Raw genomic sequence first — 72,089 nt, 5'->3', positions numbered from 1 at the left:
CAGTGTCCAGAAGTGTGTAAGGACAATCCATTTCTCCCATCATATATCACATTTTACACACCAGCCAAATTCAGCCTGTCATACAGCGGTGTGATATACACTGGCCTGACACAATACATCAGTGTCCAGAAGTGTGTAAGGACATTCCATTTCTCCCGTCATATATCACATTTTACACACCAGCCAAGTTCAGCCTGTCATACAGCGGTGTGATATACATTGGGCCTCACACAATACATCAGTGTCCAGAAGTGTGTAAGGACAATCCATTTCTGCCTGTCATGATCCCAGTGCAGGTTTTTGAGCTGCACACCGGGGGTTAATGTCTGGAGCTCTGTGCAGGTTTTTACCTGCACAATTGGCGTTAATGATTGTGGCCTCTTTCTGGTTCTGGGAGAGCTTCTTAAACCCCTGGGAAGCTTCAATCCCTGCCAGTTATACTTTTGCCTTTGGCCTAGTGTGCTGACCCCCGTGTGCCTGTGTGTTGCTGTAGCTTGTTTATATGGTTCTGACCCGGCCTTGTTTCCCGTTGTGAGTTTGCCTGTTGATTTTGTACTGCGTTATTATCTCTGTGTATGACTCATTGCCTGTGACCTGACTATTCTCTGCTCGCCCCTTTGGTACCTTGCAGCTATCTCTGTGTGTGACTCATTGGCTACGTCCTGACTATTCTCCCTGTCTATGCCCCTTGGTAACTTTGTCTCGCAGCTACTCTGCTAGGAATTCTCTTGCAGCTCCTAGCTCTGTGGAGTTTAGGCCACGCCTCTAGCAGTCACGTGCTTCAGGTCCTGCGACTCTGAAGTACGCATCTACTCGGTTGCTGCCCGCTCCACAGGTATCGTTGAGCACTGTTTCGCTTTACTCAGGACACGCACACTGGCTTAGTGAGCAAGTTCAGTGCGGTGTTTTTGACATTATAACTGGCCGACAATTTTTTATTCTCTCCTCACTTCTGCAGCATGGACCCAATGTGTGCTTTATCTGAGCAGGTGAAATGCTTGACTCAGTCACTGCAGAAGCTTAGTTTGGAACACCAAGCTCTGGCCCAGTCCCAACAGCGGGTGGAGGACTCAGTTCAGGGGGTACTTTCCTCAGGCTTCCAGCAGGTGGGGAATAGAGATGTCATTTTAGCCCCACCTGAATCCCCAGTTAAATTGCCAGATATATTTTCTGGTAACAAGGATGATTTCAGAGCATTTAAGGAGGGCTGTAAGCTTTTTTTTTTTCTTTGAGACCCTGCTCCTCTGGGGATGAGAAACAGAGGGTGGGGTGGTGATGTCCCTGATTAGGGGGTCCCCACAAGCCTGGGCATTCTCGCTTTCCTCTTCTGCCCGTGAGAGAATGTCTGTGGATGTGTTTTTTGAAGCCTTAGGGCTTATTTATGATGAGCCTGATAGAGTGTGGTTGGCTGAGGACAAAGTGATGAGTGTCTGTCAGGGGGAGCACTCGGCCGAATGGTTCTGTACTGAATTCAGACGTTGGGCAGCGGAGATTTCCTGAAGTGATGCCGCCCTTCGGGAGCTGTTCCACAGAGGCCTGTGTGAACATCTGAAGGATGCTTTGGCACTTCATCCTCCACCTGACTCCCTGGAGGATGCCATGATCCAAGCGGTTCGCATGGATCGCAGGCTGTGGGCTAGAGGCATTATGCAACGGGAAACGCCCTTATTCTTCAGTGGAGATGAGACCCGGACTCTTCCTATGGCTATGGAGGTGAGCGCTGTCACCTGCGAGGGAAAGGAAAGAAGACACCGCCGTGAAAACAGTTGTGCTTCTATTGTGGGAAATCTGGACATTGGAAGAAGGACTGCCCCTCCTGTCCGTCATCCTCCAAGATGGCGGGAAACGACTAGGTCTGGGTAGTAGCCGAGGAGGCTACCCAGACCTTCAGGTACAATTTTCCTCATGTGCAAAAATGGTGCTGCAGGTGGAACTGGAACTTGGTTATGGTCCTGTTCAGACTACTGCTTTTATTGACTGCAGTTCTGCTGTGAACCTGATTGATACCAAGGTTATGACTCTTAATAAGATAGGGACAGTCAGGCTTCACGATCCTGTTAAACTTGTGGCAATTGACTCATCTCCTCTTACCCAAGACGGTATCTGTTGCAGGTCTGAACTTTTTTCTCTAAAAGTGGGTTCCACTCATGTGGAGAAACTAAGTTCTCTGGTGCTAGATAACTTGCCTGCAGGACTGGTACTGGGGATGCCTTGGCTTCAACGCCATAATCCTACCATTGATTGGGTAACAGGGGAAATCACTCAATGGGGATGCAATAATAAATGTGGTAACCGGGGACATCTTGTTAACGCTGTTAAATCCGTGTCTGTGTCGTCTGTCGATCTGGAAGGTATTCCGGAGTACCTGAAGGATTTCGAAGATGTTTTTTCTGAAAGTGAGGCTGAGGCGCTGCCACCACATAGACCTTATGATTGTGCCATTGATTTAGTTCCCGGAGCAAAGTTACCTAAGGCTCGATTGTTCAATTTGTCTGGGCCTGAGCGCCAAGCCATGAAGGAGTACATAGCTGAGAGCCTCCGCAAAGGGCATATCAGGCCTTCTGTGTCACCTGTGGCAGCAGGGTTCTTCTTTGTGAAGAAAAAAGATGGTGGTTTGCGGCCGTGCCTCGACTTTCGGGTACTGAACAAGATAGCGGTTAGGAACTCTTACCCGCTTCCCCTCATCCCGGACTTATGTAACCAGTTAGCTGGGGTCCGATGGTTCTCCAAGTTAGATCTGCGGGGGGCCTACAATCTGATAAGGGTTCGGGAAGGGGACGAGTGGAAAACGGCATTCCTCACATCAGAAGGACTCTTTGAGAACCTGGTAATGCCATTTGGGTTAACTAATGCACCCGCTATTTTCCAAAATTTCATCAATGTTGTGTTTTCTGATCTGATAGGCCGTTTTGTTATTATTTATTTGGATGATATTTTGGTGTATTCCCCGGACAGTCAATCTCACTTGCAACATCTAAAGACAGTTCTCCAGAGACTCAGGGAGAACCAATTGTTCGCTAAATTGGAAAAATGTTCATTTTTTGTACAGGAGCTGTCTTTTTTGGGGTTGACTGTGTCCTGTGAGGGGTTTCGTATGGATCCTAAGAAGGTGCTGGCGATCGCTGACTGGGTTCAGCCTCGAGATCTCAAGGGGCTCCAGCGCTTCTTAGGATTTGCGAACTATTACCGGAGATTCATTAAAGGTTTCTCACAAGTAGTTAAACCACTCACGGATCTTACCCAGAAGGGAGCTGATGTAAAAAATTGGTCTGTACTTGCTAAGGAATCCTTCTCAGCGATTAAGAAATGTTTCATGTCTGCCCCGGTGTTGGTACAACCTGACCCGTCCAAACCATTCATTGTGGAGGTGGATGCTTCTGAAGTGAGGGTGGGGGCTGTGCTGTCCCAGGGTCCGGCCACCCTTACCAATCTCAAACCCTGTGCCTTCTTCTCCAAGAAGTTCTCTTCAGCTGAGAAAAACTATGATGTAGGCAATAGAGAACTTCTTGTGGTCAAGCTGGCGTTTGAGAAATGGAGGCACTTTTTGGAAGGGGCGGCTCACCCTATCACGGTTGTCACGGATCACAAAAATTTGGCATACCTTGAATCTGCTAAGAGGCTTACTCCTAGACAGGCCCGTTGGTCACTTTTTTTTCACGATTTCAGTTCTCAATTACTTTTCGACCAGGGTCCAAAAATGTCAAAGCGGATGCCCTGTCCAGAAGTTTTGATCCAGTGTCTCCCCCTGAGCCGCCGTCCTCCATTCTTCCCCCAAGGGTGGTAGTGGCAGGGGTCTCAACTGAGTTGGAACAAGAAATCCTAAGGGCTCAGGCCCTAGCTCCGGCAACCAGGCCAGGCGATAAACTGTTTGTTCCAGATTCATTGCGGCCTAGACTTCTGCAGGAGTTTCATGAGTCTAGGCTGAGTGCTCATCCAGGTATCACGGCCACTAGAGAGGCAGTAGCCAGGGGTTTTTGGTGGCCTTCATTAAGGTCCGATGTCAAGGAATTTGTTTCTGCTTGTGGCATGTGTGCCCGTTCCAAAAGCTCGCATAACCGACCGGCTGGGGAACTCATACCTTTACCGGTTCCTGATAGGCCATGGACTCATCTTTCCATGGATTTTATTACCGGCCTTCCACCTTCCAGGGGCAATACCGTGATCTGGGTGGTGGTGGATAGGTTTTCTAAACAGGACCATTTCATTCCCTTGGCAGCATTACCTTCAGCAGAAACATTGTCAAGGTTGTTTGTGCAGCATGTGGTCCGATTGCATGGGGTACCCCTGAATGTTGTGTCTGACAGAGGTGTGCAGTTTGTGGCCAAATTTTGGAGGGCGTTCTGTATGAAATTTGGCATCTCACTCTCCTTCTCGTCGGCATATCACCCGGAGAGCAATGGTCAGACAGAACGCACCAATCAATCCCTGGAACAAATTCTCAGGTGTCTGACCTCCGCCAGACAGGAGGATTGGTGTGATGCATTACCGTTGGCTGAATTCGCTTTTAACAACCGGGTGAGTCAGTCCACCAACATGTCCCCATTTCTGATTAACTATGGCTTTAATCCGCATTTTGGGGAGGTTTCTCGGGTGGATTCCGGTTGTCCAGGAGCAGAGGGGTCCGTTCAACGGTTAAAAAACCTCTGGGCTGAAGTCCGGCGTAATATCTCTCGGGCCCAGGGGAGATACAAATATTTTGCGGACAAAAAGAGAGCCTCTGGAGACATGTTTCAGGTTGGTGAGAAGGTTTGGCTCTCCACACGTAACATCAACTTAAAGGTACCATCAGTTAAGTTGGGACCAAAGTTCATTGGTCCGTACGAGATTATGGAGATAGTCAACCCTGTGGCATATAGGTTGCGTCTCCCCGCCTCCTTAAATATATCTAATGTGTTCCATAACTCTCTGTTGAAACCCGCAGGATCTGTCAAAGAGAACTCCGAGACTGCTGTTCCTCCAGTGCTGGTGGAGGGTCAATTGGAGTATGAGGTCGGACATATTGTGGACTCTCGGCTGGTGCGCCGCTCTTTGCAGTACCTGGTCCACTGGAAGGGAAATGGACCAGAAGAGCGCTCATGGGTCCCTGCTCGGTACATGCAGATCGCCTGGTTCGGGCTTTCCATGCCAAGTACCCGAGGAAGCCTGGGGGTCCAGAGGCCCCCCGTTGAGAGGGGGGTACAGTCATGATCCCAGTGCAGGTTTTTGAGCTGCACACCGGGGGTTAATATCTGGAGCTCTGTGCAGGTTTTTACCTGCACACTTGGGGTTAATGATTGTGGCCGCTTTCTGGTTCTGGGAGAGCTTCTTAAACCCCTGGAAAGCTTCAATCCCTGCCAGTTATACTTTTGCCTTTGGCCTAGTGTGCTGACCCCCGTGTGCCTGTGTGTTGCGATAGCTTGTTTATATGGTTCTGACCAGGCCTTGTTTCCCGTTGTGAGTTTGCCTGTTGATTTTGTACTGCGTTATTATCTGTGTATGACTCATTGCCTGTGACCTGACTATTCTCTGCTCGCCCCTTTGGTACCTTGCAGCTATCTCTGTGTGTGACTCATTGGCTACGTCCAGACTATTCTCCCTGTCTATGCCCCTTGGTAATTTTGTCTCGCAACTACTCTGCTAGGAATTCTCTTGCAGCTCCTAGCTCTGTGGAGTTTAGGCCACGCCTTTAGCAGTCACGTGCTTCAGGTCCTGCGACTCTGAAGTACGCATCTACTCGGTTGCTGCCCGCTCCACAGGTATCGTTGAGCACTGTTTCGCTTTACTCAGGACACGCGCACTGGCTCAGTGAGCAAGGTTAGTGCAGTGTTTTTGACACTGCCGTCCTATGTCACATTTTTCACACCAGCCTAATTCAGTCTGTCATACAGCGGTGTGATATACATTGGGCCTCACACAAAACATCAGTGTCCAGAAGTGTGTAAGGACATTCCATTTCTCCCGTCATATATCACATTTTACACATCAGCCAAATTCAGCCTGTCATACAGCGGTGTGATAGACACTGGCCTGGCACAATACATCAGTGTCCAGAAGTGTGTAGGACTATCCATTTCTGCCGTCCTATGTCACATTTTTCACACCAGCCAAATTCAGCCTGTCATACAGCGGTGTGATATACATTGGGCCTCACACAATACATCAGTGTCCAGAAGTGTGTAAAGACAATCCATTTCTGCCGTCCTATGTCACATTTTTCACACCAGCCTAATTCAGTCTGTCATACAGCGGTGTGATATACATTGGGCCTGACACAATACATCAGTGTCCAGAAGTGTGTAAGGACATTCCATTTCTCCCGCCATATATCACATTTTACACACCAGCCAAATTCAGCCTGTCATACAGCGGTGTGATATACACTGGCCTGACACAATACATCAGTGTCCAGAAGTGGTAGGAGAATTAAACTCTCCCCTGTCCTATATACACCTTGTACCTTGTTTTACAGTTCCATATCGTTGGTGGAATTGTACATTTTTCAAAAAAATGAGGAAGTGTGGTGTAAGAGGCCGTGTTAGTGGGCGGGGGTTGCCAGCTGTTAATGATGGTGTTGGTGTTGGATCTGCTGGTAGTGGCAAAAGAAAAATAACACCTAATGCAGGTGTTAAGCCTGCGTCATTGTCTGGCTCCACAAGGCCTCGAAGGCTCCGTTTTCTGGGAGTAGGTAAACCGCTTTTAAAGCCGGAGCTTCAGGAACAAGTTTTGGCCTACTGTTGTGAGTTCATTTTCCCCTTCACCATTGAGGTCTGATGAACTCCCTCTTCTGGTGAAGGAAGGTAGTGAGGCTGATTACCAAGCACCTGGGCAGGATGATGATGACTGGGTGATGGGAATTACTGACTGGATATAAGGCAGCCGATGCCCTTCTGCTCTACTTTTTGCATTTGTGTTTTGGTTTTGTTTTGTATTGTTTTCCTTGATTTCTGCCATTCCCTGCTGGGGTGAGCTGAATTCCTTTTTGCTCTGTCTTCAGAAAATACCTGAGTACTGATATAGTCTTTTTGAATCTTAGCGTCTTCAGGGCTTTTTTTCCCTATCAGCTGTTGGCTCTTGTTTTGATAGGGTTTTGGCAGATTACAGACAGCAGCTTTTCTATTCTGTCCTATCTAGTTAGCTTGGGCCCCATCGTTTGCTCAGCCTATCTTTCTATCTGTGTGAGTGTTTTTTCATCTTGCTTCACCGTCATTATATGTTGGGGGCTTCCTATTGCTTTGGGGTCTGCTCTGGGGCAGTTTAGATTTCCCTTTCTGTCTTTAGGCTATGTAGTTCTCCGGCTGTGATCGAGGGGTCTAGGGCACCGTAGGAACCCCCCACGGCTACTGCTAGTTGTTGTTGATAGGTTCAGGGGTCTGCAATCCGATAGCTGCCAACTTCTCTGGTTTTCTGGACTTAGCTAGTATTTCTGTTTTTGCCTCCTGCGGTGACTCATTCATAACAGCCTACATTGCTGACTCGGCCTCCAGCTCTATCGCCTCCTCTTCTGAACTTGTAAAAAATAAAAGCACTGAGTCGTCTTTGGAGGCTCATGGTTATGAACCACACCTTTCTTTGTGTCCTTCACCCCAACCAAAATTGAAGGATGCGGCAGGCCACACAACAGATTACTCCATGGAGCTGTTTTCACATACCATGCCTGGGTTATCAAGTGAAATGGTGAATTACCCAGGCCAAGATGAATCTGACATGGAGTGCACTGATGCACAGCCACTGATAGATGATTCTGCTGGTATATTCACTCAGAGCACGACATTGTCCTCGCAGTGTACTGAGCCAGATTCTGACCCTGATGAAACTCAGGTGCCCCTTCCCGCATACTATACCACCGTACACGGTGACACAGAGGAAGGTGCACATGACATTGAAGAGGAGGTGATGGATGACCCAGTTGTTGACCCAGATTGGCATCCATTGGGGGAAGAGGGTGCCGCTGCCAATAGCTCCGAAGAGGAGGAGGAGCATCCGCAGCAGGCATCGACATCGCAACAGCTGTTATCTGGCAGGCACAGAGCAGTCCAAAAACGGGTTACAAAAAGCCAAAAAGTTGCTGGACTGCTTGGCCAGACGGTCAAAATAGCACAGCGTGCAAGGATGCAAAATGTCTTCCATAGTAGGAAGAGTGCAGTGTGGCACTTTTTTGACCAAAATCCTAATGATCAGGCCAATTTTATCTGTAAGAAGTGCGCAAAGACCTTTAGCCGAGGGAAAAATCCAGCAACAAACTGAGTCATGGCTGGGCAGTCTACATCTTGAGGCAGGCAAGGTAGTCAGCGATAACGGCCGTAATTTTGTGGCTGCCATAGCCCTTTCAAAACTCAGACACATACCTTGCTTGGCTCACACCTTGAACCTGGTGGTACAGTGCTTCCTCAATAATTATTCAGAGTTAACAGGCCTGTTCCAGAAGGTTTGAAAACTGTGCTCGCACATCCGCCGGTCGCCCGTACACTCCAGTCGTATGCAGAAGCTGCAGCGATTGCTACACCTTCCCAAGCACCAGCTAATTATCGACGTTTCAACAAGGTGGAACTCCACCCTGCACATGGTTGAGCAGCTGTGCAAACAGAGGCAGGCTGTAATGCATTTGTGGGAGGATACCCGGACAGGCACTTTGAGGGCAGACATGGAGTTGACAGGTGTGCAGTGGTCAAAGCTGAAAGACCTCTGTAAAGTCCTTCAGTGTTTTGAGGAATGCACACGGCTGGTAAGCGCAGACGACGCCATCATAAGCATGAGCATCCCACTTATGCGTCTGCTCATGCAAACTTTGACGCACATTAAGGAGCAGGCGTCTGCAGCCGAGATTGACGAAGAGGAAGAGGAGGAGGAAATCCTTGATGACAGTCAGCCATTGTCTGCTCCGGGACCTCTCCTGGACGAGGTGGAGGTAGAAGAGGAGGAGGAGGGTGATGATGGGGATGATTATTTAGGGGAGGAGGATGATTCTCGTGGGGCAAGAGAAAATGTTGGCGTGGCAAGGTCTGGTACAGGGTTTGTGTGTGACTGGAGGGATGTGGATTTGCCAGAAACTGCTCCTCCACCAAGCAGTCGCACTGCATCATTGACACCGGGAACATTGGCCCACATGTCAGATTATGCCTTGCAGATCCTAAAAAGGGACCCCCGCATTGCCAAAATGATGAATGATGACGACTACTTGTTGGCCAGCATCCTGGATCCACGCTATAAAGGCAAATTCCAAAACATCATGCCACAGGAGAACCTTGACCTAATATTGGCTAACAAAAAAGCTACTCTGGTAAACCGGTTGGTTGAGGCATTCCCAGCACACAGCAGCGGTGATGGTTCTCACACGAGCCATAGGGGCCAGGGGCAGCTTGGAAGAAGTGTTCGTGGTGCACATATCTGAAGAGACGTTGGAGACAGGGGTTTCATGACCATGTTGTGGACTGATTTTTCAAGTCCCGCTCACACGACTGGTAATACTGCATCGATGGAAAGTGACAGGAGACATCACTTATCAACTATGGTTACAAACTACTTTTCCTCCCATGTCGATGTTCTCCCTCACAGGTCATTCCCCTTTGACTATTGGGCCGCTAAACTGGACCCCTGGCCTGAATTGGAACAATATGCGCTACAGGAGCTCGCTTGCCCAGCTGCAAGTGTGCTATCGGAAAGAGTCTTCAGTGCTGCTGGATCAATCCTGACAGAAAAAAAGACCCGTCTGATGACCCAAAATGTGGATGATCTAACCTTCATTAAAATGAACCATGAATGGGTTTCCAAGGATTTCGTCCCACCTTCCTCTGATGACACATAGGTTGACAGAAAAATGGCTTGCTTTGGTCCTCCCCTTCCTGGGACTTGAACAATTTTGCCTTTTGCATCAGCTGGATGTCCAACATCAACATATGCCACTTTCTAAAACTCCCTAACTGTGCTGCCTCCCCCCCACGGCCGGGCTCACCACCTAGCGCATGAAACCGTGCAAGTGCCGTTGCCCTGGACAGGTGGGTAGGCCGACTCTTGGGCGCGGGCACTGGCACAGGGTCCCTCATAGTGCAATCAAGAGTCTCTGACGGTGGTGGTGCACACCCGCCGTCAGACACACTGCCGTACTATGAGGGGCCCATTGCCAGTACCGATGCCCACGAGTGGGCCCCCCTTGCTTGGGCAGGGCCCCAGCATTTGCAATCTTTACCTCTCCCTGCTCCTCCGCTGTGTAGTCTGGGCCGTCAAATCCATACTGGGCCTGACACCGTCTGAGCCTGCCTCCTGATCTATAGACATATATTTTGAATGTGTACACTATGCTATCCATACATGTTATCGGGTGATACGGTACCCTTTCTCACCTTTGTGCAATCACGTGTAATCCATACTGGGCCTGACACCGTCTGAGCCTGCCTCCTGATCTATAGACATATATTTTGAATGTCTACACTGTGCAGTGAGATGTGGAGCTCATCATATACTGTTTCAAACATTATATGGGACCAATGATTCTGTATGGAGAAATAGATGGGCCTCGTCATGAGATGTAAAAAAGTGAAGTATTTTTCTTTGTAGTATACCACTATTTCTCTGCCGTATCGGAGCAGCATGAGTTGTGGTATGCGTTAAAGGGGCGCTCTTTCGCCCAGGGTACATGAAAACCTGGAGCCATCCCTTCCCCCCACAACTTTAGCCAAATAACCCCCATTTTTCAGTGCGTAACTAGTATTATGAAGTAAATAAAGGGTGACAAGCTTCAGTAATAAGAATTTATGCTTTTGGCATTCAAATGGGCACTGTAAGTGTGTTTCCTGTCCTCCACTCACTGCCGACTTTTCTTCCCCATTGACTTACATTGGGTTTCGTGTTTCAGTCGGACCCCCGACTTTTCCCTATAGTCGGCCGATTTCGTTCGACCCGACTTTTGCGAAAGTCGGGTTTCGCGAAACCCAACTCGACCCGTAAAAAGGTAAAGTCGCTCATCTCTACATGCCACAATTCATGATCCTCTGATACGGCAGAGAAATAGCGGTATAGTACAATGAAAAATACTTCACTTCTTACATCACATGACTGATATCCATTTTAAATTCTACAATAGCTCCAAAAACTGACAGTATATTCCTCCATACAGTATTATGGCCACCGCATAGTGCGCTATACAGAGTAATGAGGCCCATTTATTTCTTCATACAGAATCATTGGTCCCATATAATGTTCCATACAGTATATGATGAGCTCCACATAATGCTACAGTATATGATGGTCCCCATGGATGAAGCTCCACTGTCTTATGGGCTCAAATAATGCTCCATATATCATGGGCCCCATTTCTAATGCTCCAGTGTATAATGGGCCCTGTAAATGCTGCTCCGGTGTCTGATGTCCACCTTTGGAATGCTCCAGTGTATGGTGGGCCCCATATATCATTCTCCAGAGTATAGTGCTCCCCAAAAATTGCTCCAAACCTTTAAAACAATTAAATAAGTCTCCTCGCTAGGGAATCCCTGTACTAGTCTGGACTCCTCGACATCCCCATCTTCCATCTCTCTGCACTTGGACTGTTTAGGCAGAGGGCGTACAGACGTGATGTCATCGCGCTCTCTGACCAGAATGTCACTGTCAGGAAACGCGGAAGACGTCACGGCGGTGGAGAAGGGAGAGGTAAGTATTTCAACTTTGCAAGTGCTGTGATCCTGAGAAAGCAGGGGGGCCCACTCTTGGCGATGGCATTGGCACAGTGCCCCTCATAGTACGGCGGTGTGTCTGATGGCGGGTGGGCCCGGGCCCTCCCACCAGCAGAGACACTTTTGCATACTATGAGGGGCCCTGTGCCAGTGCCTTCGCCCATGAGTATGCCCCCCCATCTGCTCAAGGAACCTGCACTTTCATCTGCACCTTCCTCTTTGTCACCGTGTAAGGTGGTACAGTATATGGGAAGGGGAACCTGAGTTTCATCAGGGTCAGATTCAGGCCGTGTAGAGTGCGAGGGGAATGTAGTGGTCTGGGTCAATGTACCAGTGGAATCATCTAGAAGTGGCTAGGCATCAGTGCACTTGTGGCGCCCCCAGGAGTACGGTCGCCACAGTGGCATTACCTTCCTCCTAGGGAGTGTGATGTCATGCTTGGGAGCAACGAAGGATCTCTCTAGCAATTAAAACAACACACAACACAGTTCCCACTCCAGGCCAGCAGGGAGAGCTCTGAACATGACTGCTGAGGAGCTGCTCTCTGTGGTCGGGAGGAGGGAAGTTAGGGCAGTCTGTGAAGGGAAGGGGAAGTGTGTGGATGTGATAAGGGGCGTTGGAGGATGAGCAGAGTTAAGGCGCACTCCTAGCTGGAGCGCATGGTCGGGATTCCGGTCTCCGAGTTTGTAGGGACACTGACAGTCCTGCAGCAGAAACCGGAGGAAGTAGCAGCTGTAAATGCTCTGTTCCCAACTAAGGCTCGGAGGTCCCAGGAGCGACTTGTGTGAGCCAGAAGGAAAAGGATACTGCTGCCTGCCATACGAGAAAGTTTCAAAAGAGAGTCCACAGGGGGAACTTCAGTGAACTCAGTACTGTGAGTACCTCAGATAAGCGTTAGAACGGAGGCCACACTACCTATCTTCAGATACAGAATTCCTAATTTCCTTCCAGGCTGACCAACTCCTTCTCCTTCTGTACTCTGGGTCCTGGATGGCACTTACCAAGTACAGATAAGGGAACTGCAAGACTGTGTCTGTCATCTTACTCCTGCGCCTGGCGCACGGCTCTGCTACATCCTGCACTGCACACCATCTACCAACTCTTTCATCGCCCTGCGACAACGGTCCTACCTGTGCAGGGCTTCTAAATCTTAGCTGCACCACAATATCTGTCCCAGAGAAGCGACACTGCAGCACTGGTCAATCTGAGCAGAAACCACAGGTGGCGTCACGTATCATTCACCTATAAACGTTATTCACCCCTTTGCATGGACACCCAGGGCCACGGACCAGGTCACCACCAACGTGACACATCCCTCTGAGACACCGGCCCGGTACCGATTAACCCCACTGCCCTGGCTGGCAACCCACACTCCATGTCAGATTCATCTTGGACGGGGGAATTCACGATTTGACTTGATAACCCAGGCATGGTATGTGAAAAGAGCTCCATGGAGTAATCTGTAGTGTGGCCTGCCGCATCCTCCACTTTTGGTAGGGGTGAAGGACACAAGGAAAGGTGTTGTTCCTGACCAGGAGCCTCCACTAACGACTCAGTGCTTTTATTTTTTGAAACTTCAGAAGAGGAGGCAATAGAGCTGGAGGTTGTGTAATCAATGTAAGCCAAAACTTGTTCCTGAAGCTCCGGCTTTAAAAGCGGTCTACCTACTCCCAGAAAAGGGAGCCTTCGAGGCCATGTGGAGCCAGACGATGATGCAGGCTCAACACCTCCTCCCTTAGGTGCTATTGTGCTTTTGCCACTACCAGCAGATGCACTACCACCCCCACCACCATCAGTACCAGCTGGCAACCCCCGCCCACGTCCACAGCCTCTTCCACCATACTTCCTCATTTTTGGAAAAATGTACCCAAAATACCACCAGCTATATGGTACTGTAAAACAAGGTAGAAGGTGTATATAGTATTTGGGAGAATTTGAATATCCCTAGAGTTTTTAGGAGGCTAAACTATTATCTCAGGCCTACTATAGATTACACCTCAATGTAACAGGCTGAAATTGGCTGGTGTATGACAAAGTACAAGGTGTTTATAGTATTGGGGAGAATTTGAATCTCTCTAGAGATTTGAGGACGCTGACAATGATGCTGTCAGTCCAAGTATGGCAGCAGGCAGCCTAATAAGCAGGACTGCTGCAAACAAAAGTGTGGAAAAATGAACGCTTGGTAACTGTGCAGAAAAGAGGAAGAAAAGTATTTTTGCTTTTAAAAAAGCAGTTTGCACTGCAGTGTGCAAACAGCATTGCAGCTATCAGGGAGCCTTATAAGGCAGCCTAATCACCAACAGAGCTGATGCACAAAAATAGAGCCTCCCCTGTCACTGCACACAAAGTGTTGTGTTGTAAGTGGAAATCTCTAACAGCAGAAGCAGTTTTTGGTGTCTTCTTCCCTGCCTAACGCTCTCCCTACAGAATCAGAAGCAGCAGCAGCTCTCCCTATGCTAAGATCGGCAGAAGTAAGATGGCGGTCGGCGTGCACGTCCTTTTATAGCCCCTGTGACGCCACACAAAGCCAGCCAATCACTTGCATGCCCTTCTCAAAGATGGTGGTGACCGCTGCCCATGTCATCGGATTGCCCACAGTGTGCGTCCTCCATCATTGGCTGAAAAAGGGCGCTGGAAGCATCATTTGAAAAGCGACTTTGGCGCTCTGGTCGCCGATCTCACGCTATGGTTGGGTTTCGTTTCATGAAACCCGACTTCAGCGAAAGTCGGCGACTTATGAATTTGACCGACCCATTTCGCTCAACTCTAATTTCAACATTTTCACTGCCCCCAGATCTATTTGTAGGGTCTGCTGGTAAAATACTTGGGCTTCCCATTGACTCACATTATACTCATTACTCGAAGCGAGCATCTGAGCATTAGGAATTGCTTGGTTGGAGTAACGGGCATCTGAGCATTTTAGAGCTCGCTCATCCCTAATAGCATTCCACCCTTTTCTCTGTTTTACCAAACACTAGCTCTTCTCCTACTGGCCTGCAGGTGTCACTGTTGTATGTATTAAGACAAAGTTTATATCTGCTGCTTTAGCTTTCATGCTGAAAATGGGATCAAGCAATTAAAATGACAGAAAAAGCCAATACTTTGTGATTGAAGAGTTGGGTATGCTCGTTTTTCATTGGACAAATTCCAGTTTTCAATGGCACTATTTTTGGAGAAAACTGAAATGATTAATCAGCTTTTGTCAATGTTTTGGAAATAAATAAATAATCAATTTCACAATTGTTGTATAGTGGGTTTTTGGCTTATTTTCCATGTAACTATGTATAAATAACATAAGTAACCTTCATATTGTTGACCAGCACAAAAAATAAATTTAAACATCTTTACTCTTTTCCATTATCAATCCATTGGTCAAAATATATTTTTTTATTTTTTGAATGATGAAATAATTATAAAAAAGTTGTTTCTGTACTTTTCGTGAAAGAATTGTTTGTTTGTTTTTAAAATAAAGCTGTTCTATACATTTTTTGCAACTTTGTTTTTATAATGTATTAAAATATACACTGCAGAACAAGAATGAGATGAGTGACGATTTTGAAATTCAAATTTGCCGACTGTTCCCAAAAAATTCTATTTGCGGCAAATAAATTTACATGGATTTACTGGAAAGCTTCTAATTGCTCATAAAATACTTGTGGTAAAGAGGACCCCTCTGACCATAAGATCTTACACTCTACAGGAGAGAGAGAGGACCCCACTGACAATAAGAGCTTACACTCTACAGGAAAGAGAAGACTCCGCTGACCATAAGAGCTTACACTCTACAGGAGAGAGAGAAGACCCCACTGACCATAAGAGCTTACACTCTACAGGAGAGAGAGAGGACCCCACTGACCATAAGAGCTTACACTCTACAGGAGAGAGAGGACCCCACTGACCATAAGAGCTTACACTCTACAGGAGAGAGCGGACCCCACTGACCATAAGAGCTTACACTCTACGAGAGAGAGGACCCCACTGACCATAAGAGCTTACACTCTACGAGAGAGAGGACCCCACTGACCATAAGAGCTTACACTCTACAGGAGAGAAAGAGAGAGAGGACCCCACTGACCATAAGAGCTTACACTCTACAGGAGAGAGAGGACCCCGCTGATCAAAAGAGCTTACACTCTACAGGAGAGAGAGGACAACACTGACCATAAGAGCTTACACTCTACAGGAGAGAGAGGACCCCGCTGACAATAAGAGCTTACACTCTACAGGAGAGAGAGAGGACCCCACTGACCATAAGAACTTACACTCTACAGGAGAGAAAAAGAGAGAGGATCCCACTGACCATAAGAGCTTACACTCTACAGGAGAGATAGGACACCACTGACCATAAGAGCTTACACTCTACGAGAGAGAGGACCCCACTGACCATAAGAGCTTACACTCTACAGGAGAGAGAGAGGACCCCACTGACCATAAGAGCTTACACTCTATAGGAGAGAGAGGACCCCACTGACCATAAGAGCTTACACTCTACAGGAGAGAGAGAGGACCCACTGACCATAAGAGCTTACACTGTACAGGGGTGAGAGGACCCAGCTGACAATAAGAGCTTACACTCTATAGGAGAGAGAGGACCCAGCTGACCATAAGAGCTTACACTCTACAGGAGAGAGAGGACCCCACTGACCATAAGAGCTTACACTGTACAGGAGTGAGAGGACCCAGCTGACAATAAGAGCTTACACTCTACAGGAGAGAGAGGACCCCGCTGACCATAAGAGCTTACACTCTACAAGAGAGAGAGGACCTCACTGACCATAAGAGCTTACACTCTACAGGAGAGAGAGGACCCCACTGACCATAAGAGCTTACACTCTACAGGAGAGAGAGGACCTCGCTGACCATAAGAGCTTACACTCTACAGGAGAGAGAGGACCTCGCTGACCATAAGAGCTTACACTCTACAGGAGAGAGAGGACCCCGCTGACCATAAGAGCTTACACTCTACAGGAGAGAGAGGACCTCACTGACCATAAGAGCTTACACTCTACAGGAGAGAGAGGACCTCACTGACCATAAGAGCTTACACTCTACAGGAGAGAGAGGACCCCTCTGACCATAAGATCTTACACTCTACAGGAAAGAGAGGACCCCACTGACAATAAGAGCTTACACTCTACAGGAGAGAGAGAGGACCCCGCTGACCATAAGAGCTTATGGGTCGCCCTCCCAGGGCTGTGGGGTACTCGGTACCGGACCAGTATCAGTGGGATGAGTCACAGCGGCGGTGACCGGGGCCGTGGCCCTGGGCGCCCAAGTAATGGGGGAATGTAATGGTTTGGATGTATAGTTCGTGACACCACCTGTGGTGTTCGGCAAGGGAGGTGTTAAGCCCGCGCTGCAAGCAGATCCTCCAGGACAGATGGTGTGGTGCTGCGATGATGGTATAGCCCTCCACAGGCAGGGCTGTTGTCCCCGGGCAGTGTAGATGTGGAGACACTTAGGTGATGTAGTATCTGGCGCAGGGGATGTAGCAGTGTCAAGTGGACGGGCGCAGGAAGGAATGGAGGACACCAGGGCATGTAGTTCCAAAGCTTTACTCACAGTCTGTAGTGCCCGCTTCTGTGCCGTGTCCTCCAGGTCAGGGACTCTGTCAACCTCCAGGCAAGATGGAAAGCTCCCTTTCACACTCCGCCAACTTATATGCCTTTCCTGAACTTCTCCTCTATAGCGTCTTTAAGCGTGAAGATCTCCAGTACCGTGGTACTCTGGAGTTCCTCCTGACAGATGTTCCCAAGAACTCTACTTGCACGGCAGACAGCTGTAGCCTGCTTCGGGGACTCTCTACTCCTAAGTCCCGGCTCTCTATCCGTGTTGCTGTTGTGCCCTCAATTCTTAGATGGGAGTAGTGCATTTACAGTCTACTACTCCACCGGTGTCTGCTGCAGAACCATTAGGCTGTGTGCACACGCTGCGGAAAAGGTGCGGATTCATCCGCGCGGATTTTGTACAATCCGCAGGTGAAACCGCAGGTCAAAAGACCTGCGGTTTTACCTGCGGATTGCTCTGCGGTTTTGCCCTGCGGTTTTTCATCTCCTCAATGGAGGAGATGGCAAACCGCAGGAGAATCCGCAGAAAGAATTGACATGTCAATTCTTTCTGCGGATTGAAAACCGCAGATAATCCGCGCGGAAAATTCCGCACCGTCTGCACTGCGGTTTTTGATTCCCATAGGGAATCATTGTACTGTACACCGCAGCAAAAACTGCTGCGGGTCCGCAGCGGCCAAAACCGCTGCGGAACCGCAGCAAAATCCGCAGCGTGTGCACACAGCCTTAGCGTCCATACAACCTTGGGGACCGGGCCCCGGCCTTGCACTTAGAACTTCTAGGCAGGGTTCTTCCTCTAACCCACGTCCTCTGTGTTCCCTTTTACTCCTACGTTCTGTACTTGTCCTTTCCCTTCCATGGAAACTCAGGCTTCAGGTCTACGTCCTTCTCCTTCTCTCCTTTCCTTTCCCGTGCCAGCTGGCTCAGGTCACTGAGGCAGCTGCAGCACTCCTTCCTCCATCCCTTCTTCCAGGGATCCCCATTCCTCCCAAATGGCTTCCTTCCTCACTGACCTCCTGTCAGACTAACCTATCATCCTAAACCATCCCCCTCTATATATATATATATTCTGAACTTCACCCACCTCCCAGCACGTCTAGTGTTCCAAGCAGGGAACCACCCAAGGTGCTCTGCTTCTCTCTAAGCAAGGAGCCGCAATGTGGCTTTGCTGAACTACTCTATTGTGTGGGGTACGAGTGTTGGAGCGTGGTCAGGAGCCTCCAACTTACCTGGATGGTGGGGCACCACATCTTAGGAGAAGGTGCAGTACCTCTATGGCAACTGAGCCTCAGGGGTGCCACACATACTGTACAGGAGAGAGAGGACCCCGCTGACCATGAGAGCTTACACTCTACAGGAGAGAGAGGACCCCGCTGACCATGAGAGCTTACACTCTACAGGAGAGAGAGAGAGGACCCCTCTGACCATAAGAGCTTACAATCTACAGGAAAGAGAGAGAGGACCCCACTGACCATAACAGCTTACATTCTACAGGAGAGAGAGGACCCCGCTGACGATAAGAGCTTACACTTTGCAGGAGAGAGAGAGAGGACTCCTCTGACCATAAGAGCTTACACTCTACAGGAAAGAGAGAGAGGACCCCGCTGATCATAAGAGCTTACACTCTACAGAAGAGAGAGGACCCCGCTGATCATAAGAGCTTACACTCCACAGGAGAGAGAGAACCCCGCTGATCAGCAGTGCTTACACTCTACAGGAGAGAGAGGACCCCGCTGACAATAAGAGCTTACACTCTACAGGAGAGAGAGGACCCCGCTGACCATAAGAGCTTACACTCTACAGGAGAGAGAGGACCCCGCTGACAATAAGAGCTTACACTCTACAGGAGAGAGAGGACCCCGCTGACCATAAGAGCTTGACCAAAAGAATAAAAAAAATTTTTTATCAGACTTATTACACGCTACAACGTATGGCCCCAACACACGTTTCACGCAGGCTTCTTCAGGGAGCAGTTGGCAACATCCTGTATGACTCCTATGCTGCTGTTGTCAACACTTACAAGTTTCAACATTTTGTTGCTCTATGGAGTCTACTTCTATTACTATTATTGAGTTGACACAGCCACATGGGTCTCATTGATGTTTTTTCCTGGATAAACTTGACGCACTGTCACTTTATTTAATCTATGGATTTGATTGTTTGACTCCAACTATGGTGTTCCTGCGGTGTTGCACTTCATCCTTGTTGCCCTGACTCCGGATTTTCCATAGCTCTGTCATTTGATATGGTTCTTTTAACTGTCTTTTTTGGGCCTTTCATTTTTAATAAGTCTAATAAAAATATTTTTCTTTTCTTCTTTTGGTGGATTGTCTTACTCCATTCTTGCATGTATACAATTTGGTGGGAGTAATTCCATGGCTATTGCCTTTTGTTGTCCGGTTACATAGGTTAGGACCATTTGTTATATGATGTGTTCTGTCCTAAAGATTTTGTATTATATGACCATAAGTGCTCATTGTCTACAGAACAGAGAGACAGAGAGAGGACCGTTCTGACCATGAGAAATTACTCTCTACAGGAGAGAGAGGACCCCGCTGATCATAAGAGTTTACACTCTACAGGAGAGAGAGGACCCCAATGGCCATAAGAGGTTACACTCTACTGGAGAGAGAGGACCCCGCTGACCATAAGAGCTTACACTCTACAGGAGAGAGGACCCCACTGGCCATAAGAGCTTACACTTGATAGAGAACCCCACTGACCATAAGAGCTCATAGTCTACACAATAGTGAGACAGAGAGAGGACCCTGTTGCCTGCAAGAGCTCACACTCTACAGGCGAGAAAGAGAGATGGAGCCATGATGACCATAAGAGCTTACACTCTACAGTAGAGAGAGGACCCCACTGACCATAAGAGCTTACACTCTACAGTAGAGAGAGAGAGGACCCCGCTGATTATAAGTGCTTACACTCTACAGGAGGGAGAGAGGACCCCTCTTGCCATAAGAGCTTATGCTCTACAGGAGAGAGAGGACCCTGCTGCCAATAAGAGCTTACACTCTACAGGAGAGAGAGGACACCACTGACTATAAGAGCTTACACTCTACAGGAGAGAGAGGACCCCGCTGACCATAAGAGCTTACACTCTACAGGAGAGAGAGGAGCCCACTGACCATAAGAGCTTACACTCTACTTGAGAGAGAGGAGCCCACTGACCATAAGAGCCTACACTCTACAGGAGAGAGAGAACCCCGCTGATCATAAGTGCTTACACTCTACAGGAGAGAGAGGACCCCACTGACTATAAGAGCTTACACTCTACAGGAGAGAGAGGACCCCACTGACTATAAGAGCCTACACTCTACAGGAGAGAGAGAACCCCGCTGATCATAAGTGCTTACACTCTACAGGAGAGAGAGGACCCCGCTGACCATAAGAGCTTACACTCTACAGGAGAGAGAGGACCCCACTGACTATAAGAGCCTACACTCTACAGGAGAGAGAGAACCCCGCTGATCATAAGAGCTTACACTCTACAGGAGAGAGAGGACCCTGCTAACAATAAGAGCTTACACTCTACAGGAGAGGACCCCGCTGACCATAACAGCTTACACTCTACAGGAGAGAGAGGACCCCGCTGACCATAAGAGCTTACACTCTACAGGAGAGAGAGAGGACCCCACTGACCATAAGAGCTTGACCAAAAGAATAAAAAAAATTTTTTATCAGACTTATTACACGCTACACGTATGGCCCCAACACACGTTTCACGCAGGCTTCTTCAGGGAGCAGTTGGCAACATCCTGTATGACTCCTATGCTGCTGTTGTCAACACTTACAAGTTTCAACATTTTGTTGCTCTATGGAGTCTACTTCTATTACTATTATTGAGTTGACACAGCCACATGGGTCTCATTGATGTTTTTTCCTGGATAAACTTGACGCACTGTCACTTTATTTAATCTATTGATTTGATTGTTTGACTCCAACTATGGTGTTCCTGCGGTGTTGCACTTCATCCTTGTTGCCCTGACTCCGGATTTTCCATAGCTCTGTCATTTGATATGGTTCTTTTAACTGTCTTTTTTGTGCCTTTCATTTTTAATAAGTCTAATAAAAATATTTTTCTTTTCTTCTTTTGGTGGATTGTCTTACTCCATTCTTGCATGTATACAATTTGGTGGGAGTAATTCCATGGCTATTGCCTTTTGTTGTCCAGTTACATAGGCTTAGGACCATTTGTTATATGATGTGTTCTGTCCTAAAGATTTTGTATTATATGACCATAAGTGCTCATTGTCTACAGAACAGAGAGACAGAGAGAGGACCGCTCTGACCATAAGAAATTACTCTCTACAGGAGAGAGAGGACCCCGCTGACCATAAGAGCTTACACTCTACTGGAGAGAGAGAGGACCCCGCTGACCATAAGAGCTTACACTCTACAGGAGAGAGGACCCCACTGGTCATAAGAGCTTACACTTGATAGAGAACTCCACTGACCATAAGAGCTCATAGTCTACACAATAGTGAGACAGAGAGAGGACCCTGTTGCCTGCAAGAGCTCACACTCTACAGGCGAGAAAGAGAGATGGAGCCATGATGACCATAAGAGCTTACACTCTACAGTAGAGAGAGGACCCCGCTGACCATATGATCTCACACTCTACAGGAGAGATAGGTCTCCGCTGACCATAAGAGCTTACACTATACTGGAGAGAGAGGACCCCACTGACCATAAGAGCTTACACTCTACAGGAGAGAGAGGACCCCGCTGACAATATGAGCTTACACTCTACAGGAGAGAGAGAACCCCGCTGACCATAAGAGCTTACACTCTACAGGAGAGAGAGAGGACCCTGCTGACCATAAGAGCTTACACTCTACAGGAGAGAGAGAGGACCCTGCTGACCATAAGAGCTTACACTCTACAGGAGAGAGAGAGGACCCCGCTGACCATAAGAGCTTACACTCTACGGGAGAGAGGACCCCACTGGCCATAAGAGCTTACACTTGATAGAGAACCCCACTGACCATAAGAGCTCATAGTCTACACAATGGAGAGACAGAGAGAGGACCCCGTTGCCTGCAAGAGCTCACACTCTACAGGCGAGAAAGAGAGATGGAGCCATGATGACCATAAGAGCTTACACTCTACAGTAGAGAGAGGACCCCACTGACCATAAGAGCTTACACTCTACAGTAGATAGAGGACCTCACTGACCATAATAAAAGACCCTCTGCAGGAGAGAGAGGACCCCACTGACCATAACAGCTTACACTCTACAGGACAGAGAGGACCCCACTGACCATAAGGGCTTACGCTATACAGTAGCGAGGAGCCCACTGACCATAAGAGCTTACACTCTGCAGTACAGAGAGGACCCTGCTGACCATATGATCTCACACTCTACAGGAGAGATAGGACTCCGCTGACGATAAGAGCTTACACTCTACAGGAGAGAGAGGACCCATCTTACCATAGAGCTTATACGCTACAGGAAAGAGAGACTTATCCAGTGACTCTGGAGTTGAAAAACAATTGTGCAGTACATACTGACCACCACTGTACAAGGTGTGATAATCAGCTAGATGTTGTAGCTGCAGAGCATTATGGTGAAGTCCACGTGGCAACATAAAGTGATGAGTGCCTGCTGTCTCATGCTTCAACAATGATGCTGGGTATGTTTATATGTATATAATTTTTGAGAACCGCAAATCAAATCTCAAAATGTTGTAATTTGTGTGAAACAGCGAATTTCAGAAAATTCGATTTGAACTCAATCTTAATAGAATTAATCTGCTTATCCCTACTCACTTTGCTTTATCTTCCAATATAAACTATTCATTTCAACCAGTAAAGCCCCCAAAAAACATTAATCTAAAATTGGTGGAACCCGCCAATACTGACAGGAACGGCTTGCACTTTAATCTGTATGATGCCCTTCGACTTTCCCTTAAGAGTTGATTTAGGGGGAAAACATGGATTCTGGTTTTTGGATTCTCAGAACCAGTCCTTTGGTTCGTCTGAAGCCATTTCCAGAGGAGTTTGGAAGATATAGAGGAATCTGAAGAACAAAGAAGATTCTGAAGACGCAGAGGAGTCTGAATGACACAGAGGAGTCTGGAAGACACAGAGGAGTCTGGAAGACACAGAGGAGTCTGGAAGACACAGAGGAGTCTGGAAGACACAGAGGAGTGTTGAGGTGCTCTTGACTCCCTTGTGTCCTTCAGACTCCTCTGCGTCCTCTAATAGTGGACGCAGAGGTGTCTGAGGGACACATGGAGTCTGGAGAAGAGGCGTCTGGAGGACAAAGAGGAGTCTGGAAGAGACAGAGGATTCTGGCAGCAATTCTCTCATATAAAACACAGGAGCTTTTAAGCTGTGTGCTGTGGAATCAACTGAACAGTTGTTCGCTTGTTAACTAATGTTTATAGGCAGCTTGAGACCCTCAATAATCATGCAGTGAGGACAAAGTTGTAACTCTAGAACCTCAATGTAAAGTCTGTAACAGGGCCACCACCCACTATGGACCATTAATCTTTCTTAATAATTCTTAAGTTGCACACATTGGCCTGTATTCTCCCTTTGACTACTGGTAATGCTAAGTAACTTTTTATGCTATCTAGCTAAACAAGATAAGTAGACCCAATACTCCTTCATGGAAGTTCTCCCAACAATCAATTCAAATCATGACTCCATAAATAATATAATTTATTTATGTTGAACAGACTATCATAAAACCTTTGCTCTAATTTTGTCAAAACTTGATGTGGACAACAAGCAATGACTTTGTGACCCTCACCCAGGTCTACTTATAGCACATACCATGAGAGCCAGGGTCTTGTGTCTACAGAAACTGTGCGTTACAGTAAGCACAAGACTTTCAATCACTGGAAGCAGAGCTATTAAAAATCAAACCCTTCTTCACAATACCTGCCTTTGTTAGACATGGTGGGTAAAGGTTAATCCCTTTTGCATTAGATAGGAATATTTGATACATGATGGACATTATAACCTTGGGTAGAAATATTTGTGCTGGAGGCAGCATTAGACCTTTTAATTTAGACCTTATCTTCAGGTTCTTCAGACATCTTTTCACAAATCTTGCTAACAAGTATTTTTGTTCAAAAATAAATTAAAAATCTATAATGTAATAGTCATGATGAGCATAGTCAGCATATGAAGTCTCAATAACATCTCAGTCAGAGGCGTCACTCATGCTCCAAAGCAAAATATTGTAACAGGGGCCTCGCCAAAAATGCACCATTTATGATACTTGATTCCCACATGACCTTCAAACCTCCTTATGCATCAAGGCTCAAGGTTCAAGTGCAACCACTACATTCTTTAGCTTCAGTCCCTCAGTAGAATTTAATGTATAAAGAATTTAACTTACAGCCATGGTCTCCACGACCTACACATTTGGTCAGAATGGCAGTCACTTTGGTTATCAACATTATTTACTGCACATGTGTAGCTATGATGATTAAGCCATTTAGAGGTTTCATGAAAAGTGGATTGCAATCGTCTACAGAGACAATGAGAATAGAGGTGTACTCCAGAAGCCAACTGTTCGAAAAATAATTCCTTGCTTGAAGGAGACAACTGTTTATTTTGGGTGATGAAGTTCACAGTGGTTTCAAGATATTTATGAAAGCCAGATCGGTAATCTATGGATTGAAGGACTTCATGGGACCTCTTGACGGACGCCATTTTGGACTGAAGAAATTCAACTGTATACTCCAGAATCTCTGCTTTCTCCATCTTTGGATTCTTTAGCTTCTTCTACAGTAAAGTGAAACCATTAAATTATTTCTCATATAGTCATGATCTCAATATGTTAGAATACATTTTTGGAACTTTTCAAACAAGTAATAAACTGAAAAATTCTATAGGCTAAACAAACATCAAACAAGTATCACCTATTGGAGGAGCTACCAGTTTAAGACAATATTTAACCCTTTAACAAGCTTTGCACTAGGAAAAATAGCCAAGCCAGATGACCATTAGTAGACACATGTTTTGAGGTGATAGCCCGCAATCACGGTAGGACAGGGGATAGCTCGCTGAATGAGATACCCTTCAGCTTTGAGAGTGGCACTGTCCTCTCACTAAAGGCCCCGTCACACTAAGTCATCTCGCTAGTGAGATCGCTGATTTTATGACACATCAGCGATCTCGCCAGCGAGATCGCTGTGTGTGACGGGGATCAGCGACCGCCCCCCCTGCTGGTTATCGCTGATCGTGCTTGAGCGGCCTGGGCCGTTTTTTTTATCGCTGGCCTCCCGCTGGCCAGCACGCATCGCTGCATGTGGCAGCGAGACCAGTGATCAGCGACGCTGGTTGCTATTGTAAACGTCGGGTATCCAGGAGCCGCGGCTCCAGGATACCCGCTGTTTACCTTGGAAACCGGCGTGTACACCGGTTTCCAAGGTAAACTGCGGGTATCCAGGAGTCGCGCGGCTCCTTAATACCCGACATTTACATTAGAAACCAGCGTCCAGCGTCACTGGTCCTGATCGCTGGGGCTGTCTATGTGACAGCTCACCAGTAGAGTTGAGCGACTTTTGGTTTTTTAGGGTCGCGTTTCGTTTCGTGAAACCCGACTTTTCCAAAAGTCGGGTCGAGCAAGATCGTCCGATTATAAGGAAAAGTCGGGGTCATCCCGAAACACGAAACCCAATGTAAGTCAATGGGGAATAAAAGTCGGCAGTGAGAGGAGGACAGGAAACACACCTACAGTGCCCATTTGAATGCCAAATGCATCAATTCTTCTTTCTTAAGCTTGTCAACCTTAATTAACTTCATAATACAAGTTACGCACTGAAAAATGGGGGTTATTTGGCTACAAACTGTGGGGGGGGGGGAGGGCTGGCTCCAGGTTTTCATGTGCCCTGGGCGAAAGAGCGCCCCTTTAACACATACCACAACTCATCATGCTCCGATACGGCAGAGAAATAGCGGTATAGTCCAATGAAAAATACCTCACTTTTTACATCTCATGACGAGGCCCATCTATTTCTCCATACAGAATCATTGGTCCCATATAATGTTTGAAACAGTATATGATGAGCTCCACATAATGCTACAGTATATGTTGGTCCCCATGGATGAAGCTCCACTGTCTTATGGGCCCAAATAATGCTCCAAACATAATGGGCCCCATTTCTAATGCTCTAGTGTATAATGGGCCCTGTAAATGCTGCTCCAGTGTCTGATGTCCACCTTTGGAATGTTCCAGTGTATGGTGGGCCCCATCTATCATTCTCCAGAGTATAGTGCTCCCCAAAAATTGCTGTCCCAACATTGAAAACAATCAAATAAGTCTCCTCGCTAGGGAATCCCTGTACTTGTTTGGACAGGTGCTGTAGCTAACTTAACAGCTCGCCAGCCGTTCTCACGCCCAGTATGGATTACACGTGATTGCACAAAGGTGAGAAAGGGTACCGTATCCCCAGATAACATGTATGGATAGCGTACACATTCAAAATATATGTCTCAGGAGGCAGGCTCAGACGGTGTTAGGCCCAGTATGGATTGCACGTGATTGCACAAAGGTTAGAAAGGGTACCGTATCACCGGATAACATGTATGGATAGCGTACACATTCAAAATATATGTCTATACAGCATGAGGCAGGCTCAGACGGTGTTAGGCCCAGTATAGATTGCAAGTGATTGCACAAAGGTTAGAAAGGGTACCGTATCCCCAGATAACATGTATGGATAGCGTACACATTCAAAATATATGTCTCAGGAGGCAGGCTCAGACGGTGTTAGGCCCAGTATGGATTGCACGTGAGTGCACAAAGGTGAGAAAGGGTACCGTATCCCCGGATAACATGTATGGATAGCGTACACATTCAAAATATATGTCTATACAGCATGAGGCAGGCTCAGACAGGGTTAGGCCCAGTATGGATTGCACGTGATTGCACAAAGGTTAGAAAGGGTACCGTATCACCGGATAACATGTATGGATAGCGTACACATTCAAAATATATGTCTATACAGCATGAGGCAGGCTCAGATGGTGTTAGGCCCAGTATGGATTGCACGTGATTGCACAAAGGTTAGAAAGGGTACCGTATCCCCGGATAACATGTATGGATAGCGTACACATTCAAAATATATGTCTATACAGCATGAGGCAGGCTCAGACGGTGTTAGGCCCAGTATGGATTGCACGTGATTGCACAAAGGTTAGAAAGGGTACCGTATCACCGGATAACATGTATGGATAGCGTACACATTCAAAATATATGTCTATACAGCATGAGGCAGGCTCAGACAGTGTTAGGCCCAGTATGGATTGCACGTGATTGCACAAAGGTTAGAAAGGGTACCGTATCACCGGATAACATGTATGGATAGCGTACACATTCAAAATATATGTCTATACAGCATGAGGCAGGCTCAGACGGTGTTAGGCCCAGTATGGATTGCACGTGATTGCACAAAGGTTAGAAAGGGTACCGTATCCCCGGATAACATGTATGGATAGCGTACACATTCAAAATATATGTCTATACATCAGAAAGCAGGCTCAGACGGTGTCAGGCACAGTATGGATTTGACGGCCCAGATTACACAGCGGAGGAGCAGGGAGAGGTAAAGATTGCAAATGCTGGGGCCCTGCCCAAGCAAGGGGGGCCCACTCGTGGGCGTCAGTACTGGCACTGGGCCCCTCATAGTACAGCGGTGTGTCTGACGGCGGGTGTGCACCACCACCGTCAGAGACACTTGATTGCACTATGAGGGACCCTGTGCCAGTGCCCGCGCCCAAGAGTCGGCCTACCCACCTGTCCAGGGCAACGGCACTCGCACGGTGTCGTGCGCTAGGTGGTGACCCCGGCCATGGGGGGGGAGGCAGCACAGTTAGGGAGTTTTAGAAAGTGGCATATGTTGATGTTGGACATTCAGTTGATGCAAAAGGCGAAATAGGTGAAGTACCAGGAAGAGGTGGACCAAAGCAAGCCATTTTTCTGTCACCCTATGTGTCATCAGGGGAAGGTGGGACAAAATCCTTGGAAACCCATGCGTGGTTCATTTTAATGAAGGTTAGATCATCCACATTTTGAGTTGACAGACGGGTCCTTTTTTCTGTCAGGATTGATCCAGCTGCACTGAAGACTCTTTCCGATAGCACACTTGCAGCTGGGCAAGCGAGCTCCTGTAAGGCATATTGGGCCAATTCAGGCCAGGTGTCCAGTTTAGCGGCCCAATAGTCAAAGGGGAATGACCTGTGTGGGAGAACATCGATATGGGAGGAAAAGTAGTTTGTAACCATAGTTGACAACTGCTGTCTCCTGTCACTTTCCATCGATGCAGTATTACCAGTTGTGTGAGCGGTATTTGAAAAATCAGTCCACAACATTGTCATGAAACCCCTGTCTCCAACGCCACTTCTGCTGTGTGCACCACGAACACCTCTGCCATGCTTCCCCCGGCCCGTACGGCTCGTGTGAGAACCATCACCGCTGCTGTGTGCTGGGAATGCCTCAAGCAACCGATTTACCAGAGTTGCTTGTTTATTAGCCAATATTAGGTCAAGGTTCTCCTGTGGCATGATGTTTTGTAATTTGCCTTTATAGCGTGGATCCAGGATGCTGGCCAACCAGTAGTCGTCATCGTTCATCATTTTGGCAATGCGGGGGTCCCTTTTTAGGATCCGCAAGGCATAATCTGACATGTGGGCCAATGTTCCCGGTGTCAATGATGCACTGCGAGTGCTGGGTGGAGGAGCACTTTCTGGCAAATCCACATCCCTCCAGTCACGCACAAACCCTGTACCAGACCTTGCCACGCCAACATTTTCACTTGCCCCACGAGATGCATCCTCCTCCCCTAAGTAATCATCCCCATCATCATCCTCCTCCTCCTCTTCTTCCTCCACCTCGTCCAGGAGAGGTCCCTGAGCAGACAATGGCTGAATGTCATCAAGGATTCCCTCCTCCTCTTCCTCCTCATCAACATTGGCTGCAGACGCCTGCTCCTTAAGGTGCGTCAAAGTTTGCATGAGCAGACGCATAAGTGGGATGCTCATGCTTAGGATGGCGTCGTCTGCGCTTACCAGCCGTGTGCATTCCTCAAAACACTGAAGGACTTTACAAAGGTCTTTCAGCTTCGACCACTGCACACCTGTCAACTCCATGTCTGCTCTCAAAGTGCCTGGCCGTGTATCCTCCCACAAATGCATTATGGCCTGCCTCTGCTCGCACAGCCGCTCCACCATGTGCAGGGTGGAGTTCCACCTTGTTGCAATGTCGATAATGAGGCGGTGGTTGGGAAGGTGGAGCAATCGCTGCAGCTTCTGCATACGAACGGAGTGTACAGGCGACCGGCGGATGTGCGCGCACAGTCTTCGCACCTTATGGAGCAGGGCTGTTAACTCCGGATAATTTTTGAGGAAGCACTGCACCACCAGGTTCAAGGTGTGAGCCAAGCAAGGTATGTGGCTGAGTTTTGAAAGGGCTATGGCTGCCACAAAATTACGGCCGTTATCACTAACTACCTTGCCTGCCTCAAGATGTACACTGCCCAGCCATGACTCAGTTTGTCGCTTCAAGTACTCGGCCAGCACCTCGGCGGTGTGTCTCTCGCCCAAACACATCATCTGCAACACAGCCTGCTGACGCTTTCCACTAGCTGCTCGATAGGGGGACACATCGTGTGCAACAGTGGCAGCTGCAGATGGAGTGCTCGTACGACTGCGCTCTGTGGACGAGCTTTCGCTTCCGGAGGAGGAGGAGGAGGAGGGTCGAACGCCTACAGCCAACTGTTTCCTATACCGTGGGCTAGGCAGCACTGTCCCACCACCGCTGTCCCCTGTGGACCCTGCATCCACCACATTAACCCAGTGCGCAGTGATGGACACGTAACGGCCCTGGCCATGCCGACTGGACCATGCATCAGTTGTGAGGTGCACCTTTCCGCTCACTGACTGCTTGAGTGCATGGACAATGCGGTCTTTCACATGATGGTGGAGGGCTGGGATGGCTTTGCGAGAGAAGAAGTGGCGACTGGGTAGGTCATAGCGTGGTACTGCATAGGCCATGAGTTCGCGGAAAGCTGTGCTTTCCACCAACCGAAAGGGCATCATCTCAAACGAGATTAGTTTGGCAATGTGGGCGTTCAAACCCAGTGTACGCGGATGAGAGACTGAGTACTTTCTTGACCTACTCATAGTGTCTGGGAGGGTGAGCTGGACTTGAGAGCTGCATATGGTGGAAGTAGCGGTGGACAGGGCGGACTGAGAGAGGGTTGATGATGGTGATGGAGTTGGTGTTCTTTCTGATGGCCTAGAATCAGTCTTTCGTTGATATAACAGTGGGATTCCCTGACTGCTGTGGTCTTGCAACGACACCTCAACATTTGCTGCTGTGCTAACCGGTGTGCTTACAGTGGTGTAAACAATGTAGCGTTGCTGACTACCTTCGTTGTGATCAGTTGCACATGTGGCACTTGAGGTTTGGTGTTGTGTCCACGCTTGCAAGTGCATGCTGGTTAAATGTCTAAGCATGCAACTGGTATTCAAATTTTTCAGATTTTTCCCTCGGCTAAAGGTCTTTGCGCACTTCTTACAGATAACCTTGGCCTGATCATGAGGATTTTGTTCAAAAAAGTGCCACACTGCACTCTTCCTACTTTGGCAGACATTTTGCGGCCTAGCACGCTGTGATCTTTTGACCCTCTGGACAAGCTGTCCAGCAACTCTTTTGATGTTTGGAACCTGTCTTTGGAGTGCTCCGGGCCTGCCAGATAACAGCTGTTGCGATGTCGATGTCTGCTGTGGATGCTCCTCATCTGAACTATTGGAAGCAGCACCCTCTTCCCCCAATGGATGCCAATCTGGGTCAACAACTGGGTCATCCATCACCTCCTCTTCTATGTCATGTGCACCTTCCTCTGTGTCACCGTGTATGGTGGTATAGTGTGCGGGAAGGGGCACCTGAGTCTCATCAGGGTCAGAATCTGGCTCTGTACACTGCGAGGACAATGTAGTGCTCTGAGTGAATGTACCAGCAGAATCATCCATCAGCGGCTGTGCATCAGTGCACTCCATGTCAGATTCATCTTGGCCTGGGTAATTCACCATTTCACTTGATAATCCAGGCATGGTATGTGAAAACAGCTCCATAGAGTAATCAGTAGTATGGCCTGTATCATCCTTCAATCTTGGTTGGGGTGAAGGACACAAGGAAAGGTGTGGTTCATGAACATGAGCCTCCAATGACGACTCAGTGCTTTTACTTTTTACAACTGAAGAAGAGGAGGCGATAGAGCTGGAGGCTGAGTCAGCAATGTAAGACAAAACTTTTTCCTGATGCTCTGGCTTTAAAAGCGGTTTGCCAACTCCTAGAAAACTAAGCGTTCGAGGCCTTATGTAGCCAGATGATGACGCAGGGTCAGCACCTCCTGCATTCGGTCCTATTTTGCTCTTGCCACTACCATCAGATCCACCACCAACACCATCATTACCAGCTGCCAACCCCCGCCCAATTCCACGGCCTCTTCCACCAGCCTTCCTCATTTTTGGTAGATATGTAGACAAAATCCAACAAACTATATAGTAATGTAAAACAAGGTACAAGGTGTCTATAGGACAGGGGAGATTTTGAATATCTGCACACACTTTTGGACAGTGGACACTTTTGGATTGTGTGAGGCCCACTGATATCTCAGCGCTATGTGACAGGCTCGATGGCACTGCTGTGACAAAAGTGACTAGAGGATAAGGGAGATTTTGAATATCTGCACACACTTTTGGACACTGGACACTTTTGGATTGTGTGAGGCCCACTGATATCTCAGCGCTATGTGACAGGCTCGATGGCACTGCTGTGACAAAAGTGACTAGAGGATAAGGGAGATTTTGAATATCTGCACACACTTTTGGACAGTGGACACTTTTGGATTGTGTGAGGCCCACTGTTATCTCAGCGCTATGTGACAGGCTCGATGGCACTGCTGTGACCTAAGTGACTAGAGGATAAGGGAGATTTTGAATATCTGCACACACTTTTGGACACTGGACACTTTTGGATTGTGTGAGGCCCACTGATATCTCAGCACTATGTGACAGGCTCGATGGCACTGCTGTGACAAAAGTGACTAGAGGATAAGGGAGATTTTGAATATCTGCACACACTTTTGGACACTGGACACTTTTGGATTGTGTGAGGCCCACTGATATTTGAGCGCTATGTGACAGGCTCGATGGCACTGCTGTGACAAAAGTGACTAGAGGATAAGGGAGATTTTGAATATCTGCACACACTTTTGGACACTGGACACTTTTGGATTGTGTGAGGCCCACTGATATCTCAGCGCTATGTGACAGGCTCGATGGCACTGCTGTGACAAAAGTGACTAGAGGATAAGGGAGATTTTGAATATCTGCACACACTTTTGGACACTGGACACTTTTGGATTGTGTGAGGCCCACTGATATCTCAGCGCTATGTGACAGGCTCGATGGCACTGCTGTGACAAAAGTGACTAGAGGATAAGGGAGATTTTGAATATCTGCACACACTTTTGGACACTGGACACTTTTGGATTGTGTGAGGCCCACTGATATCTCAGCGCTATGTGACAGGCTCGATGGCACTGCTGTGACAAAAGTGACTAGAGGATAAGGGAGATTTTGAATATCTGCACACACTTTTGGACACTGGACACTTTTGGATTGTGTGAGGCCCACTGATATCTCAGCGCTATGTGACAGGCTCGATGGCACTGCTGTGACAAAAGTGACTAGAGGATAAGGGAGATTTTGAATATCTGCACACACTTTTGGACAGTGGACACTTTTGGATTGTGTGAGGCCCACTGATATCTCAGCGCTATGTGACAGGCTCGATGGCACTGCTGTGACCTAAGTGACTAGAGGATAAGGGAGATTTTGAATATCTGCACACACTTTTGGACACTGGACACTTTTGGATTGTGTGAGGCCCACTGATATCTCAGCGCTATGTGACAGGCTCGATGGCACTGCTGTGACCTAAGTGACTAGAGGATAAGTGAGATTTTGAATGTCTGCACACACTTTTGGACACTGGACACTTTTGGATTGTGTGAGGCCCAATGAATATCTGAGCGCTATGTGACAGGCTCGATGGCACAGCTGTGACCTAAGTGACTGGAGGATAAGTGAGATTTTGAATGTCTGCACACACTTTTGGACACTGGACACTTTTGGATTGTGTGAGGCCCAATGAATATCTGAGCGCTATGTGACAGGCTCGATGGCACAGCTGTGACCAAAGTGACTAGAGGATAAGGGAGATTGGATTGCTTTTAAAAAAGCAGTTTGCGGAGCAGTGGGTAAACAGCAATGCCAGCCTGTCAGGAAGCCTTAAAAGGCAGCCCAACAACCAACACCACTGATACACCACTATATAGCCTCCCCTTGCACTGCACACACAGTGACTGGTGTGTTGTGCAGGCCAAATCGCTAGCAGCAGAAGCAGTTTTTTTGTCTTCTTCCCTGCCTAACGCTCTCCCTACAGAATCAGCAGCAACCTCTCCCTATGCTAAGATCGGCAGAAGTAAGATGGCGGTCGGCGTGCACGCCCTTTTATACCCCCTGTGACGCCCACCAAAGCAAGCCAATCACTTGCATGCCCTTCTGAAAGATGGTGGTGACCCGTGCCTATGTCATCATGTTGCCCACAGTGTCCGTGGATCCTGATTGGCTGAAAAAGAGCGCAAAACAAACTTTTGAAACGCGACTTTGGCGCATAAGTTGCCGACCTCGTGGCCGACCTCATCCTAGGGTCGGGTTTCGTTTCATGAAACCCGACTTTGCCAAAAGTCGGCGACTTTTGAATTTTTTCGATCCGTTTCGCTCAACTCTACTCACCAGCGATCAGCCTATCGATGTCCCAGCGATCCCATCATGTCGGATCGTTGGTGGGATCGCTGGGACATTGTTTATTGTAGCGGGGGCTTTAGGTCAGTCAAAGAAGGAGACCAATGTGCTATGGGAAAAAACATCTCATTCACCAACGCTACCTTGCCCTGTAATAATGAGATGCAATGTCCCCTGGAATGCTGTGCAGATGGGAATGAGCTTGGTTTCATGGTTGTTAAAGGGTCAAACATTGACTTATGGGATAGCTACCTACAAATTGTAGCAGGGTATTTTTTTCCTATGGAGAATTATCAATGGGACTGCATACTAGACTGGTATCCTTAACAAGAATCAATATCCCTCTGCTCTTCCCGCTTCCAAACCTGTAAGGCACGTTCAATAGATTTCCTTAAAGTGGCCATTACCATTAGGGTAATATTGACAGGTATTGGAGTAAATCGGGCTATTGGATATCAACATGTCCAGGATATTATTTCTCATCTACTAGTGATTATTAGATATGGGTAAACCAAATTTGTTAAGAATTTAAAAAAATAAAATCGAATTCGGCAGAATCTAATCTACCGTCATTCTACAACCATCCTCTTCTTCTCCAGGGGGGGCAGTAGAGGTGCTGCCAGGGAGAAGGGGCAAGTCTCATCCCTCACCATTTGCCAACCCTGAGAGGCGGAGTCCTCGGAGGAGGAGGGGTTGGAGGAGGGTGGTGGTTCCCTCTCTGAATTGTGGGGGTGTGAGTGTTGTGAGGCCTCTGTTGTCAGTTCCTGGAAGAGTTCACCATCTTGTGGCAAACGTGTGTGTGGCAATAAATGTTCAGGGCCAGACCTGTGTGTGAATGAGTACGTATGGGTGTCTACCAAAAACATCCGGTGGAAGTGTGCTCCCACTGGTAAGTATACAAGAGAGTCCAGACTCTTACACAGATCCAAAAATGGATTGTGACAGGTAGCTTCGGCAACTGGACAAGTGAGACGTGCAGAGAGTATAATTTTTTTTATTTTCTGACACATTAATTTTTATGCTATGGGGTCTTGAAGAGAACTCAGACCGTAATAAACTTCTTTTACTGACCACTCAGACACATTCAATACTCATCAAATAAAATTATGCAAATCAAATTTTGTGCCGAATTCGAGCAAATGTGCCAAATTTGAATTTTGGCACATTTGCTCATTTCCATTGATAATACCTAAACCATAGACGGAGCCCAAGGAGCATATGTATGGGGGGTTATGGTCTATAATCTTACAGCTCTACATGTATATCATAAACTCATCATATCGCCAGCGAGATCGCTGTGTGTGACATGGATCAGTGACCGACCCCCCTGCCGGGTATCGCTGATCGCGCTCCATCGTCCTGGGCCGTTTTTTGATTGTTGGTCTCTCGCTGGCCAGCACGTATCGCCTGGCAGCGAGAGACCAGCGATCAGCGATACTGGTTTCCAATGAAAACAGCGGGTATCCAAGAGCCGTGCGGCTCTTAGATACCCGCTGTTTACATTGGAAATCAGCTTGCTCACTGGTCCTGATTGCTGGAGGGGCTGTCTAACGATGTCCCAGTGATCCCATCCATGTCGGATCGTTGGTGGGATTGCTGGGACATCATTATGTGTAACGGGGCCTTAAGTCAATAAGAATTTACAGATACAGATTTACATTCAAAGGATGCAAATTTACCAAAAAGAATATGATTGTAGCAAGCCTTCAGCTATGATAAGAATTAGGTTGGTATGATAGCTTTACCTTTCTTTGAGTCCCTGCTGGTGACTTCTTCTCACGGCTCATGGTCTAGACATACAATGTGTCCTTATCTTGCAGAAATGTAGAACTTTCCTACTGGACCTACACAGACTATTTATATGGACTGGCTCCACCTGAGCATTGTATGCCCTTTACAATCAGATGGCCAATTGGTAATCACCCTCCCTGACCAGTCACAGGAGGCCTGGCCTGGCCAGTAATCCCATTTACTCACTCTCTGATCCACAGCTCACTGAATTTCCCTGGAGAAATTACTAAAGGGCCTGTCACACTAAGTGATATCGCTAGCAATATCGCTATAACGTCATTGGTTTTTGTGATATAGCAGCGATATTGCTAGCGATATCGCTATGTGTGATACTTACCTCCGACCGGCTCCACCGCTGCTCATTGCTGATCACGCGAGAACGTCCTAGACCGTTTCTCGGCATCAGCTTCCTGCTGTGATGACGAGCGATGCGTGGACGCGGGCGGGAGGACGTCAGGATCTGACAGGTAAGTAGCGACCCCCGACCCCTGCGATGTCGCTGGTGAGATCTGCCTGTATGGCAGCTCACTAGCGACCACGTAGCGATGTACCAGCGATCCTGACCGCGTCATATCCCTGGTGACATGTGACTTTTTGGTTTTTATGATATTCTCCAATCTTATTAAACACTTGTGATACATTTCAACAGTTTTTTCTCCTCTTGACAGATTTTTATTCCATTTTTTTAAAATTAGGCACATTTTACTTTCACAGATGTTTTCTGAAATTAGTTTATCTTGCAAAAAAAGGTTGCAAATTTTTTCCTGTAGGCGGGTGGGGGGGTGAGGTGGGGTGGTGTCATAAAATATAGAGTAATAGTTAAAAAATTGTTGCAAAGCACAAGACTGCAGAGACCCGCGTGACGTAACCAGTGCCTTCCCACCTCCCACCAATCCTGTAATAACAAAAAACACCGACAGGCCTGGATGGGTTGAACAGGTCGGTGGAGAAAGAAAAGAGTCTCCCACCCTAGCACATGAATTTAACCCCTGGGGGTGTGGCTGGGACGCCCCTTCCTCTCTCTTCCCGTTGGTCAGTTGGGCGTCCCAATTATGGCATCACCTGGGGGAGAAGTGGGAGGGGGAGGCACTGCACAGAGTTCCTTTCTAGCTTATTATGTAGGGGCTCTGCAGTCAGAGGCACGTTCCCTATATGGTGCAGTGCCTGCCAGACTGCAGAGACCTGTGTGTCGTAAACAGTGCCTTTCCACCTCCCACCAATCCCGCAATAACAAAAACATTGACAGGCCTGGATGGGTTGAACAGGTCGGTCACAGTTTATTAAATCTGATAAGCAGAGAGAGGCAAATACAATTCACAATGGACTCATCGCTGAAAGCCCCGTCACTGATTGCTGGGCAAGGAAGCCGATGAGAGGTTATGAACCTGGCCCCCTTCTACACTACCGCCATGGAGGATCATGTGTATGACCCACACAGGACTCCGACCCCACACAACATCATTATGGCCTGTTCAACACCATCCTGCAAGTTAGATAAAAATATATCGAGTCCGATATCCGCAAAATGAATGCTGTCCAGTCTCAGTAAATCTGCATTGTCTTTCTGTAGCGTGTGGTGGCGAACCACAATGCCATAGTCTCCTGTGACAAATTTTGCCATCTTCGTGTTAATTTTTTTCCTTGATTTGCTAATGGCTTTACACCACCACCATATCCAGTAATAAACAGGCAAAACACTCTTTGTCGGTTGACATCACTGTGTAGAGCGCTTCACCTTTTTTCTTGCCCAAATCATTACCGCCGGCGTGTAACATCAGTACCACCAGCTGTTTTAGCAATGTTGACCATCTCCGGGAAGATCTGCTGCTACCGGATAACTTTGATGACTCTCCGGATTGACCCTTAGTTCCCGGAACCCGCAATATTTTTTTTTTTGCCTGGGCACAGCTTGGCTCTTTTGCACGCCTAATAAACAAAAGAGTGTCTTACTACCGAAATTGTGGGCTTACAGCCACCTGTAAGAGACAAGATGTGTTAGAGCAGGTCTGGCAGTGGCGTAACTACCGGGGTAGCAGCCAAAGCGGTTGCTTTGGGGCCCGGCCCATATAGGGGCCCGGGTCCCCGGCACCAATTGGCGCTACCCGGGTAGTGCAATCAACTGCAACTCCTCCCCTAGCATGTCTCTTGCACTTGCAGGCAGCCCCGGGCCCAGTGCTTATTCCATCTTCAGTTCTCAGCGCAGCTCTTCCTGCTTTCAGCATCCCCTCATTACCTATGCGCATAAGTAATGAGCAGCTCAGGAGAGAGGTGACTGAGTATAACGGAGGGGAGGGAGGCTCAGGGGCAGGATCAGTCTGGCCTGGTGGGCTACCTGGTAAATGCCCGGTGCCGGTGGGCCCCGAGGGTCGCGGGTGGCCCCTTAGATTTCGGAATCCTGCCCCTTTAAATGTAAGAGCGCGCGTGCACTTTACTTTTTAGGTTGTGCACGTGGTCGGCTGGTTGCTCCCTGGCTGGCTGTCTCCTGCGGTGGCGGCTCCTGACAGTCACTGTTTGTGTCTGGTCACGTGACGGTGAGTCACTCTCCTGGGCCCTGACCGCAGCGTGACCTGGTCCTTCTGCTGTCTGCAGTGGTTCGCGCGGGAGGTGAGTCTCCGTCCCGTGTTTCTTTCCTCTCCTGTAGCTGGCTGCTGCCTGGCTAATAGCAGAGCCAGCACACAGAGCAGAGGACGTCGTCAGCGCTCATCCTGTGCTGCTGCTCCCGCTCGTGTCTGTCTGACTGTAGTGTTGCCGCAATCCCTGAGCCCTCCTGTCAGCAGGCCCGGTGAGTGAGTCACACTAGTGACTAGTCAGTCGATCAATGTATAAAATAGCAGGGGAAAGGGTCCAGCAGGGGACACTAGGACCGGGACTTGGGAGACAGTCACACAGTGACACAGACTAGTCCAATGTCCTCGGCTGATGGCTGTGTTTGTGTGGTGGTTCGTGGGGGACTCTCTCTGCTCTGCCGGCTGTGTGGTGGTGGTGGTGGACGGTGGTGGTGGAGGTGGACTCTCTGCCGGGCTCCCTGTCTGACTCCTGCAGGCAGCCCTGCGGCCTGCTCAGTGAGTCCAGTGTCGTCCTCCTTGGTCATGCAGCTCTGCCAGCTCCCGACTACCGCTGTCCTGCCGTGCCGGAGAGTGCCGGCCCGGCTGTGTGGTGGTGGTGGTGTTGTGTGTTCTCTGCCGGGCTCCACATCTGACTCCTGCAGCCCTGCGGCCTGCTCAGTGCATCCAGTGTCCTCCTCCTCGGTCATGCAGCTCTGCCGTCTCCCGACTACCGCTGTCCTGCAGTGCCGGCCCGGCTGTGTGGTGGTAGTGCTGTTGTGTGCTCTCTGCCAGGCTCCCTGTCTGACTTCTGCAGCCCTGCGGTCTGCTCAGTGTGTCCAGTGTGCTCCTCCTCGGTCAAACAGCTCTGCCGACTCCCGACTACTGCTGTCCTACAGTGCCGGCCCAGCTGTGTGGTGGTGGTGCTGTTGTGTGCTCTCTGCCAGGCTCCCTGTCTGACTCCTGCAGCCTGCTCAGTGTCCTCCTCCTCGGTCATGCAGCTCTGCCGGCTCCAGACTACCGCTGTCCTGCAGTGCCGGAGAGTGCCGGCCCAGCTGTGTGGTGGTGGTAATGTGTGCGCTCTGCCGGGCTCCCTCTCTGACTCCTGCAGCCCTGCGGCCTGCTCAGTGTGTCCAGTGTCCTCCTCCTCGATCATACAGCTCTGCCGGCTCCCGATTACCACTGTCCTGCAGTGCCGGCCCGGGCCCCGCTCTGTGGTGGTGTGTGATTGTGAGCTCTCCGCTGGGCTCCCTCTGTCTGACTCCTGCCCTGTGGCCTACCCTGTGTAGAGCTGGCTAGCCTGCTGTGGTGAACTGCTCTGCTGTCTCTGCACCCTCCCTGGTGATGGGGCCCCAATGAGAGGAAAAATAGGTTTCTGGGGCCCCACGCAACGGTGGTCGCCCCTATGCTGTGTTAATACTACGTCACCATAATCCCTGGAAGTGCCGGCTACCTGATGGGGTCCCACTGAGAGGAAAAATAGCTTTCTGGGGGCCCATGGTTGTCACCTACACAGTTTAATAGCATATCATTCTCGCCACCATGCTCGCTGGAAGCTGTGCCGGAGCAGAGGAAGCCATAGTATGCTGCATGGAGGAGCAAGGGGGCCATAATGTGCTGCATGGAGTAGCAGGGGAGGCCATAATGTGCTGCATGGAGGAGCAGGGGGGCCATAATGTGCTGCAATGAGGAGCAGGGGGGCCATAATGTGCTGCATGGAGGAGCAGGGGGCCCATAATACTGTATGAAGGAGCAGGTGCCCCATAATACTGTATGGAGGAGCATTATATGGGGCACATAATACTGTATGGTGGACTATGAGGTGCCCATAATACTGTATGGTGGAGTATGAGGTTGCACATAATACTGTATGGCAGACTATATGGGTGCTCATAATACTGTATGGAAGACTATGTGGTTTCCCATAATACTGCATGGTGGACTATGTGGTGCCCATAATACTGTATACTGGACTATGAGGTGCCCATAATACTGTATGGCGGAGTATGTGGTTGCACATAATACTGTATGGCAGACTATGTGGGTGCTCATAATACTGTATGGAAGACTATGTGGTTTCCCATAATACTGTATGGTGGACTATGTGGTGCCCATAATACTGTATGGCGGAGTATGTGGTTGCACATAATACTGTATGGCAGACTATGTGGGTGCTCATAATACTGTATGGAAGACTATGTGGTTTCCCATAATACTGTATGGTGGACTATGCGGTGACCATAATACTGTATGGCGGACTATGTGGTTGCACATAATACTGTATGGCAGACTATGTGGGTGCTCATAATACTGTATGGAAGACTATGTGGTTTCCCATAATACTGTATGGTGGACTATGAGGTGCCCATAATACTGTATGGCGGAGTATGTGGTTGCACATAATACTGTATGGCAGACTATGTGGGTGCTCATAATACTGTATGGAAGACTATGTGGTTTCCCATAATACTGTATGGTGGACTATGCGGTGACCATAATACTGTATGGCGGACTATGTGGTTTCCCATAATATTGTTTGGTGGACTTTGTTGTTGCCCATAATATTGTATGGCGGACTATGTGGACCCAGTCGGCAGAATGTGGAGCTTTTATCCCCATTAGACTGGAGTGGCATGTCTGACTTGATTACTGATCCATTCATTCCCTCAGTGGCAGAACTTCTTTTTTTTATAAAAGCCCCAAAGAGAATGAATGGAGCTTCGGTCAGATATCCCACCTACCACTCCATTTTAAAATGGGGATAAGTGTCCTATCAGGGATAAAACTTTCTCACTCTTCCAATCGGTGCAGTGTCTAATGGTCGGACCTAAGCAATCACCTATCCTGTGGAGCCCATGGATCGGTGATAATTTGTTTTAACCAAAGAACCCCATTAATGTAAGCTACTGTAATTATACATCCCAGGGGCTCACAGTAGATGTGCAGGAGCCGCCTGTATTTTACAGCTGATGCTCCACTATAATGGGGATAACGACTGACAGATATTTGCATATAACTGTAGGGTGGGCCCCTAGAGTCCATTCCCCTGGTGGGCCCCAGACACCCCAGTCCGACCCTGCTCAGGGGAACCATATTCACCTGTCCCCCGTTCCACCGCTGTGCATCGCTCTGCAGTCTTGCTTCCTCTGGCAGTGACGTTCAGGTCAGAGGGCGCCATGACATAGTTAGCAGGCACCCTCTGCTTGAACAGTCACTGTGCAGAGCCGGCAACGCTGAGGAGAAGCAGCTGCAGCAGCAGGGACGAGCCAAGGTGAGTATATATTTTTTTTTTTCTTTAATTGAGGCAGCAACATTGTAAGGGGCCTGGGCCACTAATCACTGTGCAGCATTACAACTTGGGGCCACTAATCACTGTGCAGCATTACAAGGGGCCACTAATCACAGTGCAGCATTACAAGGGCCAGGGCCCTGCCCAATCACTGTGCAGCATTATAAGGGGCCACCAGTCACTGCAGAATTACAAGGGGCCAATAATCACTGTGCAGCATTACAAGGGGCCACTAATCACTGTGCAGCATTATATGGGGCCACTAATCACTGTGCAGCATTGTAAGGGGCCACAAATCACTGTGCAGCATTACAAGGGGCCCACCAATCACTGTGCAGCATTATAAGGGGCCACCAATCACTGCAGCATTATAAGGGGCCACCAATCACTGTGCAGCATTATAAGGGGCCACTAATCACTGTGCAGCATTATAAGGGGCCACCAACCACTGTGCAGCATTATATGGGGTATATGTTATTATGGATCATGTTATAGGGCCACCATTATTCACTGTGCAGCATTATTAGGCATATTTTTGTATGGAGCATCTTATGGAACCCATCATGAACTTTATGGAGCATTATATGTGGCCATCATGAACTTTATGGAGCATCTTATGGTGCCCATTTTATTTTTGAAATTTACCAGTAGCTTCGGAATTTCCCACCCTAGGCTTATACGCGAGTCAATAAGTTTTCCCAGTTTTTTGTGACAAAATTAGGGGAGTCGGCTTATACATGGGTCGGCTTATACATGAGTATATACGTTACATTACTGCGGCGCTCCTGTGGGTGCTTTGGCCAATGCTGTCTTGGGGGCCCGCCGGCCTGGTGCGTGTAGTGTAGGGGATCCGGGGCCCCTGCGGAAAAAAATGTACACTATGATTTCGCAGCCTACGCTGCATTTCTGTGCTTGCTGTGCGGAGCAAAGCACATATTAGGCCCACCTCCCTGCCTGCAGCCAGTGTATTGCTTCAGACTAGTTCAGTCCCGCCCCTTCCCTGAGCCCTCGCTGTCTATTAGCTCTCTGCAGAGCTGCCTGCCGCATGGATCTCTGGGAAATGTAGTTCCTGGAGGTCGGTTTGCGTGGAGGAAGGCAGGCAGCCCTCACTGTCTCAGCTTAGTTAATGCTAGCCACTCAACCAGCCTGATTATTTCTTGCCTCGCCCTCAGAATTCTAATTCTGTTACTTAATGTGACTCTAGTATGCATTATCGGTAAGAGGGTGCGTCTTGAAGGGGTGTGTGTGTCTTGAAGGGGGTGTGTCTTTGAGGGGGTGTGTCTTTGAGGAGGCCCCGTTTAAAAGTTTGCTATGGGGCCCAATCAGTTCTAGTTACACCCCTGAGGTCTGGTCTTATATATCTTGCAAAGCCTGTGCCGTACATTCAACATCAGACCTTGTGGAGCAATGGTAGCGCGTCTGACTCCATATCAGAAGGTTGCGTGTTCAAATCACGTCGAGGTCAACTTTTATTTCTGTAACGTGCTGTGATCATGGACAGGCCGGTTGTCAGACCTCCACTGATCTGATATTGATGACAAAATCCTAAGAATTAGGTTATCACCATTTTATGCCCAGAGACCTCTTTAATTCATCATCTATGTCCCCTCTACACTCAGGGAGTACTCAGAGGCTCATCGGTGCCGGAAGCCTCCTGCACATGGTGCTGAATGATACAAGAGGCCGCCAGCAGCTACGTGCAAGGATTATTTATCTATCTATCTATATTATTTCTCTATCATTGTTTATCTAGTATTTAGTGACATGTGACTTTTTTGTTTTTATGATATTCCCCAATTTTATTAAACACTTGTGATACATTTCAACAGTTTTTTCTCCTGTTGACAGATTTTTATTTCATTTTTTAAAACTAGGCACATTTTACTTTCACAGATGTTTTCTGAAAATAGTTTGTATTGCAAAAAAAGGTTGCAAAATTGTTCCAGTAGGCGGGTGAGGTGGGGTGGTGTCATAAAATATAGAGTAATAGTTAAAAAATTGTTGCAAAGCACAAGTACTTTAAAATGATCCCTTCACCCAATAAAATGACCTTATAAAGCTAGATAATAGATCACCCCAACTCCCAATGACCGGTTGTTTTGCTGCCAGCTACTCTTGTCTGTGACTTTACGTTGCTCTGATTAGTACAACCATTTTGTACTTAAATAGCAAACATTGAACATCAGACCTTGTGGCGCAACGGTAGCGCGTCTGACTCCAGATCAGAAGGTTGCGTGTTCAAATCACGTCGGGGTCATTTTTTATTTCTGCTGTGATCGTGGACAGGCCGTTTGTCAGACCTCCACTGATCTGATATTGATGATGAAATCCTAAGAATTAGGTTATCACCATTTTATGCCCAGAGACTTCTTTAATTCATCATCTATGTCCCCTCCACACTTTGGGAGTATTCAGAGGCTCATTGGTGCTGGAAGCCTCCCGCACATGGTGCTGAATGATACAAGAGGCCACCAGCAGTTACACGCAAGGCCGGATGGGGAACGATGTGCTGGGGGTGAGTATTACGTAGTTTTTTCTCACTTCTTTCCCGGCCCTCTACAAAGGCACAATTTTGCTGGATTCGCACCAAGCTTTTAACAAAGATTTAAGGCCAAATCAACTAAGTCCCGTAGATCTTTGCGAAATCCACTTCTTTGTCACTTCCTGCGGCAACCAGACAAGGACATCAACCGACACTCCCCGAACCCGCATTGTAGACCACAAACCTTCGCGAGCCCGCTGACTCCCCACAAATGCTTCTCCCACTTCCAGGAGCCTTCATGTACCACTGATTCAAAGAAACAGTAGACTATAACCCTCACGGTCCGGTGAAGCCTTTATTGGTCACTCTGTTGCCCTTAGCAACCTGCGCTGCCCGCATTCTCCACCATAATATAACAGTGACATAGACAGACACAGTTCATGTAATGGAAACGTGGGGCTTTATTTTCAGCCGAAATGTAGCAAACAGTACAGAAGCCAAGAAGAACAAAGATTTGCCCAGCTAGGCGCTAACACCTCATACGTCTGACCTACCCTACAAGGGATGCGGGCGAGCTTGGTTCTTCAGCAACTCAGTGTTTAGCACATTTAACCTCTGTGCATTTCCTTCTCAGGATTACGCCATATCAGTCCTGAGGCTGTAACACTCGGAAGCTTTTTCTTCAGCCTTTTCTGTGCCTGTACTGAGGCGACCTATCTCGGCTGAGCTGGCTAAGCCTCCATGACTACCTGTACTGAAGCGGGAGTGGGAGTGACGAGTCCCACCACTAATTCCTCCTCATCACTCCAATAAAAATCGGTCTGGAACTACCAAACAAAAATAAAACGGCTCAGCACCTAAGCTGCTGCACCAACCATTGCTTTCCGGCTTTTAATATCTTGCCCAGCTTAATTTTCTGGGAGAGATATACACTCCATCCAGTATCCTCCCTGTCAGCCGCCTACAATATATATATATATATATATGTATATATATATATATATATATTCTTATCACTGGAGAACTTTGAAATCATTGACCACTGACTGATTAGAAAATGTTAATAATTATCCAAGTAAACTTCTAAAGAATGCACAGAGATTCCTACAGTCCCCTGAACATACTGGTCATCTGGAAGGATGGAGGTGGTTTATGGTTGGATCGGGGCTGGTGCCCCTTTATTCATCTATCCGGCTTACAATGTAGTCTTCTAGTAAGATGCGTCTTGAAGGGGGTGTTTCTTGAAGGGGGTGTGTCTTCGAGGGGGTGTGTCTTTGAGGGGGCCCAGTTTAAAAGTTTGCTATGGGGCCCAATCAGTTCTAGTTACGCCCCTGACGTCTGGTCTTATATATCTTGCAAAACCTGTGCCGTGCCTGCCAGTACTTTAAAATGATCCCTTTGCCCAATAAAATGACCTTATAAAGCCCTAGAAAATAGATGACCCCAACTCTCATTGACCGGTGGCTTTGCTGCCAGCTGCTCTTGTCTGTGACTTTACTGTACCCTGTTTAGTACAACCATTTTATACATATCATGCCTTCAATATCAGAACTCGTGGCCCAACAGTAGCGCGTCTGACTCCAGATCAGGGGGTTGCGCATTCAAATCATGTCAGGGTCATTTGTTATTTCTGCTGTGATTGTGGACAGGCCGGTTGTCAGACTGATCTCATATTGATGAAGAAATCCTTAGATTTAGGTTATCACCATTTTACGCCCAGAGACCTCTTTAATTCAACATCTATGTCCACTCTCTGGGAGTATTTAGAGGCTAATTGGTGCTGGAAGCCTCCCGCACATGGTGCTGAATGATACAAGAGGCCACCAGCAGCTACACGCAAGGCCGGATGGGGAACGATGTGCTGGGGGGGTGAGTATTACGTTTTTTCTCACTTCTTTCCTGGCCCTCTACAAAGGCACAATTTTGCTGGATTCGCTCCAAGCTTTTAACAAAGATTTAAGGCCAAATCAACTAAGTCCCATAGATCTTTACGAAATCCACTATGTCACTTCCTGCGGCAACCAGAGAAGGACATCAACCGGCACTCCCGAACCAGCATTGTAGACCACAAACCTTCGCGAGCCCGCTGACCTCCCACAAATGCTTCTCCCGCTTCCAGGAGACTTTTTGTACCACTGATTCAAAGAAACAGCAGACTATAACCCTCACGGTCCAGTGAAGCCTTTATTGGTCACTCTGTTGCCCTTAGCAACCTGCGCTGCCCGCATTCTCCACCATAATACAACAGTGACATAGCCAGACACAGTTCATGTAAAGGAAATGTTGGGCTTTATTTTCAGCCGAAATGTAGCAAACAGTACAGAAGCCAAAAAGAACAAAGATTTGCCCAGCTAGGCGCTAACACCTCATACCTCTGACCTACCCTACAAGGGATGCAGGCGAGGTTGGTTGTTCAGCAACTCAGTGTTTAGCACATTTAACCTCTGCGCATTTCCTTCTCAGGATTACGCCATATCAATCCTGAGGCTGTGACACTCGGAAGCTTTTTCTTCAGCCTTTTCTGTGCCTGTACTGAGGCGACCTATCTCGGCTAAGCTGGCTAAGCCTCCACGACTACCTGTACTGAAGCAGGAGTGGGAGTGACGAGTCCCACCACTAACTCCTCCTCATCACTCCAATAAAAATCGGTCTGGAACTACCAAAAATAAAACGGCTCAGCACCTAAGCTGCTGCACCAACCATTGCTTTCCGGCTTTTAAAATCTTGCCCAGCTTAATTTTCTGGGAGAGATATACACTCCATCCAGTATCCTCCCTGTCAGCCGCCTACCATATATATATATATATATATATATATATATTTTCTTATCACTGGAGAACTTTGAAATCATTGACCACTGACTGATTAGAAAATGTTAATAATTATCCAAGTAAACTTCTAAAGAATGCACAGAGATTCCTACGGTCCCCTGAACATACTGGTCATCTGGAAGGATGGAGGTGGTTTATTGTTGGATTGGGGCTGATGCCCCTTTATTCATCTATCCGGCTTACAATGTAGGCTTCTAGTAAGATGCGTCTTGAAGGGGGGGTGTCTTGAAGGGTGTGTGTCTTTGAGGGGGTGTGTCTTTGAGGGGGCCCAGTTTAAAAGTTTGCTATGGGGCCCAATCAGTTCTAGTTACGCCCCTGATGTCTGGTCTTATATATCTTGCAAAACCTGTGCCGTGCCTGCCAGTACTTTAAAATGATCCCTTTGCCCAATAAAATGACCTTATAAAGCCCTAGAAAATAGATGACCCCAACTCTCATTGACTGGTGGCTTTGCTGCCAGCTGCTCTTGTCTGTGACTTTACTGTACCCTGTTTAGTACAACCATTTTATACATATTGGACCATCAATGTCAGACCTTGTGGCACAACGGTAGCACGTCTGACTCCAGATTAGAAGGTTGTGTGTTCAAATCACGTCGGGGTCATTTGTTATTACTGCTGTTATCGTGGACAGGCCAGTTGTCAGACCTCCACTCATCTGATATTGGTGAAGAAATCACCATTTTATGCCCAGAGACCTCTTTAGTTCATCATCTATGTCCCCTCCACTCTCTGGGAGTATTCAGAGGCTAATTGGTGCTGGAAGCCTCCCGCACATGGTGCTGAATGATACAAGAGGCCGCCAGCAGCTATACGTAAGGCCTGATGGGGAACGATGTGCTGGGGGGTGAGAATTACGTATTTTTTTCTCACTTCTGTCCCGGCCATCTACAAAGGCACAATTTTGCTGGATTCGCACCAAGCTTTTAACAAAGATTTAACGCCAAATCAACTAAGTCCCATAGATCTTTACGAAATCCACTATGTCACTTCCTGCGGCAACCGGAGAAGGACATCAACCAGCACTCCCCGAACCCGCATTGTAGACCACAAACCTTCGCGAGCCCGCTGACTCCCCACAAATGCTTCTCCCGCTTCCAGGAGACTTCTTGTACCACTGATTCAAAGAAACAGCAGACTATAACCCTCACGGTCCGGTGAAGCCTTTATTGGTCACTCTGTTGCCCTTAGCAACCTGCGCTGCCCGCATTCTCCACCATATTATAACAGTGACATAGCCAGACACAGTTCATGTAAAGGAAATGTGGGGCTTTATTTTCAGCCGAAATGTAGCAAACAGTACAGAAGCCAAGAAGAAAAAAGGTTTGCCCAGCTAGGTGCTAACACCGCATACCTCTGACCTACGCTACAAGGGATGCGGGCGAGCTTGGTTCTTCAGCAACTCAGTGTTTAGCACATTTAACCTCTGCGCATTTCCTTCTCAGAATTACGCCATATCAGTCCTGAGGCTGTGACACTCGGAAGCTTTTTCTTCAGCCTTTTCTGTGCCTGTACTGAGGCGACCTATCTCGGCTGAGCTGGCTAAGCCTCCACGACTACCTGTACTGATGCGGGAGTGGGAGTGACGAGTCCCACCACTAACTCCTCCTCATCACTCCAATAAAAATTGGTCTGGAACTGCCAAAAATAAAACGGCTCAGCACCTAAGCTGCTGCACCAACCATTGCTTTCTGGCTTTTAATATCTTGCCCAGCTTAATTTTCTGAGAGAGATATACACTCCATCCAGTATCCTCCCTGTCAGCCGCCTACTATATATATATATATATATTCTTATCATTGGAGAACTTTGAAATCATTGACCACTGACTGATTAGAAAATGTTAATAATTATCCAAGTAAACTTCTAAAGAATGCACAGAGATTCCTACAGTCCCCTGAACATACTGGTCATCTGGAAGGATGGGGGTGGTTTATCGTTGGATCGGGGCTGGTGCCCCTTTATTCATCTGTCCGGCTTACAATGTAGTCTTCTAGTAAGATGCGTCTTGAAGGGGGGGTGTTTTGAAGGGTGTGTGTCTTTGAGGGGGTGTGTCTTTCAGGGAGCCCCGTTTAAAAGTTTGCTATGGGGCCCAATCAGTTCTAGATACGCCCCTGAGGTCTGGTCTTATATATCTTGCAAAACCTGTGCTGTGCCTGCCAGTACTTTAAAATGATCCCTTTGCCCAATAAAATGACCTTATAAAGCTCTAGATAATAGATCACCTCAACTCTCATTGACCGGTGGCTTTGCTGCCAGCTGGTCTTGTCTGTGACTTTACTGTACCCTGTTTAGTACAACCATTTTATACTTACATATCAGACCTTCAACATCACACCTTAGAGTGCAACGGTAGTGCGTCTGACTCCAAATCAGAAGGTTGCATGTTCAAGTCACATCGAGGTCAACTTATTTTTGTAATGTCCTGCCACTGCTGTGATCGCAGACAGGCCCGTTGTCAGACCTCCACTGATCTGATATTGATGACGAAATCCTAAGAATTAGGTTATCACCATTTTATGCCCAGAGACCTCTTTAATTCATCATCTATGTCCCCTCCACACTCAGGGAGTACTCAGAGGCTCATCGGTGCCGGAAGCCTCCCTCACATGGTGCTGAATGATACAAGAGGCCGCCAGCAGCTACGTGCAAGGATTATTTATCTATCTATCTATATTATTTCTCTATCATTGTTTATCTAGTATTTAGTGACATGTGACTTTTTTGTTTTTATGATATTCCCCAATTTTATTAAACACTTGTGATACATTTCAACAGTTTTTTCTCCTGTTGACAGATTTTTATTTCGTTTTTTAAAACTAGGCACATTTTACTTTCACAGATGTTTTCTGAAAATAGTTTGTATTGCAAAAAAAGGTTGCAAAATTGTTCCAGTAGGCGGGTGGGGGGGTGAGGTGGGGTGGTGTCATAAAATATAGAGTAATAGTTAAAAAATTGTTGCAAAGCACAAGTACTTTAAAATGATCCCTTCACCCAATAAAATGACCTTATAAAGCTAGATAATAGATCACCCCAACTCCCAATGACCGGTGGTTTTGCTGCCAGCTGCTCTTGTCTGTGACTTTACGTTACTCTGATTAGTACAACCATTTTGTACTTAAATAGCAAACATTTAACATCAGACCTTGTGGCGCAACAGTAGCGCGTCTGACTCCAGATCAGAAGGTTGCGTGTTAAAATCACGTCGGGGTCATTTTTTATTTCTGCTGTGATCGTGGACAGGCCGTTTGTCAGACCTCCACTGATCTGATATTGATGATGATGAAATCCTAAGAATTAGGTTATCACCATTTTATGCCCAGAGACCTCTTTAATTCATCATCTTTGTCCCCTCCACACTCTGGGAGTATTCAGAGGCTCATTGGTGCTGGAAGCCTCCCGCACATGGTGCTGAATGATACAAGAGGCCACCAGCAGCTACACGCAAGGCCGGATGGGGAACGATGTGCTGGGGGGGTGAGTATTACGTATTTTTTTTCTCACTTCTTTCCTGGCCCTCTACAAAGGCACAATTTTGCTGGATTCGCTCCAAGCTTTTAACAAAGATTTAAGGCCAAATCAACTAAGTCCCATAGATCTTTACGAAATCCACTATGTCACTTCCTGCGGCAACCAGAGAAGGACATCAACCGGCACTCCCCGAACCAGCATTGTAGACCACAAACCTTCGCGAGCCCGCTGACTCCCCACAAATGCTTCTCCCGCTTCCAGGAGACTTTTTGTACCACTGATTCAAAGAAACAGCAGACTATAACCCTCACAGTCCAGTGAAGCCTTTATTGGTCACTCTGTTGCCCTTAGCAACCTGCGCTGCCCGCATTCTCCACCATAATATAACAGTGACATAGCCAGACACAGTTCATGTAATGGAAACGTGGGGCTTTATTTTCAGCCGAAATGTTGCAAACAGTACAGAAGCCAAGAAGAACAAAGGTTTGCCCAGCTAGGTGCTAACACCTCATACCTCTGACCTACCCTACAAGGGATGCAGGCGAGCTTGGTTCTTCAGCAACTCAGTGTTTAGCACATTTAACCTCTGTGCATTTCCTTTTCAGGATTACGCCATATCAGTCCTGAGGCTGTGACACTCGGAAGCTTTTTCTTCTGCCTTTTCTGTGCCTGTACTGAGGCGACCTATCTCGGCTGAGCTGGCTAAGCCTCCATGACTACCTGTACTGAAGCGGGAGTGGGAGTGACGAGTCCCACCACTAACTCCTCCTCATCACTCCAATAAAAATCGGTCTGGAACTACCAAACAAAAATAAAACGGCTCAGCATCTAAGCTGCTGCACCAACCATTGCTTTCCGGCTTTTAATATCTTGCCCAGCTTAATTTTCTGGGAGAGATATACACTCCATCCAGTATCCTCCCTGTCAGCCGCCTACTATATATATATATATATATATATATATATATATATACTGTATATATATATATATATATATTCTTATCACTGGAGAACTTTGAAATCATTGACCACTGACTGATTAGAAAATGTTAATAATTATCCAAGTAAAGTTCTAAAGAATGTACAGAGATTCCTACAGTCCCCTGAACATACTGGTCGTCTGGAAGGATGGAGGTGGTTTATGGTTGGATCGGGGCTGGTGCCCCTTTATTCATCTATCCGGCTTACAATGTAGTCTTCTAGTAAGATGTGTGATTACGTGACCCTCAGCCATAGTGTGTGGACCTCTGGTTTGATCCATGTTGTTCTTTGTGTCTTCTTAGAATTGCTCCCTATCTACTCATGATGAAGGTATTTCCTCTTTAGGGGGATTTTTCGCTGTAATCGGCTGTTTCTATGGAAGCCTAAACCAATTTGATGGACTTTACCAGGCCTATGAGATGAGTTTGAAGAAGCTTGATGAGGAATTAAAGCAGCGTGAATATCTAAGCAGCTGCCAGGGTGAAGAAAGAGATAGGATTTAAAAGTCTTTAAAGCCAAAAATGAGAGAATCACAAAGGACCCCACAGATAAAATGGATTAAGAGGATAAGCTGAGTTTAATTCCCCCATCGATGGGTCAAAGAGAAGAACAATGAATTTTACAAGTGTCCGACCTTTCGCTTCTGCCCCTCCGTCCAAATGCAAACATTTTACTAGCAGCTAAATCCTATTATTTCCGGATCCAAAAATAATCTGTCTATCTATTATCTACCTACCTATCCATTACTGATCTATATATCTATCCATCTATTATATATTATCTACCTATCTACCTATCATCTATCATCTATTATCTATCTATCTATATATCAATCTATTACTGATCTATCTATCATCTATTTATAAATCTATTATCTATCTATCTATCTATCTATCTATCTATCTCTATCAATCTATCATCTATTTATAGATCTATCTATTGATTATCTATCTATTATCTCTCTATCTATTATCTATCATCTATCTATTATCCTATTATCTATCTGTCTACGTATCTATGTAGAAAAATATTGAGCAGAGAGCAGCACCTGAACAATAGCAGTAGTTGGGTCCAGGCCTGCACAGGTAAATACCACTCCTTATATTAGAAAAAAAAAAAAAAAGCTATTTTAATAGCCAATTTGTGCGTGATGTTTCCGCTATGTGTGAGCCTTTCTCAAGCCTGAAAAAGGCTCTCACACAGAGGCGAAATGTTGCGCACAAATGGGCTATTAAAATAGCTTTTTTTTTTGCACTAAACTGATGGTGTGCTGCTTCTTTGATTTTTTCTATCTCTCTTGCTATTATCTATCTATTATCTATCAGCTATATATATATATATATATATAGCTAGATAATAGATAGATAGACGATAGATACAGTAGATAATAGATTATAGAAAGATAGTTAGATAAATAGATAGATAACTATAAAGATGATAGATAACAGATAAATACATAGATGATAGATAACAGATAGATAGATATATAATAGATTACTGTACTTGTTTTTATGTATACCCCTCCTCACATATAAGACACCATGGAATAAATGGGGCTACAATAACAGATAAAACATGTCTTATAATTATCTACCCAGAGTGCCAATATCTCAGACCATCCACCCATCCTCCAGTATTTGTTCAGTATTTTGACTTTGGCAAATATCAGGCACAAGAAAAACAAATGACCCCGACGTGATTTGAACATGCAACCTTCTGATCTGGAGTCAGACGCGCTACCATTGCGCCACGAGGTCACACGGGGGCTGGATGCTGTCTCTGTTCATCACATTATCAATCATCATAGGACAGAAAATGTCTTCTATATAATTTTTAGAGGGGAAATGGGGAAAAATGTCCAAAACCCCCATGAAAGACATAATTTTTTTTTTTGTCACTTGAAGCACAGCCTTCAGTGATCTGATTTGCTTCTCCAACACATCTCACAGATGATTGATTGAATTGAGATCTGGAGAATTCAGAAACAATATTTTTTTCTCATGTTCCTCCAACTATTATGTTGCTTTGGAAGGCCACTGCCAGTAGTGAATTCCTCTACCATGGTGGGGGGACTTTGCCTTTACAATGTTGGGTAGGTGGTACCTGCCACATGCACTTGATGCCAGGACACAAGGTTTCCAGCAGAACATTGCCCCATCACATTGCCCCAACTCCAGTCCTCAAGAGCCACCAACGGTTCATGTTTTCAGGATTTCCTTAGTATGGCCCAAGTTATATTTGCAGTAACCAGTGCAGGCAATAATTCCATCACCTGGAGCATACTAATGAAATTCTGAAAACGTGAACCATTGGTGGCTCTTGAGGACAGGAGTTGGGGAACACTGCCTTAGTGCATCCTGGCGTCATCTCTTCCCAGGTTACTGATCAACACGATGGGTTCCTCCTGCGTCCGTCCACTTGATGGAAAACAGGATTCATCAGATAAGGCTGCCTTCTTCCATTGCTCAATGGGCCACTTCTGATGGTCACGTATCATTGTAGATGCTTTCAGCAGAGGACTGGTGTTATCTCTGACCCAATGATGTGGATCCTGGAAGCCTTTGGTCCGGATGAATAGTTATGCGGCATGTACAGGTGATGTTGAGGCAGCAGGGAGATCCTGGTGGACCCACAATAGCTGTGGTTGCAAAATGGCAACACAAGGATCAAACTGGAATCCAGTGATCCAAGGAAGCAAAAAAGACTATAACGTTTTTGACAAAGTTAGAGGTAGGTGGAAGGTCCTTAAAGATGATTTCAGGGAATTAGGCTGTAAGCTTAAAGCAAGGACCTCTAAGGTGGTATTTTCGGAAATACTTCCTGTACCACGTGCCATGCCAGAGAGGCAATGGGAGATTAGGGAGGTAATAAGTGGCTCAAGAATTGGTGTAGGAAGGAGGGGTTTGGGTTCCTGCAGAACTGGGCCGACTTCTCAGTTGGCTACAGGTTCTACGCTAGGGACGGGCTGCACCTCAATGGGGAGGGTGCAGCTGTGCTGGGGGAGAAAATGGCTAGAAGGTTGGAGGAGTGTTTAAACTAGGGACGGGGGGAGGGTATTCCTTTTATAGGAGGGGAAGACAGTGCAGATAGAGACCTGGGCACAAATAATGACATGGGGGGTGGGGTTAGAACAGTTAATAATTTAAGAAAGAATAGAGGTACAGAGAGATACATAAAGTGCATGTATACTAATGCCAGAAGTCTCGCCAACAAGATGGAGGAATCGGAGTTAATGTTGTTGGAGCATAATTATGACATGGTGGGGATATCTGAGACATGGCTGGATGAGAGACATGACCGGGGGTTAATTTACAGGGCTATAGTCTGTTCAGAAATGACCATACTAATAAGCGAGGGGGAGGCGTGTGTTTATATGTAAAATCATCCTTAAAACCCATCCTGCGTGATAATATATATGAATCTGATGAAAATGTAGAGTCCCTGTGGGTAGAGATAAGGGGAGAGGGGAAAAATAATAAATTACTGATAGGGGTTTGTTATAAGTCTCCAAAAATAATGGAAGCAACAGAGAATATCCTCATAAAGCAAATAGATGAAGCGGCGACTCAAGGAGAAGTCATTATTATGGGGGACTTCAACTACCCTGAAATACATTGGGGAACCGAAACCTGCAGTTCCATCAAAGGTGATAGGTGTCTGACAACTATGAGAGACAATTACTTATCACAACTGGTTCAGGACCCAACAAGAGGGGGGGCACTGCTAGACCTAATATTAACCAACAGGCCAGACTGCATATCAAATGTAAGGGTTGGGGGTCACTTGGGTAACAGTGATCACAAATTAATAAGTTTTCATGTGTCCTTTAATAAGATGTGTAGTAGAGGGGTTACAAGGACACTAAACTTCAGGAAGGCAAATTTCCAACGGATGAGAGATGATCTTGGTGCAATTAACTGGGACGATATCCTGAGACATAAAAATACACAAAGAAAATGGGAGACGTTTATTATCATCCTGAATAGGAACTGTGCACAATATATACCGTATGGGAATAAACATGCGAGAAATAGGAGGAAACCACTAGGGCTAAATAGAGCTGTAAGGGGCGCAATAAGAGATAAAAAGAAAGCATTTAAGGCCCTTTTACATTTAGCGATGCACCAGCGATCCAACCAGCGATCCCACCCGGTCAGGATCGCTGGTGCATCGCTAAATGATCGCTAGTGAGCTTTCATACAGAAAGATCTCACAGCGATGCAGCAGCGACGCAGCGCACGATACTTACCTTTCACACGCAGCGATCCTGGCGTCCTCCCGCCCGCCTCCACGCGTCGCTGGACGTCACAGCAGGAAGTCTCAGCAGGAAGCGCCCGACGAGAAATGGAGCCGGACATTCTCGCGCGATCAGCGATGGACAGCGGGGGAGCCGGTCGCTGGTAAGTATCACACATAGCGATATCACTAGCAATATCGCTATAACGTCACAAAACCAGTGACGTTTTAGCGATATTGCTAGCGATATCGCTTAGTGTAAAACCCCCTTTAGAGAATTAAAGCAAGTAGGTAGTGATGAGGCATTAACTAAATACAGAAGATTAAATAAATTCTGTAAAAAGCAAATCAAAACAGCAAAGATTGAGACAGAGAGACTCATTGCCAGAGAAAGTAAAAATAATCCCAAAATATTCTCTCACTACATAAATAGTAAGAAACTAAAAAATGATAGTGTTGGCCCCCTTAAAAATAGTCTGGGTGAAATGGTGGATGAGGATGAGGAAAAGCCAATATGCTAAATGACTTTTTTCCAACAGTATTTACACAAGAAAATCCCATGACGGATAACATGATCAGGGATAAAAATTATCCATTAAATGTCACCTGCTTAACCCAGCAGGAAGTACGCCGGCATCTAAAAATCACTAAAATTGACAAATCTCTGGGCCCGGATGGGATAAACCCCGAGTACTGCAGGAAATAAGCACAGTCATAGATAGACCATTATTTTTAATCTTTAAAGATTCCATAATAACAGGGTCTGTACCACAGGACTGGCGTATAGCAAATGTGGTCCAATATTCAAAAAGGGGACAAAAACTGAACTCGGAAATTATAGGCCAGTAAGTTTAACCTCAACTGTGGGTAAAATCCTGGAGGGTTTTCTAAGAGATACTATACTGGAGTATCTGGAGAAGAATAACCTCATGACCCAATATCAACATGGGTTTACAAGGGACCGTTCCTGTCAGACTAATCTGATAAGCTTTTATGAAGAGGTAAGTTCCGGACTGGACCAAGGGAATGCAGTGGACGTGGTGTACATGGACTTTTCAAAAGCTTTTGCTACGGTGCCACACAAAAGGTTGATACATAAAATGAAAACAATGGGGATAGGGGAAAATATGTGTAGGTGGGTTAAGAGCTGGTTCAGGGATAGGAAACAAAAGGTGGTTATTAATGGAGCACACTCGGACTGAGTCACGGTTAGCAGTGGGGTACCACAGGGGTCAGTTTTGGGCCCGCTTCTTTTTAACATATTTATTAATGACCTTGTAGGGGGCATAGAGAGTAGAATTTCAATATTTGCAGATGACACTAAACTCTGCAGGGTAATCAATACAGAGGAGGAAAATTTTATATTACAGGAGGATTTATGTAAACTAGAAGCTTGGGCTGATAAATGGCAAATGAGCTTTAATGGGGATAAGTGTAAGGTCATGCACTTGGGTAGAACGAACAAGTTGTATAATTATGTGCTTAATTGTAAAACACTGGGCAAAACAGTCACTGAAAAAGTTAGAACAATGAGGGTAATGTACTAATTAAAATAATAAAATGAAAATCCACAACCCCTCTAAAAATGTGGATGGCAGACCATCCGGTAAAAGAACCCAATACCAATGAGTATGGTGGAAGATAATACTGACAGAGTGCCAAAGTGGAAATGATGTGTACAGCAACACGTGAGAATGGGTAAAAACACCTTTATTAATATATAAATGGGTGTACACTTAAATAAAATAAAATAAAAAATGAATAATAAAAAGGCATCCCAAATAAATGCGTAATATTGGGTTATAATATCCTACAACATAGGGTAAAATGTATACCCATAAGGCACAGGCTCAGAAGGAAAATGAAAAAATAAAAATAAAAATAAATATTGATGGAACATTAATGAAGCCCCCAAAAGGAATTGTGTATACAGTGCACCATATAATAATAAATATCCAAAATTGTGTAAACACAGTACACAAAAAATAATAAAGAATAATAATAACAACAGCAGCTGTGCAGAAAATAGTGCAATGAAAAAAATTGTTTAAAAAAGTGTGTGCAGTGAACAAACAAAAGACACTACAAGAGTGTCACACAATGTGAGGGGGGAAGGTGATGGGAGCAAGAAATAAAATGATACCTAATGAGCCGGAGAATGATGCCTGGGGATGCCTGAGACGGGCATCTTTTTTCATTTTCCTTCTGAGCCTGTGCCTTATGGGTATACATTTTACCCTATGTTGTAGGATATTATAACCCAATATTACGCATTTATTTGGGATGCCTTTTTATTATTCATTTTTTATTTTATTTTATTTAAGTGTACACCCATTTATATATTAATAAAGGTGTTTTTACCCATTCTCACGTGTTGCTGTACACATCATTTCCACTTTGGCACTCTGTCAGTATTATCTTCCACCATACTCATTGGTATTGGGTTCAGTCACTGAAAAAGACCTGGGTGTATGGGTGGACGACAAACTCACATTTAGTGGCCAGTGTCAGGCAGCTGCTGCAAAGGCAAATAAAATAATGGGATGCATTAAAAGAGGCATAGATGCTCATGAGGAGAACATAATTTTACCTCTATATAAGTCACTAGTGCGACCACACTTAGAATACTGTGTACAGTTCTGGTCTCCGGTGTATAAGAAAGACATAGCGGAACTGGAGCGGGTGCAGAGAAGAGCGACCAAGGTTATTAGGGAACTAGGGGGTCTGCAATACCAAGACAGGTTATTACACTTGGGGTTATTTAGTTTGGAGAATCGAAGGCTTAGGGGTGATCTTATTACAATGTATAAATATATGCGGGGACAATACCAAGAGCTTTCTAATGATCTTTTTACTCTTAGACCTGTGACAGGGACAAGGGGCATCCTCTACGTCTGGAGGAAAGAAGGTTTAAGCATACTCACAGACGCGGATTCTTTACTGTAAGAGCAGTGAGACTATGGAACTCTCTGCCATATGATGTTGTAATGAGTGATTCACTACTAAAATTTAAGAATGGACTGGATGCCTTTCTTGAAAAGTATAATATTACAGGGTATATACACTAGCTTCCTTAATATTGCGTTGATCCAGGGAGCTAGTCTGATTGCCGTATGTGGAGTCGGGATGGAATTTTTTTCCCCAATGTGAAGCTTACTGTTTGCCACATGGGTTTTTTTGCCTTCCTCTGGATCAACATGTTAGGGCGAGTTAGGATAGGATATGGGTTGAACTAGATGGACTTAAAGTCTCCCTTCAACCTTAATTATTATGTTACTATGTTACTATGTATTGGTGGTTCAGAGCTGAGGTGCACAATGAAGTGGCTTAGTAAATTCAGACTTACAGCAGAGCTGAGTTTGTCACATAGTCCAATGCAGGGATGGAAGAGGTACAGCAGGGTTGACCCAACGTTATAACAGAAGTCAGTTTGTTGCAATGTCCAAGACAGAACTGAGCAGCAGTATAGCAGAGCTACACAGTGATGTAGCAAAGCAGTGTTTGTTAGAATCTCCAAGGCAGAACTCATCAGCAGAATAGAAGAGTTACCGAGAGTCGTAGCAGATCTGGGTTTGTCATAAGGTCCACGCAGAGCTGGCACAGTTAAGTAGTCTATGGTAGTGACATGGATGCCAACTACCTAAATACTCAAGTGGCATCCTGCTGCCTTAGCCATCCTATAAGGACATGGAGAATGGTTAACTGATGCGCAAAAGAGCAGAGAGAACAAGATATCACACGAAGAACATGGAGAGCCCGGTGCTGGATCCAGGAGTGGTGAGTAGCATTGATATGACCATATTTACTGTTCACCAGTTGTACTTCCTTAGATGGCTTTTAACAGGTACAGGGAATGCCTCACAAGATAAACCACTATGGAGAACTTCTAGCATCAGAATGGTGAAAGTAGCTTTCATCATTATGTTTGCCCATTGTGCCATCAGCCACTCATGATCTTAAGCAACAAGATGGAATCGACACGATGTGAGAAGAGCTGGGTACACCCATGTCCTTAAAGAACCAACTAACCGAAGGCACCTAACATATATAAACAAAATTAAACAATATAGCTATAGCCACAAAGTACATTTGGTTCTTATGGAATTGAAGTGTAGGTGACACCTTAGAGAATAGATATGTCCTGATGTAACAGTGTGCACAGCATCCTATATAACCAAATCTCAGGCAGTATAATAAAGTACCACAGTGCTAAAATACTCAGGTGTAACAATGTGCACCAATGTTTATATATCAAGGTCTTAAACAGAACAATAAGGTGCATCTGTGCATCCTCCCAGAGGACTAGACCTCACTCAACATCATGATGTTGCCCTCACCTGTTCTTCCCTACAGTTCCCCACCTGATCCTCCATGCAGCCAGTACACTTCAATCTAGTCTTCAGTCCCTAAGGAGCTCACCAGGCCTTCCTCAACATCATGGGGCGATGTCTAAACCTTTCCATCTGCACAGCTCCATAACGGTTCTCCACAGAGCTAACTCCCCTCGGTTCAGTTCTCCATGATCACAGAGTCATAATGTCACCGTTGTCTGTTATTCGATGCAGCTCCCGACCCAGTTCTCCATTTAGCTAGCTCTCATAATCCAGTCTTTGGGGTTTAATAAGTTCATCAGACCTCATTCAACATAATGGGGTGACGTGTCATGATATTGCCAAAACCTTTCCCTCAGCAAAGCTTCTTGACCAGTTCTCCGCTCAGCTAAGTCCCTTTGGTTCAGTTTTCCATGATCACAGTGCTCTTTGAGCCTAACGCAATGTCATGACGTCACACTCACCTGTCCTTCTATGCAGCTCCTGACCTGGTCCTATATTTAGGTACCTCCTACCATGTGGTCAGGAATGTCTAAGGAGTTCATTAGGCCTTACTTGACATCATGGGGCGACACGCATCATGATGATTCCAAAACCATTCTCCCTGCACAGCTTCTTGCCTAGTTCACCACACAGCTAACTCTAGTCCAGCCCTGCATCTTCACAGTGCTCCTCAAGTCTCCAGCACTCACAAGGCCTCATACAACATCATGACGTCACCCTTATCTGTTCTTCAAAACAGTTCCTCATCAGATATTCCATTCTCTTAGCTTCCCCTATTTGGTCTTTGGTGTCTAAGAAGTTCATTAGGCCTCACGTTTCGTCATGGGGCTTCGCACAATGATGTCATGATATTGGCAAAACTTTTCCCTCTGCGCAGCTTCCTGCCAGATTTTCCACAGAGCTAACTCACTTTGGTCCAGTTTTCCATGATCACAGTGGTCTTTGAGCATCACCCTCACTTGTCGTTCCATGCAGCTCCCCACCCAATTCTCGATTCAGCTAGCTCCCCTATCTGGTCTTTGATGTCTGAGAAGGTCATTAGGCCTTGCTTAACATCATGGGCTGACATTAGGGATGAGCGGGTAGTGAAGTATTCGGACTCGCTGTACTCGTTACGAGTACCTCCTAATACTCGGGTACTCGTTACGAGTAGCGAGTCCAGTGTAAGTCTATGGGAAGTGCGAGTAATGAGCGGGGACTGTGCTGGCCTGTGCTGGGCTATGCAGGTACTGTGCTGGCCTGTGCGGGGACTGTGCAGGTACTGTGCGGGGACTGTGCGGGACTGTGCTGGGCTGTGCAGGTTCTGTGCGGGACTGTGCTGAGCTTTGCCGGTACTGTGCGGGGACTGTGCCGGCCTGTGCGGGACTGTGCTGGGCTGTGCGGGACTGTGCTGGGCTGTGCGGGGACTGTGCAGGTACTTTGCGGGACTGTGCTGGGCTTTGCCGGTACTGTGCGGGGACTATGCTGGGCTGTGTGGGACTGTGCTGGCCTGTGCGGGACTGTGCTGGGCTGTGCGGGGACTGTGCAGGTACTGTGCTGGGCTTTGCAGGTACTGTGCGGGGACTATGCTGGGCTGTGTGGGACTGTGCTGGCCTGTGCGGGACTGTGCTGGGCTGTGCGGGGACTGGGCAGGTACTGTGCTGAGCTGTGCAGGTACTGTGCGGGGACTGTGCTGGGCTGTGCGGGACTGTGCTGGGCTGGCCTGTGCGGGAAGGCGAGTAGTGAAATACTCACCAGGATTCGAGTACCGCGAGTACCGCATTACTCGCCGAGTACCGAATCCTAACCAGTATACTCGCTCATCCCTAGCTGACATGAATCATGATATTGCTAAAATCTTTCCCTCTGCATAGCTTCCTACCTTGTTCTTCTCACAGCTAACTCACTTTGGTCCAGTCTTCCATCATCACAGTGCTCTATGAGTCTCCGGTGCTTACTAGGCCTCATGCGACATCATGGCGTCATCCTCACCTGTTCTTCCATGCATCTCCAGACTAGAGTTGAGCGAATTTGATCAGGTCAGTGCTTATTCGACAAGCTATAGCGCTTACTGAATAAGCTGCAGAGGGAACCCGGCTTCCTAGATCGCACTGGCTGATTAGCTGTTCGGCTCCACAGCTGCATGTGTCTCGGCTGTATGACAGTCAAGACACATGCATGGAGAGCCTCAACTCTACTCCTGAACCGTTCCTCCATTCATCTAGTTCCCCCTATCCCTATCCAGTCTTTTGGTTTTTGGTGTCTAATGAGTTTGTAAAGTCTCACATGACATCATGGGGCAACACGTGTCAAGATGTTACCCTCTCTTGTTCCTCCAAGTAGTGAGCTCTGACTGATCAAGTCTTCCATCTTCACAGCAGTCCTCTGCATCTCCTGAACTCAGTAGGCCATAAAAGACTTCGGGCAGTAGTGCAGACGGGCAGGTGCAGGCAACACAATGTCATCATGATGTGCGATGGCCACCAATGCCATTACGTTGCATGAAGCCCAGTGAGCAGTGGAGGTCTTGAAGTTCTCCATAAAGATGGAAAACCAGACAGGAGGGAGCTAGTTGCATAGAGTACAAGTATTTATTTTGCAACCCTTCTTGGCCCTATAATGGCTGTGGCAAATTTTGAGGGTTTGAACCTCAAATTATTTGGATTACAGTGAACCCAAACTTTTTTTGTGAAAATTTAAGTGAATTTGTTGTTTTTGGGGTTTTTTCAAATCGATTCTCATCTCTACTCAGAATCCGAAATTGCCATGTGAACGAGGACTTCTCAGATTCTCCTTAGAGGTCACTACTTATTTTATAGAACCAGCCTTTTGGATTCTGATGTTTGTTAGATCTCCTCCATGTTCTTCTCTTCGCCCCACTGGATGCATCGTTTGATCTTTGAGCATTGACCATTATTTCCACAACATCGGGAACAGATTGTGACTTTCATTCCAGGATTAGGCACAAGTCATTGAGGCTGAATGTTTGGGCAAGAGGCAGATTCCATATGAATTGTTCTGGGCGGCTTGGCAGGTGGGCATGTGGCCACAATGAACAACCTTCACAGGAGGCCGGACCGGAAGAGTAGGGGGTCACCGGCCATTGAATTATCAGCTGAATGGTTGGGAAGACATCCCAAAGAGAAGGAGGAGAGGAACGGAGCAGTGAGGCAGAGAAGACCGAGCAGACGGCCTCACTAATTATCCCAAGAAAAGGCCATGTGGGAGAGGGTACAGTACCACACAGGTTTAGATACATCTGCACACACTGCATCACTACACATGATATCATCAGCATTACCAGTCATGATAGACTTGGGCTATGTCCACAGCTAAGTCAATGAGAGTTCAAAAATCTGCACACATTGGGCTTATTCCTAAATGTTTTGTCAAATAAATGCTGATGTCTCTTCGTCAGCATTTTTGCAGCGTTTTTCACCAATTGAAAGCAATGAGAACAAAAACACTACAAAAAGGCTGCAAAAAATGCTGCGTATGCAGAAAAGTTCTGCTTGAAAATCGCGTTCTTTCCCGCGCGTCTTCAGTCTCATAGAAAATAGCTAAAAACGCGGATTTTTCACCAAAATTAATGAGCATGCTGCATTTTTTACCGCAAAGTTTTTTTTCGCGGGAGAAAAAACGCATCAATGTGGACAAAAAGTGCGGAATTCATTCAAATGAACGGGATGCTTCTTGTATGCGATTTTGAAGCCTTTTTAAACCGGGAAAAACAAGCATACGTGGGCACACAGCCTAAAAGCGCAGGGATCAGGTTACGCTGCATTTTTGGTGCCAAAGCCTGATGAAGCTGAATCTGATTATTTTGTAATAATTTATCATCACAAACATGAGACAACTGTACAGGACAAAAATGCAGCGAACACTCAGCAAAAACTGCAGCTTTCCTGCCAACAGAGCAGGAAGAAAATCGCATCAAAAACACAACGTGTGACCATAGCCTTAGATACACTGGCTCATCAGAACGTATCACACAGAATACACAAAGAAACACAAGCTTAGCTGCAAAGCATCACGCTATAAAGACTTAGATTTAGATAAACAGCTCAGCAGCAGGTATCACAAAGGAGGGGATTAGATACACGGCTCAGCACTCAGTATCACACAGGATAGGAATAGATACACAGCTCAGCAGTCAGTATCACACAGGATAGGATTAGATACACAGCTCAGCAGTCAGTATCACACAGGCTAGGATTAGATACACAGCTCAGCAGTCAGTATCACACAGGATAGGATTAGATACATGACTCAGCAGACAGTATCACACAGGATAGCATTAGATACACAGCTCAGCAATCAGTATCACACAGGATAGGATTAGATACACGGCTCAGCAGTCAGTATCACACAGGATAGGATTAGATACACGGCTCAGCAGTCAGTATCACACAGGATAGGATTAGATACACAGCTCAGCAATCAGTATCACACAGGAGAGGATTAGATACATGACTCAGCAGACAGTATCACACAGGATAGGATTAGATACACGGCTCAGCAGTCAGTATCACACAGGATAGGATTAGATACACGGCTCAGCAGTCAGTATCACACAGGAGAGGATTAGATCTATGGCTCAGTAGACAGTATCACACAGGATAGGACTAGATACACAGCTCAGCAGCAGGTATCACACAGGATAGGATTAGATACACAGCTCAGCAGTCAGTAACACACAGGATAGGATTAGATACATGGCTCAGCAGTCAGTATCACACAGGATAGGATTAGATACACGGCTCAGCAGTCAGTATCACACAGGATAGGATTAGATACACGGCTCAGCAGACAGTATCACACAGGAGAGGATTAGATACACGGCTCAGCAGTCAGTATCACACAGGATAGGACTAGATATACGGCTCAGCAGTCAGTATCACACAGGATAGGATTAGATACACAGCTCAGCAGACAGTATCACACAGGAGAGGATTAGATACACGGCTCAGCAGTCAGTATCACACAGGATAGGATTAGATACACGGCTCAGCAGACAGTATCACACAGGAGAGGATTAGATACACAGCTCTGCAGTCAGTATCACACAGGAGAGGATTAGATACACGGCTCAGCAGTCAGTATCACACAGGATAGGATTAGATACACAGCTCAGCAGACAGTATCACACAGGAGAGGATTAGATACACAGCTCAGCAGTCAGTATCACACAGGAGAGGATTAGATACACGGCTCAGCAGTCAGTATCACACAGGATAGGATTAGATACACGGCTCAGCAGTCAGTATCACACAGGAGAGGATTAGATACACGGCTCAGCAGTCAGTGTCACACAGGATAGGATTAGATACACGGCTCAGCAGTCAGTAACACACAGGATAGGATTAGATACATGGCTCAGCAGTCAGTATCACACAGGATAGGATTAGATACACGGCTCAGCAGTCAGTATCACACAGGATAGGATTAGATACACGGCTCAGCAGACAGAATCACACAGGAGAGGATTAGATACACGGCTCAGCAGTCAGTATCACACAGGATAGGACTAGATATACGGCTCAGCAGTCAGTATCACACAGGATAGGATTAGATACACAGCTCAGCAGACAGTATCACACAGGAGAGGATTAGATACACGGCTCAGCAGTCAGTATCACACAGGATAGGATTAGATACACAGCTCAGCAGACAGTATCACACAGGAGAGGATTAGATACATAGCTCTGCAGTCAGTATCACACAGGAGAGGATTAGATACACGGCTCAGCAGTCAGTATCACACAGGATAGGATTAGATACACAGCTCAGCAGACAGTATCACACAGGAGAGGATTAGATACACAGCTCTGCAGTCAGTATCACACAGGAGAGGATTAGATACACGGCTCAGCAGTCAGTATCACACAGGATAGGATTAGATACACAGCTCAGCAGACAGTATCACACAGGAGAGGATTAGATACACAGCTCAGCAGTCAGTATCACACAGGATAGGATTAGATACATGACTCAGCAGACAGTATCACACAGGATAGCATTAGATACACAGCTCAGCAATCAGTATCACACAGGATAGGATTAGATACATGGCTCAGCAGTCAGTATCACACAGGATAGGATTAGATACACGGCTCAGCAGTCAGTATCACACAGGATAGGATTAGATACACAGCTCAGCAATCAGTATCACACAGGAGAGGATTAGATACATGACTCAGCAGACAGTATCACACAGGATAGGATTAGATACACGGCTCAGCAGTCAGTATCACACAGGATAGGATTAGATACACGGCTCAGCAGTCAGTATCACACAGGAGAGGATTAGATCTATGGCTCAGTAGACAGTATCACACAGGATAGGACTAGATACACAGCTCAGCAGCAGGTATCACACAGGATAGGATTAGATACACAGCTCAGCAGTCAGTAACACACAGGATAGGATTAGATACATGGCTCAGCAGTCAGTATCACACAGGATAGGATTAGATACACGGCTCAGCAGTCAGTATCACACAGGATAGGATTAGATACACGGCTCAGCAGACAGTATCACACAGGAGAGGATTAGATACACGGCTCAGCAGTCAGTATCACACAGGATAGGACTAGATATCTAGATATACGGCTCAGCAGTCAGTATCACACAGGATAGGATTAGATACACAGCTCAGCAGACAGTATCAAACAGGAGAGGACTAGATACACGGCTCAGCAGTCAGTATCACACATGATAGGATTAGATACACAGCTCAGCAGACAGTATCACACAGGAGAGGATTAGATACACAGCTCTGCAGTCAGTATCACACAGGAGAGGATTAGATACACGGCTCAGCAGACAGTATCACACAGGATAGGATTAGATACACAGCTCAGCAGACAGTATCACACAGGAGAGGATTAGATACACAGCTCTGCAGTCAGTATCACACAGGAGAGGATTAGATACACGGCTCAGCAGTCAGTATCACACAGGATAGGATTAGATACACGGCTCAGCAGTCAGTATCACACAGGAGAGGATTAGATACACGGCTCAGCAGTCAGTGTCACACAGGATAGGATTAGATACACGGCTCAGCAGTCAGTAACACACAGGATAGGATTAGATACATGGCTCAGCAGTCAGTATCACACAGGATAGGATTAGATACACGGCTCAGCAGTCAGTATCACACAGGATAGGATTAGATACACGGCTCAGCAGACAGTATCACACAGGAGAGGATTAGATACACGGCTCAGCAGTCAGTATCACACAGGATAGGACTAGATATACGGCTCAGCAGTCAGTATCACACAGGATAGGATTAGATACACAGCTCAGCAGACAGTATCACACAGGAGAGGATTAGATACACGGCTCAGCAGTCAGTATCACACAGGATAGGATTAGATACACAGCTCAGCAGACAGTATCACACAGGAGAGGATTAGATACACAGCTCTGCAGTCAGTATCACACAGGAGAGGATTAGATACACGGCTCAGCAGTCAGTATCACACAGGAAAGGATTAGATACACAGCTCAGCAGACAGTATCACACAGGAGAGGATTAGATACACAGCTCAGCAGTCAGTATCACACAGGAGAGGATTAGATACACATCTCAGCATCAGGTATCACACAGGATAGGGTTAGATGCACGGCTCAGCATCAGGTATCACACAGGATAGGATTAGATACACAGCTCAGCAGTCAGTATCACACAGGATAGGATTAGATACACAGCTCAGCAGCAGGTATCACACAGGATAGGATTAGATACAAAACTCGGCAGACAGTATCACACAGGAGAGGATTAGATACACATCTCAGCATCAGGTATCACACAGGATAGGATTAGATACACGGCTCAGCAGACAGTATCACAAGGAGAGGATTAGATACACAGCTCAGCAGTCAGTATCACACGGGATAGGATTAGATACAAAACTCGGCAGACAGTATCACACAGGATAGGATTAGATACACGGCTCAGCAGACAGTATCACAAGGAGAGGATTAGATACACAGCTCAGCAGTCAGTATCACACAGGATAGGATTAGATGCACAGCTCAGCAGACAGCATCACACAGGAGAGGATTAGATACACTGCTCAGCAGTCAGTATCACACAGGATAGGATTCGATACACGGCTCAGCAGACAGTATCACACAGGCGAGGATTAGAAACACGGCTCGGCGGTCAGTATCACACAGAATGGGATTAGATACATGGCTCAGAAGACTGTATCACACAGGATAGGATTATATACACGGCTCAGAAGACTGTATCACACAGGATAGGATTAGATACACGGCCCAGCAGACAGTATCACACAGGATAGGTTTAGATACACGGCTCAGCAGTCAGTGTCTCACAGGACAGGATTAGATACATGACTCAGCAGACAGTATCACACAGGCGAGGATTAGATACACGGCTCAGCAGTCAGTATCACACAGGCAAGGATTAGATACACGGCTCGGCGGTCAGTATCACACAGAATGGGATTAGATACATGGCTCAGCAGTCAGAATCACACAGGATAGGATTATATACACGGCTCAGAAGACTATCACACAGGATAGGATTAGATACACAGCTCAGCAGTCAGTATCACACAGGATAGGATTAGATACAAGGCTCAGCAGTCAGTATCACACAGGAGAGGATTAGATATACTGCTCAGAAGACTGTATCACACAGGATAGGATTAGATACACGGCTCAGCAGTCAGTGTCTCACAGGACAGGATTAGATACACAGCTCAGCAGTCAGTATCACACAGGATAGGATTAGGTACACGGCTCAGCAGACAGTATCACACAGGCGAGGATTAGATACACGGCTCGGCGGTCAGTATCACACAGAATGGGATTAGATACACGGCTCAGCAGTCAGTATCACACAGGATAGGATTAGATACACAGCTCAGTAGTCAGTATCACACAGGATAGGATTAGATACACAGCTCAGCAGTCAGTATCACACAGGATAGGATTAGATACACAGCTCAGCAGTCAGAGTCACACAGGATAGGATTAGATACACGGCTCAGAAGACTGTATCACACAGGATAGGATTAGAAACACGGCTCAGCAGTCAGTATCACACAGGATAGGATTAGATACAAGGCTCAGCAGTCAGTATCACACAGGAGAGGAATAGATACACTGCTCAGAAGACTGTATCACACAGGATAGGATTAGATATACGGCTCAGCAGTCAGTGTCTCACAGGACAGGATTAGATACACAGCTCAGCAGACAGTATCACACAGGAGAGGATTAGATGCACGGCTCAGCAGTCAGTATCACACAGGAGAGGATTAGATACACTGCTCAGAAGACAGTATCACACAGGAGAGGATTAGATACATGACTCAGCAGTCAGTATCACACAGGATAGGATTAGATACACAGATCAGCAGTCAGTATCACACAGGATAGGATTAGATACACAGCTCTGCAGTCAGTATCACACAGGATAGGATTAGATACACAGATCAGCAGTCAGTATCACACAGGATAGGATTAGATACACTGCTCAGCAGTCAGTATCACACAGGAGAGGATTAGATACATGGCTCAGCAGTCAGTATCACACAGGATAGGATTAGATACACTGCTCAGCAGTCAGTATCACACAGGATAGGATTAGATACACTGCTCAGCAGTCAGTATCACACAGGATAGGATTAGATACACGGCTCAGCAGCAGGTATCACAAAGGAGGGGATTAGATACACGGCTCAGCACTCAGTATCACACAGGATAGGAATAGATACACAGCTCAGCAGTCAGTATCACACAGGATAGGATTAGATACACAGCTCAGCAGTCAGTATCACACAGGATAGGATTAGATACACAGCTCAGCAGTCAGTATCACACAGGATAGGATTAGATACACAGCTCAGCAGTCAGTATCACACAGGATAGGATTAGATACACAGCTCAGCAGTCAGTATCACACAGGATAGGATTAGATACATCACTCAGCAGACAGTATCACACAGGATAGCATTAGATACACAGCTCAGCAATCAGTATCACACAGGATAGGATTAGATACACGGCTCAGCAGTCAGTATCACACAGGATAGGATTAGATACACGGCTCAGCAGTGAGTATCACACAGGATAGGATTAGATACACAGCTCAGCAATCAGTATCACACAGGAGAGGATTAGATACATGACTCAGCAGACAGTATCACACAGGACAGGATTAGATACACGGCTCAGCAGTCAGTATCACACAGGATAGGATTAGATACACGGCTCAGCAGTCAGTATCACACAGGAGAGGATTAGATCTACGTCTCAGTAGACAGTATCACACAGGATAGGACTAGATACACAACTCAGCTGCAGGTATCACACAGGATAGGATTAGATACACAGCTCAGCAGTCAGTAACACACAGGATAGGATTAGATACATGGCTCAGCAGTCAGTATCACACAGGATAGGATTAGATACACGGCTCAGCAGTCAATATCACACAGGATAGGATTAGATACACGGCTCAGCAGACAGTATCACACAGGAGAGGATTAGATACACGGCTCAGCAGTCAGTATCACACAGGATAGGACTAGATATACGGCTCAGCAGTCAGTATCACACAGGATAGGATTAGATACACAGCTCAGCAGACAGTATCACACAGGAGAGGATTAGATACATGGCTCAGGAGTCAGTATCACACAGGATAGGATTAGATACACAGCTCAGCAGATAGTATCACACAGGAGAGGATTAGATACACAGCTCAGCAGTCAGTATCACACAGGAGAGGATTAGATACACGGCTCAGCAGTCAATATCACACAAGATAGGATTAGATACACAGCTCAGCAGACAGTATCACACAGGAGAGGATTAGATACACAGCTCAGAAGTCAGTATCACACAGGAGAGGATTAGATACACATCTCAGCATCAGGTATCACACAGGATAGGGTTAGATGCACGGCTCAGCATCAGGTATCACACAGGATAGGATTAGATACACAGCTCAGCAGTCAGTATCACACAGCATAGGATTAGATACACAGCTCAGCAGCAGGTATCACACAGGATAGGATTAGATACAAAACTCGGCAGACAGTATCACACAGGAGAGGATTAGATACACATCTCAGCATCAGGTATCACACAGGATAGGATTAGATACACGGCTCAGCAGACAGTATCACAAGGAGAGGATTAGATACACAGCTCAGCAGTCAGTATCACACAGGATAGGATTAGATACACAGCTCAGCAGACAGCATCACACAGGAGAGGATTAGATACACTGCTCAGCAGTCAGTATCACACAGGATAGGATTCGATACACGGCTCAGCAGACAGTATCACACAGGATAGGATTCGATACACGGCTCAGCAGTCAGTATCACACAGGATAGGATTCGATACACGGCTCAGCAGTCAGTATCACACAGGCGAGGATTAGAAACACGGCTCGGCGGTCAGTATCACACAGAATGGGATTAGATACATGGCTCAGAAGACTGTGTCACACAGGATAGGATTATATACACGGCTCAGAAGACTGTATCACACAGGATAGGATTAGATACACAGCTCTGCAGTCAGTATCACACAGGATAGGATTAGATACACAGCTCAGCAGTCAGTATCACACAGGATAGGATTAGATACACAGCTCAGCAGTCAGTATCACACAGGATAGGATTAGATATATGACTCAGCAGACAGTATCACACAGGATAGCATTAGATACACAGCTCAGCAATCAGTATCACACAGGATAGGATTAGATACACGGCTCAGCAGTCAGTATCACACAGGATAGGATTAGATACACGGCTCAGCACTCAGTATCACACAGGATAGGAATAGATACACAGCTCAGCAGTCAGTATCACACAGGATAGGATTAGATACACAGCTCAGCAGTCAGTATCACACAGGATAGGATTAGATACACAGCTCAGCAGTCAGTATCACACAGGATAGGATTAGATACACAGCTCAGCAGTCAGTATCACACAGGATAGGATTAGATACACAGCTCAGCAGTCAGTATCACACAGGATAGGATTAGATACATGACTCAGCAGACAGTATCACACAGGATAGCATTAGATACACAGC

General features: G+C 46.6%; 1 long non-coding RNA gene and 4 other non-coding genes across 5 annotated transcripts; 3 read left to right on the top strand and 2 right to left on the bottom strand.

Moving 5' to 3' along the window:
* Positions 1–24,914: 24,914 nt before the first annotated feature.
* LOC141049975 (uncharacterized) lies at positions 24,915–42,713 on the bottom strand. Its single transcript, XR_012220463.1, has 3 exons — positions 42,621–42,713; positions 42,445–42,533; positions 24,915–24,958 (listed from the first exon to the last, which is right to left on the bottom strand). It is a non-coding gene; the product is annotated as an uncharacterized lncRNA (long non-coding RNA).
* Positions 42,714–43,067: 354 nt separating this feature from the next.
* TRNAW-CCA (transfer RNA tryptophan (anticodon CCA)) lies at positions 43,068–43,139 on the top strand. Its single transcript has one exon. It is a non-coding gene; the product is annotated as a tRNA-Trp (tRNA).
* A 720-nt stretch (positions 43,140–43,859) lies between these two features.
* Positions 43,860–43,931, top strand: TRNAW-CCA (transfer RNA tryptophan (anticodon CCA)). Its single transcript has one exon. It is a non-coding gene; the product is annotated as a tRNA-Trp (tRNA).
* A 6,197-nt stretch (positions 43,932–50,128) lies between these two features.
* TRNAW-CCA (transfer RNA tryptophan (anticodon CCA)) lies at positions 50,129–50,200 on the top strand. The gene has a single exon. It is a non-coding gene; the product is annotated as a tRNA-Trp (tRNA).
* Positions 50,201–53,122: 2,922 nt separating this feature from the next.
* Positions 53,123–53,194, bottom strand: TRNAW-CCA (transfer RNA tryptophan (anticodon CCA)). Its single transcript has one exon. It is a non-coding gene; the product is annotated as a tRNA-Trp (tRNA).
* Positions 53,195–72,089: the final 18,895 nt, after the last annotated feature.

Source organism: Dendrobates tinctorius, unplaced genomic scaffold (genome assembly GCF_039654945.1).
Source record: "Dendrobates tinctorius isolate UK_male_01 unplaced genomic scaffold, ASM3965494v1 ptg000151l, whole genome shotgun sequence".
NCBI lineage: Eukaryota > Metazoa > Chordata > Amphibia > Anura > Dendrobatidae > Dendrobates > Dendrobates tinctorius.
This window is presented reverse-complemented; position numbering and strand designations above follow the sequence as displayed.